Below are 71,746 nucleotides of genomic sequence, written 5' to 3' on the forward strand. Positions count from 1 at the left end.
TTCTTGTGCTCTAGAGCTTACTCTTACGCTATCGAGCTTTCTTTGAGCTCCTCGAAGCTGCGTGAGCTTCTCAAGCTGGATTCTCGTCACTGCTTTGGTGTGAAGCTCTTCTTCATCACTCGATCAACAAGAAAGACAAGCAAGTGTTTCATATTGTCTTTGCTTTCTTGTATCTGTTGTACTCTATCTTGCTTATGCAAGAAACATTGTGTGATGTTTCTCCACCCGGAAGGAGTATATTGTATTAGCTGGTTCTCGGGACTCATCCACCGACGGATTGGTGGACTCGTCCACCTTACGGACACGAGTAGGAGTTCATCTCCGAACCTCGTTACATCGGTTTGTTTTCTTCTCCTTAGTTTCTTCCTTGTATTTCCGCTGCGACTAACCCTAACTGTAGGAAGAACGCGAGAATTTGGGGCGTCTATTCTAACAAGTGGTATCAGAGCGAGGCCGCTCTTCGACGGATCAACACCCGGGGGAGCACGGGCTAGAGATGGATCTCTATGGAGAAGATGTCACTATTCAACCCTTCTACGAGTCTCACGACAACTTCACCTATTGGAAGGTAAGGATGATGTATTTTCTTAGGACTAATATGTTAAATTGGTTTTGTGTACAAGAAGGGTTTTCCCCTCCGATGGATGAGGAAGGAAAACCTATCAAGAAGAAGGAGTGGACGAAAGAGCAAATCCGACAATCCGAAATCAATGACGAGGTAACAAAAATTATTGAATTTGCTTTACCTAATAATGTTTTGTGCAAGATAGATAGGTACAACAACGCCAAGGAATTGTGGAACAATTTGACAAAATTCCATGAAGAGGAGCCTAGTGAGCCAAGTAGCTCACATCATGGAGGAAGCGAATTGGGAGTTGAGGGTTACTCAACATCCAAGGAAGAAGAGGAGGAGAGCTCTTGTTCAAGATCGGAGCAAGAAGAGGCATCTACCTCCGGAAGGGATGAAGAAGAAAGCTCATCTACATCCACAACCCTAGGTTACTCAAACACTGTGATTTCAAGAAAATTACACATAATGTGTTTTGAGTGTAGGAAGTTTGAGCACTACAAGAGTAAGTGTCCAAAGAGGGTTAGAAAGACTCCACCGGCACCAAAGGTCAAGGAAGCCGGAGTCCCGACATGCAAGAGCAAGAAGCACTTCCAATGCAAGCAAAGGGGACACTATAGGAGTCAATGTCCGAGGGGGAGGCAACCTCACAAGGACAAGAGGCCAAACACGTGTAAAGGGGGAGCTAAGGCAAACCCTAAGGTAACATTTAAAGCTCATTCTTGCAATTCTAGTAGGATGCATGCTAGTAGTCTTATTGCCATTGTCAATAATGATAAGCATGTTAACACTAGAAATCGATACATGTGCTTAGGAGCCAAGCATGTTAGCCTAGATAAGAACAATTCTAGAAATGCTAACCCTAGAATTAACTCATCTAAGGCTAAGGAAAATCTAGATAGAAATCCCAAATCATCTAGACACATGCCTAGGAATACCTCAAAGAAAATGATAAATCAAAACTTGAGGTATTAGAGAAAGAAAATCAAGTCTTGAGGTCAAGACTTGACTCTCTAGAAAAGGCTCTTAAGGATTTGACTCTAGGGTCTAGGGGTCAAAAACCCAAGTCCAAGGACAAGAAAGGTTTGTGTCACAAACCTAAGTCCCAATTGGTCAAGCCCACTTATCATAATGTTTCATTCGATTATGGAACAAAACCTAGGGCTAGGAAGACCATTACCAAGGTCACAAGGGGAGTCACCCCTATAGTTGACCTTGATGAGACCCAAATGACCAAGGCTTTAAAGCCTAAGAGGGTCATTAGGAGGGTTGCTAGGGAAGTTATCCCTAGTGAATATTTAGTGAACCCAATGAGCTCTAATAGGTATTGGGTTCCTAGGAGCATCTTCTCTACCCCATAGATGGGTTAGAGAGTGTCAACTCCGATTAGAAGGGTAGTTAACCCAACTTTGAGGAAATTGACACTCAAGGAGCATTTTCAAGGTTTTGAGAACTTTTGAAAATGAAATGGAATTATCATTAACTCCTTTGAAGAGTTAAATGTGCCTAAAAATTGGAAATTTCATTTTTAATCTCAATTGACACAATTTGGGAAAATCTAGAGAACTCTAGAGGAAAAATGAAACATGCCAAGTTTTGAGGATAAATTTGATCTTTAACTGGCATGAATTAATCTAGAGTTCAAGAAGTGTCAAAATTAGGATTTTGGCATTTTGGGGCAATCTAGGATTAAATTTGAAGTTAGCCAAGTGGTTAAGGATACTTAGATAGGTAATCTAGGTATTTTTATTTATGCTAAATCTTGCCATGATTGTTTGCTCTCACATGTCATGACATCATGTTTAGTTTTATTATCATTTGAAATGTCATGATAATGCTTAGGCTAGTTTTTATGTCATGTTTATTTAAGTTTCAAACTTTATGCCATGACATCATGACATTGGCACATGTTTTCATTTATGATACCATTTTATGCCATGTCATCATCTCTTGCATTAATAATCAATTGAATTGATTTAAGGATGAAAAACACATTTTGATATTGAGATCAAATTTGTGTTTAGAAAATGCATGAGACCTTAGTCTAAGATACCTAAACCCATATCTCACATCATAATTGCCATGGATGTGTTTGATACACTTTAGATATGTGTGAGATATTAGGATCATAAATTAGGATCAAGGTGCATAGTTCTTGTACCTAGATGAGCCTAATTCAAGAAATGGGGGATCATAGGGAAAGCTTATGTACAAGTCATGTACATTTAGCCATAAGATTATGGTCCTAAATTAAAAGGTTTAAAATCATTTTGAAATTGATTTGAAAAACCTTGATGAAGCTTTTCTAGTGATAGCACTCATCATTGAACAAAGTGATACAAAGTTTTTGAAACTTTGAGCTATTTCAAAACTTTTCGAACTTTGTATCAAGATTTGAAAATGGAAGTTATTTTCATAGAAAACTATTTTTCCATGATAGTATATGTTATGAGGAATGTATCCTCAAAATTTCACAATTCTTCGAATTTTCTAGGAGTTTCTGAATTTCGGGAAGGAAATTTCAGAAATCTCCTGTCAGAGTCTGGATCGGTCTGGGGATCGATCCAGGGAAGTCCTGATCGGTCTGCGGACCGATCCAGTGAAGCATGGATCGGTCTGCAGACCGATCCAGTAAGATCCAGAGAGCTTGGTGCGATCTGGTGAAAGTCTGATCGGTCTGGTGACCGATCAGTGACGATCCAGTGCGATCAATGAAGCATGGATCGGTCTGGGGACTGATCCAGGGGGTTTTGATCGGTCTTAGGACCGATCAGTGCGTGCCAGTTTCAGATTTTCAGCAGGTGTCTGAAATTTCAGTTTTTGGGAGTTGAGTTTCGGGTTTCTAAAGGTTTGAAACTCTCCAAGACATTGTTGGTGCAATGGTCAAGGGGGAGTTGACCTTTAGGGAGAGTTTTTACCTAATTGTCAAGGGGAGTTGACTCTTAGGGGGAGTTTTTACTCCTTAAGACTTTTGAGGATTAGTGACATAGGATTGTCACTAAGTTGATTGTTGAGTTTAGTATCAAGGGGGAAATTAAGAGTTTCAATGAAAGGTATGGGACTTTCATTAGGAGGAAACTCTTGACCTTGATTCTCTCTTTTTGATGTGTGTCAAAAAGGGGGAGAGTGTTGGAGAATGGGAAAATGTTCTAGATAATGTTCAAGGAAGAACATTGAAGAACATTGGGAAACCTAAGTTAGGTTATCGGATTAACTTAACTTGATTATGGTTTTGTCAAACATCAAAAAGGGGGAGATTGTTGGTGCAACCTTAGGTCAAGGTTGACCTGGTTGACCTGACTCGAGTTGACCTGACTCGAGTTGTATTTTGATGTTTGACTTAGGAAGATTGTTGGTGCAACCTTAGGTCAAAGTTGACCTAGTTGAGTTGTATTTTGATGTTTGACACTCGTGGAAGAGTTGTATTCTTGATATGGGACAAGAATAGATGTTTGGGAGATTATTGGTGCAACCGTAGGTCAAGGTTGACCTGGTTGACCTGATTCGGGAAAAGTCCAAGCAAGGAACTTGGCACGCGAAAAGTCCAAGTATGGAGACTTGGCACTGGAAAAGTCCAAGTACGGAGACTTGGCACGGGGAAAAGTCCAAGCAGGGAGCTTGGCACACGAAAAGTCCAAGTATGGAGACTTGACACTGGAAAAGTCCAAGTACGGATACTTGGCACGGGGAAAAGTCCAAGCAGGGAGCTTGGCACACGAAAAGTCCAAGTATGGAGACTTGGCACTGGAAAAGTCCAAGTACGGAGACTTGGCACGGGGAAAAGTCCAAGCAGTTAGCTTGGCACGCGGAAAGTCCAAGTATGGAGACTTGGCACGGGGAAAGTCCAAACAGGGAGTTTGGCGCGAGGGAAAGTCCTGGTAAGTGAAGCTAGGCAGTTGGAGAAAGTCCTGGTGAGTGAAGCCAGGCAGGGGAAAGACCTAGTGAGTGAAGCTAGGCAGTTTGGAAATCCTGGTGAGTGAAGCCAGGTGAAAATCCTAGTGAGTGAAGCTAGGTGAAAGGGAAAGTCCTGGTGAGTGAAGCCAGGTGAAAATCCTAGTGAGTGAAGCTAGGTGAAAGGGAAAGTCCTGGTGAGTGAAGCCAGGCAGTGGGAAAGTCCTGGTGAGTGAAGCCGGGCAAGGGAAAATCCAGATGGATCAAGGGTGATCGGACATCTGGTGTTGAGAAGGTCAAGTAGGTCAAGGGAGTGACCGGATACTTGACACAAAGAGGAAAGTCCAAGTGGGTCAAAGAGATTGACCGGACACTTGGTAGGGAGTCTTAGCGGGTCAAGGGAGTGACCGGATGCTAAGCATGATGTACCAACAGGTCAAGGTTGATTGGATGTTGGTTTGGGAGACTTGGGACTTGGTTTGGGCAAAAACCAAGCTCTGGATCGATCAGTGATATGCTTGTGTATTTGATCGGTCTAGTGACCGATCGGATAACAAAGGCACGATTACGTGAGCTTACTGATCGGTCCGGGGACCGATCAGCGATATCCTGATCGATCTGCCGACCGATCAGGTAACGATCTTGAGGAGTGCGAGGAACCGCACTCAATAAGTCCTGATCGATCAGGCCATACCCTGATCGGTCAGCAGACCGATCGAGCACGATCGGTAGCTAGCGGAGTTCGGAGAAAGCGCTGATCGGTCGGTGGACCGATAGCACTCTGATCGGTCTATGGACCGATCGGGGAACCGTTGACGCACGCGGCTAGATTCCTCGTGTTTTCTTCACGGTATAAAAGGCGCTACGGGGTTTCGTTCTTTGCTCGCTTCCTTCTTAGAACTTACATTCTTGTGCTCTAGAGCTTACCTTTATCGAGCTTCTTTGAGCTCCTCGCGGTGATTCTTGCGTGAGCTTCTCATTGGATTCTTCCTTTGGTGTGAAGGCTTCATCACTCCGATCAACAAGAAAGACAAGCAAGTGTTTCATATTGTCTTTTGCTTTCTTGTATCTGTTGTACTCCTATCTTGCTTGTGCAAGAAACATTGTGGCGAGGTTTCTCCACCCAGAAGGAGTATATTGTATTAGCCGGTTCTCCGGGGACTCATCCACCGACGGATTGACTGGACTCGTCCACCTTACGGACACGCCGAGGAGTAGGAGTTCATCTCCGAACCTCGTTACATCGGTTTGTTTTTCTTCTCCTTAGTTTCTTCCTTGTATTTCCGCTGCGACTAACCCTAACTGTAGGAAGAACGCGAGAATTTGGGGCGGCTATTCACACCCCCCCCTCTCTAGCCGAGTACGTACGATCCTGGGAGTTTGCGGATGGCTTCACTCAGAAATTGACTGGGGTAAGTTTGGCGAAATCCATTCTTTACTTTTCCTGATTGGCACTAATCTACTTCCTTTGTCTTATAGTTCTGGGTGGAGAGTCTTACCATGTGTCAGAGGCTGGCATTCCTTGAGCATGAGAACTAGCAACTACACACGTCGGGCGGGTAGGCGGACGCATCTCGGGCTCGGGTAGAGAAGCTAACCATTGAGGTGGCCCAGCTGAAAAATCACTTAGACATGAGCTTCGAGTAGCTGCTGGGGTCTCAGCGGGCTCTCACACTAGAGAAGAATAAAAACCATGACCAAGCCCACCAACTCGATCGACTAATCAAGCAAGCTCAACACTTCGAGTCTAAAATCAACTCTGTCAATATCAGGAAACTTTAAGCCATAGAAGACCTAGACCTCAAAAACAAGGAGGCTTGGACCTTGGCAAAGAAACTAGAAGAGGCAGAAGCATTGCTAGCGGCCGAGTAGGTTAGCCGAACGGGAGAGCAAGCGGCTAGTGAGCTCTAGCTCAAGCAGCAAAAACGGCTAATCGACGAGAAAGATGCCGAGCTGGCGGCGCTAAAGGCTAGGCTGGAGGCATCCCAGGCTGAATTGAACAAGTTCAAGGAGGGGAAACCCGAGCAGCTATAATCTTTTAGTGTGAAATACCTTCGCTCGTAAGAATTCAATGACATGTTCACTGATCGGACCCTCCGCCTCTTTGACTATGGAATAGACGGGACCCTTCAACAACTAAAGGATGGTAGCTAACTCTCCCTCAAGCTATCAAGCAAGATTATCAACAGGGAAAGATATCAAAGTCGCTCTCGGACTACGTGTTGGACTACCTCGCGTAGTTTGTTTTAAAAGTTTCTGGTAGTTTCTTGTATCCCCTATAGTCAATTTTGTAAAAAAAAATTCTAAGTGTGAATCCAAACTTGCCCATTTGACACTTTAAAGTTTCCCATTATGGTATCTTGTTGTCCTTTAAATTATCTTTAGCATAGGCAACCTAGCTTTTTATTTTCATTCGTGCACCTTGTAGAATGTAAGGTAAGCTTGCTTCTACTACGGCCGACTGGCCTACGATCTGACACTTAGCATGAGGGCTACACTTACTTATAACACAGCCGAACAATACGTGAGTTTTTGACACTTTAACGCGAGGGCTTCGCTCACTTATAATATGGTCGAAGGGTACGTGAGTCTTTGACACTTTAGCGTGAGGGTTTCGTTCGCTTATAACATGACCGAATGACATGTGAGTCTTTGACACTTTATCGTGAGGGCTATGTTTTCTTATAATATGGTTGAACAACACGTGAGTCTTTGATACTTTAGCGCGAGGACTTCACTCACTTATAATACGACCAAACGACACATGAGTCTTTGACACTTTAGCGTGAAGGATTCGCTCGCTTATAACATGGTCGAACGACACGTGAGTCTTTGACACTTAGCGCGAGGGTTTCACTCACTTATAATATGGCAAACGACATGTGAGTCTTTGACACTTTTAGCGCGAGGGCTTCGCTCACTTATAACACGGTCGAACGACACGTGAATCTTTGACATATAGCGCGAGGGCTTCACTTGATTATAACACGGCCGAACAACACGTGAGTCTTTGACACTTTAGTGTGAGGGCTTCACTCACTTATAACATGGTCAAACAGCATGTGAGTCTTGGACACTTATCACGAGAGCTTCACTTACTTATAATATGGCCGAACGGCACGTGAGTCTTTTATAATTACCCCATGATAGTTTTTATATGATCAACCAAGTCAAGTTAGGTCCTGTTATTATTTTGATGTCTTATGTCTAAGTGTGCAGGAACTTAGGAGCACAAGAAGTCGAACGAAAAATGCAGCTAGCGAGAAGGACAACACAGGAGAGAGTCGACGAGCTCGGTGCAACCGAGGGGCGAGGCGCTGTCGAAGAGTATGCTGGCATACAAGAAGGAGGGTGCAACGCTTCTGAGGGACGAGAAGTCGGAGTGGAAGACTGCTCAAGAAGGTCGAAAAATGGGTTCGTGTGAGCCCTATTCTAGATGGCCAAAATCACCCAAGCGAGCGGATCCAGAGCGGAAGACCCGAACAAAAAGTTAACTTGAAGTTGACTGTGGTCAAGGCGTCCGGACCGGTCTGGTTCAGCCGGGGTGCCTTGCCAAGGTGCCCCTAAGCGAAGGTCGTCCAAGTGCTCGAAACCCTTCCAGGCACCCAGATCGAAAATTTTATTCAGACCTATTCTGTCGTGATCCATTGCGATGTGGATAAACTTTTATCTACACCCAGGCACCCAGATCAGGCCTATAAATGTAGTCTTAATTTATGTAACCAGAAAACACTTGTAACAACTTCCGTGCTTATACTTCTAGTTCTGCTCTACTACTTTATAAGCTACCAACGTTATAACGAGACTACTCCTCTCAAAGGAGATTTGAGTGAACTTCATTTGTCTAGAATTATCAATCCTCTAATTGAAAACCTAGTAAATTCTCTTGCCTCTATCTTTATTTTATTCATTTTTTTCTATTGTTTTACAAGTATTTTGCCTAATTTAGTTTGAAACGTCGAGCAAGGTTTGATTTGTGTTTTTAGGCTATTCACCCCCCTCTAGCCGGCCGCCAGGGGACCAACAATTGGTATCAGAGTGAAGTCGCTTCAGAAGGATTAACCATCGACCGAAGCAAAGAAATCGATGGCCGGAACAAGCCTCATCCCGCCAAAATTTGAGGGAGAATTCGCGCACTGGAAACGCCGAATGAAGGTATTCCTAAAAACTAACTTTGAAATTATTTTAATAATTAAGTATAATTTTGTAGTTCCAAAAAATTAACAAGGCGTAGAGAAAGAAGAATACCTTTGGACGAAAAAGGAGCAAAGTGATTTCGTACCCAACAACAGAGAGGAATATCACCTTTTAAGTGTATTACTACCTCAAGAAGTAAATCACATCAGAAGCTACACATCAGCAAAAGACCTTTGGTAGAAGTTCCTGGAACTCCACGAAGGAACATCCGAAGCGAAACTCACACGACAAGATATTCTTCGGAACAAATTGACGAACATCTATCTAGAAAAGGTAAGAAGGTAGTCGAACTACACGCGAAGATCAAGGAGTTGATCACCGGACTGGTCAACCTCGGCGACATGGTAATCAATCGAGACTCGGTACGCTACGTACTCAATGCTTTTCCCAGGACTCCAGAATGGGTCTCGATAATCGACACCTATTATATCTCGAAGGATTTGGAGGTAAGTACCCTAGAGGAATTCTTTTCAACTATAGAATTACATGAAACCAGATGTGCAAGTACAACAAAAAGAGTCAAGCCAGAATCTGACACTAAAATCCACAAAGAAGAATGAACCCGAATCAGACTCAGATCCAGAAGGAGACCAAGAGGCTTACATGATAAGGAAATTTAGGAAATTTTTTAGATCTAACAAATTTAAAGAAATGCAGAACAAGAAAAATCCAAGAAATAGAAGAAAGGTTCGATGCTACCAGTGTAAAAAAGGACACATAAAGGAGGACTGCTGAAAACTCAAAAAGGAAAAAGATAAGAGGCCCAAGCAAAATAAGCACAAGAATCTCAATGCCACTTGAGACGAAAGCTCATCATCCGAGTCAGAAATAGAAGCATATGCCGGACTAGCACTGATGGCGGGCCACGAATAACAAAGCACCTCAGAAGTCAGCATCGATGAAGGGGGAGCAACTTCAGACGAATACAGCCAAGCAGGGGGAGAATCAAGCTTCAGATCTGACATGGTAAGTGAGGTATGCCTCTTACCTCCTGATCAACTATATTATGGTATTAAATCAATGTCTAAATTTATATGCAAATTGAAAATAAAAAAGGACAAATTGAAAAAAGAAAACTTAGAAATAAAAAGAATCTTGGCAAAATCTTGCTTAATAGAGAATCTTGAAAATTTAAAAATTAAAAATACAAATTTAAAGGATCAAAAATAAAATTTAAAAAATTTTACGTGTTTGAATTTCTTTGCTTCAAATTTTAGGATTTATAAAGGATTAAATTAGTATTATAGATTTCACAAGGGTCAAATAAAAAAAGTAACAATATTGGGTTCAAAAATCATGTTTAGTTTAAATTATACATATTTTTAATTCCAATTTGATTTAATATTTGCCTTTTAATTTCCTAATGTCCTAAAATAAATTCCTTTGTATAATTTCTATTCAAAATTAATTTGTTATTAATTTTTTTAAAAGAGGATTTTATTTCTTATCTGTTGAAAAAATTTTAAAATTGTTTCACCATTGTATTATTTTTTATAAATTTTCTTTCAAATATTATATCTTGCAAATTAAAAATATCTCACAAAGTTCTTTTTACAAAAAAAAATTATGTAAAATTTTATAATATTCTTTATCTAAAAAAAATTTATGAAATTTTTTTACTGTTATTGAATTTTTTTGTGAATTTTCTATTAAAATATTAACTTTTAATATTAAAAATTCTTGAATACTCAATTTTCAAAAAATTAAATTTTTTTTGCAAAAATATTTACTTTATTATATTCTTAGAAAATTTTCAAAATTTTTTTTTAACCTCAAAACTATTTTTTTGTATTTTTAAGAAAAAATTATCTTTTTGTAATAAATAATTATTTACCGTTTAAATTTATTTTATTTTTTTTTTTAAATTTTATCCCGATTTTAGATGTATTTGATTAATCTTTATAAAAATTTTCAAAATTTGTTAACAAGTAAGATAATTTTTAAAATTATTTTTGTTTAAAATTACTTTTTAATCACAAAAGCAGAATTCTGAGTATAAATTTTTCAAAAATTTTCTAAAGCGTAAGTCATTGGTTTTAATTTTCAAGTATAAATTCCTTAGACTTTAATTTCAACTTAATTTAGTAAGAACCTCCTATTTTTAATGTGATCAAAATGGAAGTGTTAGAAGTTAAATTTAAGGAGAGATATATTTTTCTCAAAATATTGCATATTTATTATTTCATTTAATGTAATGTCTTTAATTTAATATGTTGTTTTATCCTAACTTAACTTGGGTTGATCCACATCAAAAAGGAAGAGATTGTAAATATCCCGTGATGATTTTGATGTGATCAACCAAGTCAAGTTAGGTCCTATTGTTATTTTGATGTCTTGTATCTAAGTGTACAAGAACTAACGAGCATAGGAAGTCGAGCGAAAGATATAGCTAGTGAGAAAGACGACACAGGAGAGAGCCGACGGGCTCGGTGCATCCGAGGGATGAGGTGTTGTGGAAGAGTACGCTAATGGACGAGTAGGAGGCGCGTGGCGTTTCCGAGGGATGAGAAGCCAAAGCAGAATACTGCTCGAGAAGATCGAAAAATGGATTCGGGTGAACCCTATTCTAGATGGCCGAAATCACCCAAGCGAGCGGAGCCAAAACGGAAGACCCGGACGTAAAGTCAACTTGAATTTCACTGTGGTTCGGACGCCCGGACCGGTCTGGTTCAGCCAGGGTGCCTAGGGGTGAGCAAAAGTTCGGTTAAACCGAATAAACCGATCAAACCGACCGAATTTAAAAATTCAGTTCGGTTTATTCGAAAATTCGGTTTTTTTCCTCCAAAAAATCGGTTAATTCGGTTCAGGTTCAGTTTTAAATTTTTTTATTCGGTTAAATCAAATAGACCAAATTTTTAAACCAAATCGATTTTTTACACCATAAATTTTAGACCGAACCAAATTTTTATTAAGTCAAACCAAATTTTTAGAAAAAATTGGTTAATTCGATTTGTTCGGTTCGGTTCGGTTTGTTCGATTTTATTGAAAATTCGGTTTGGTTCGGTTCGGTTCGGTTCAGTTTTTATCAAAAATCGGTTCGGTTTGGTTTGTTTGAAAAAAAATCGGTTCGGTTCGATTCAGTTAATTCGGTTCAGTTCGGTTCGATTTTAACCGAATACTCACCCCTAAGGGTGCCTCGCCAAGGCGCCCCTAGGCGAAGGCGGTCTTGGCGCCTGGAACCCTTCCAAGCGCCCGGATCGGAAATTTTATCATTCCGGGTGCCCAGACCGAAAATTTTATCCATACCCATTCCGGCGTGGTCCTTTGCGACATGGATAAACTTTTATCCACACCCAGATGCCCGAAACCCTTCCAGGCGCTCGGATCAGGCCTATAAATGTAGTCCTGATTTTTGTAGTCAAAACAACACTTGTAACAACTTCTGTGCTTACACTTTTAGTTCTGCTCTACTACTTTTATAAGCTACCAAGGTTGTAAAGAGGCTACTCCACCCAAAGAAAATTTGAGTGAACTTCATTTTTCTAGAATTAGTAATCCTCTGATTGCAAACCTAATAAATTCTCTTGCCTCTATCTTTATTTAATTCATTTTTTTCTGTTGTTTTACAAGTATTTTGCCTAATTTAGTTTGAAATGTCGAGGAAGGTTTCATTTGTGTTTTCAGGCTATTCACCTCCCCTCCTCCTCTTTAGTCGGCCGCCAGGGGACCAACATCTTTGACACTTTAGTGCGAGCGCTTCACTCACTTATAACACAGCCGAATGGCACGTGAGTCTTTGACACTTTAGCACGAGGGCTTCACTAGCTTACAACACAGTCGAACGACACGTGAGTCTTTAACACTTAGCACGAGGGTTTCGCTCGCATAAAACACGGCCAAACGACACATGAGTCTTTGACACTTTAACGCGAGTACTTCGCTCACTTATAACACGGCTGAATGACACGTGAGTCTTTGACACTTTAGCGTGAGGGCTTTGCTCACTTATAACATGGCCGAACGGCACATGAGTCTTTGACACTTTAGCACGAAGGTTTCGCTCGCTTATAATACAGCCGAATGGCACATGAGTCTTTAACATTTAATATTTTTTCATTCAAAACTTCTTGCATTCATAGAACAAATATTTTTACAAGTTATATAAATTTAGTCACAAACTTACTACCCGACCCGATAGGGTTGTAGATGGTTCGTACTCCAAGGCCTTTCTAGATCTCTCCCATTTTCATCTTGTAAATAATAAGATCCTAAGTTGAGCTTCTGGATCACTTTATAGGATCCTCCCCATAGGGCCTCCAATTTGCTGACGTCGTCGACCGGCTTGGCTCTTTTCCAGACTAAGTCGTCGACCTGAAATGATCTAGGAATCACTCGTCTATTGTAGTTTTGCTTCATTCTTTGTCAGTACGCCATCAGTCAAATGACTACTTTATCTCTGATTTCGTCTATCAAATCTAACTCCATAAGGCTCCTCTCGGAGTTATCCTCGTCGTAGAGCTGCACCCAATCGGACTCAATTTTGATCTCGATTGGCACCACCACTTCCCCTCCGTATACTAAGTGGAACGGGGTTATGTCAGTGGCTTCTCTGGGTGTGGTGCCACCACTTCCCCTCCGATAGGCTCATAGCATGCTTGACAGTTAGTCCGCCCAACTTCCTCCAACGTGATCGAGCCGAGTCTTGAGTCATCGGAGGATTTCTCTATTTGTGACCTCCGTTTGGCCGTTGCTCTGGCACTACAAAAAAAAAAAATATGATAGACAACACTTTAAAAGGATTGTATATGTGGCTGAAAAAACGTTGTTAAAAATACTGTTGTTAAAAGTCCGCTCAAAGACAATGCTTTAAAATCGTTGTCGTTTGTAGCAAAGACAACATTTTTGCAACGCTTTAAAAGTGTTGTCATTTTTTACAAAGACAACGCTTTAAAAGCGTTGTCGTTTTTTACAAAGACAATGCTTTTGCAACGCTTAAAAATCGTTGTCATTTTTTGCAATGAGAATCTTTTGCAACACATAAAAAGCGTTGTTTTTTCTATTTACAAAATGTTTATCTATTATATTTATATCATAAATTGTTTAATTAAACTCTTATAAATAACACCAATTAAATATCATGAAAGTACAACTGATCAATCTTTTTACTATTGAACCATAAATGTGTCGTACAATTCAAAAAAAAAAAATATGTACACATGATCCACAAACTTTGGATCAATATTAAGTCTATATAAAAGTAAAACCCTACATACTAGACATGCATATTAGTTCTAATATATCTTGTTTCTTGAATTGAATCTTTCTGATAATACTGCATCTTCTCAAAAATATATGAGTACCCTTCCATATGATGCTAGCCATCCTTAGATTGAATCCTTCGGGTAATAATGTCTCCCTGAAAGTGAAAGAGATGATGCTAGCCATCCTTAAATTCTCTAATATGACTTGTATAAGAATGGAAGTACTTGAAATATGGAACATCTTTTAACAGCTAAACATCTTCACTGATCCTCTATGCTATTGTTCTACAATAGATGCTCACTAAAAGTACCTCTTTTTCTTTGAAAGAGAAATTTCTGCAATTGCTTCTGAATTTTCCATCTGTTACGATTTCCACCACCCGATAATACATTCACGATGTAGCAAAAGTTATACAACATTTAGTTGATACGAAAAAATTTAATAGATAAATAGCATGATTAGAAGAGGATAGCTACTTATGGAAGTAGTGATAGCTGGACGTCAACTTCATAAATGGCATAGTAGAATCTGACCGATCTTCAGTAACCAAAGGATACAAGCACAATGGACAGTTTCCTTCAGGATGATTCATGTTAGAAAGAAGATCCACCGCTTCCTAGAAATAAGAAAGCAATCAGCTCAAAAATATATATCTTATAATAGTATAAATATATATTGCATGGAAATATTTGGAATTTAAACTAAAATTTTCTTCATATTAACGTAACTAAAGATAAAACTTTAACAGTTGAAAGTCGAACAAAAGAAATGTGCAAGCACCTTATATAGCTATACCGACTAGTTTCACAATAAGAATCATTTGGTTTACAACCATATGAACTCTGTCTAAATGTTATTTTCTCAAATTCCAACACAATAAATAACACTTCTAGATGCAGTTTTTTGAATGCCCGTATGTGTGATTGCTCTTACTAATTATCATTTGGATGACGGAAAGGAAAACTACATCAACTTGTTTTTTTTAATGATGCTAATTATGCATTTTTAACCTAAGAGCAATACAACATACTAATATCATCTTTTTGAAGAATATTTTAAAAACTATTTTCAAGTCATTTAAAATTTTTGAGTTATCATATTTCAGTAATAAAAAATTTAATGTTACTAATCAAGATATAGAAGTATCAAAAGACAAAAATTGAATTCTCTAGTTGAGACATCTCATAGTTCACATAAAGTAAAGAGAAACTTTGTAAAAATTGTAACATAAATGCTCATAATTTCATGTACCACATTAGTTGATTTTATTCCAAGAATAACTTCCACAAACTGTAGAGTGAAAGTGAGGCATTAGTAATAGTGAATCATAATGTTTACAAGAATTTTTTCTAACAATTTGACAACCAACAGATAAGATAGTGAAAAAAGTTCTGATACTAAAACTCGTGCTGACAGTAACAAGCAAAATTCATGGAATATGTGAATGAACAATTCAATCATAAAAAACAATCTATCATTCAAATAATTAACAAAACACAACTTCTATCTAATATTAATAGAAAATACAGATGTATAAAAGAATTCAGTAAAGCAAAAAGATGCATACATGAAAATGTGAGCAATTAACAACATTCAATAGCTTCACACAAGATATGCTCGATGATGTGAAAGCTTATTATAAGCCTACACATGCAAACCCTTCAGTTTACAATTAAAAGCAATTGAGAAATCAAATAATGATGTTAGGGAATCAAATGATTGAGCTTTTGAGTAATAACTTCATAAACGAGTAACCATTTGTGCATAAATTCAAGAAGCAACTTGCACATAATAAAAAGCAATCTAAGTGGTCCATCAAGTCCTAAATGTTTCATGTTTTTAGGTAACTACAAGCATACACACTTCAAGATCTTCTTATCTTGGGTATGGAGGTTTTTTATAACACAATGTGCCACAAATATTTAGCTTTACAAATAGCTAGAAGATGGAAAATATATGCACCAACTGAGAGAAGGTGAAGCAATGTTTAGATGATTGAATTTGTAGTTGAGAAAAAAGCTCTTTTAAAAGAAAATAAATTGTATGAAACTTGAAGAAAAGCTCCAACAATGGGTATGTTGATGAGTTGAGCCTATTGGCAATGTGAACTGCACGGCTAGTAATAAAAGCATTGTTGTGGTAGCTACAATGTCAAAAACAACACAAAAAAACCATTATCGCAAGGCAAATCCACTGCAAAAGTTGTAAATGAAGAAAGAAAACCGTTTGTCCATATATGAGTTGTTTTGTTTCAACATTTTATTCATTCAAAAGAGCAATCAAATGAATAAACTCCATGTCTATTCAAAAAGAAAAACAAAATGGATGAGAAAAGACGAAAAGGCTCAAGAAGAAGCCATGCGAGCATTTCAAAAGGTAAAATCTATTACTTTGCATAATTTTCCACTAAAAAAATTCAATCAAATTACCAATCAGACTTGAAGAAGCAAAGACGAGGGTTTTAGGATCGAAGATGCTAGAGGATGATCAAGTGAATCATTTATACTCCGGAGTCATTGGAGTAATCCTCTGCTGGAGGCGAAGCTGCTCATAGAACCTTTTAATAAACTGCTCTACCTCCTCGTCTATATGGTTGTTCGCCCCCTCCGCCTCCTTGTCTATATCAGCAGCCTTCAGAACCTCTTCTGTCTTGCCCATTTCTCTGCCCTCGAGTGGTTTGGTCTTTAACAAGTGTTGTCAATGTCTCCTAATTTTTGAAAAAAAAAAAAAATCCCTCCCGATTCCTATGCCCTCATCGTCGTCTAGCACATGGGAAAAGAGTGAACGATGATGGAAAAGAAAACGAGTTAAAGAAAACGGCGAAGAAGAAGAGCAAGGACGGAGTGGAGGAGGAAGCTAGGTCGTTGAGGAGGCTAGGTGCGGGCAATAGGAGGAGGGTTTCGGCGAAGATGGAGTTTGTGTGGAGTTTCGGCAGAGATGGGTTTTTGTGGGAGGCTAGGAAGTTTTTGTGAAAGGAGGCTCTGGCAGAGGAAGTTAGGTGGACCACACTTGTTAAAATGTTGTTGTAGATATTAAAAAATTTCATAGACAACATATTTTGAAAAGCGTTAGCTTTGATCAATAAAAATCAATAGAAATCCTCTAATCCATAAATTATGGATCAAGAGATAATTCATTGTATGAGGATCTTTAATTTGGATAAATCTTACTTTTAAATAGGTGGGATCTATCCAAATCAAGGGTCTAAAAAAATGAATCATCCCTTGGTCAGTAATTTACGGACCAGAGGATCCGTGCGTAATAAAATTACTCTTTAATAAGAAATATAAAACATAGATAATGTTTTTAGTAAAAAGCATTGTTTAAAAAAAAGACAACACTTTTTAATAAAAGTGTTGTCTTTTAAGTATTGTAAAATCTTAATTTTCTTGTACTGTGAAGATAGGTCATTGAAGTAAAGGTCTGCGTGATACCATAGCTAGCGCACCATTCTCTCAGCCTCCATCCTTGAAATTATCTTCCATTGTTGGAGATGAGTTTGTGAGGGATGTCGAACCAGCAAACAATACTCTGTCACAAATACTTGATAATCATTTGTTCGGTTATCTTCACTAGCGGCTCGGCCTCCATCCATTTAGAGAAGTAGTCTATGGCTACTAGAAGGGATTTCCTCTGTCCAGTCACCATTAGGAATGACCCTACGATATTCATGCCCCATTGATCGAACGAGCAAGAGACAATAAACGCCTTCAGTTCTTCCGTAGGTCTATATGGTATATTTTGATACTTTTGACAGGGTAGGCAAGTTGTCATCGTCTGAGCGGCATTAGCTTGCAAGATAGGCTAGAAATAACGCGCCAATAGGATTTTCCTTGCCAACAATCGGCCACCTAGATGATTGTCACAGGAGCCTTGGTGCAATTCTTGCAGAATGTATTGAATGTCTTTTGACCCGATGCACTTCAACAATAGTCTCGAGAAGGTTCTTTTGTATAGGTGGTCTCCAATGAGTGTAAACCGACTAACCCTCTTTTTAATTAACCAAGTCTGCTCCCAGTCGGTCGACATACTGTCTGATCGAAGGAACTCAATCAAAGGTGTTCTCCAATCGCTTGAAGTTCCTCCTTTAGTGGGCCTCTCGATGTGAGCTACCAACATACGATCGACTTATCCAACACTACAGGAGTTAAGGAACTTGCTAATTTTTCCAGCTCATATGCATATTGATTCTCTGCTTCGGGGATTTTTTGGATAATTACTTCTTGAAATCTGGCCTTCAATTTTTCGAATACCTCTCAGTATAGCCTTAGTCTAGCATTGTTTATTTCAAAAGTTCATGATAACTACTGTGTCACCAATTGAGAGTCCAAGTAGATAAGAACTCGAGTGGCTCCCACATGTCTCGCTGCCTGTAATCCGACGATCAATACTAATTCATACTCTGCCTCGTTATTTGTAACTCGGTAGTCCAGCAGAACAGGCAGCTGCACTCTGTCTTTGCGTGGGGATATCAGAAGTATTCCCACTCTGCTGCCCTGTTGGGAGGACGATCCTTCAACGTATATCCTCCAGGTTGCCTCTAGCTCGACATTCTGTACTTCAGTCACAAAGTCGGCTAAAGCTTGCGCTTGATCGCCAATCTGGGCTGGTATTGTATGTCAAACTTATTAGGACCCTTGGTGGCTGACTAGAGAGAGGGTGAATAGTCCCTGCATAAATCAAACAAAAAGAACCTTTCTTGGATTTATAACTTAAAATAACACTTGCATAAATATAGAATGAATAATAAACTAAAAGACAGAGACACAGTAGGTTTACTTGGTTACAACTGGAGAGGTTGTTAATCTAAGGTAGATGAAGTCATACTAATTTCTCTTTCAGGTGGAGAAGCCTCTTTACAGCAATGAAAGCTCAAAATGACAAAGCTAAACATAAAAGAAAGTGTGTACAAGTGTTACTTAGATCTTTCTTGTTGTTATTAACTTCTGGGAGCAGGGCAGCTTATATAGCCCTGCTCGGGGCGCCTGAATTGGGATAATATTTTATCCCCGATGCAACGATACGTGTCACGTCGAATTTGGCTAAGTTTTGGGTTCCGGGTGCCCCGAGCACCAAAAGTCAACATTTTGTTGACTTTTAGTCCCGGTCTCCTGCTCCGGTTCCGCTTGCATCGGTCCGGGTCTTTCGCTCCGGCTCCACTCGCTTGGGTGATTTCGACCATCCGGAATAGGGCTCACTCGAACGCAACTTTCGACCTTCTCCTCGAGCAAGATTCCGCTCCAGCTTCTCGTCCTTCGGAATCGCCGCGTGCTTCCTTCTCGTCCGCCAACGTACTCTTCCACAACTTTTCGTCCCTCAAACAGCTACGTCTTTTGCTCCTTGAGCAATCTTCCACTCTGGGTTCTCGTCCCTCAGAAATACTGCATGCTCCCTTCTCGTCTGTCAGTGTACTCTTCCGCAAGACCTCGTCCCTCAGACTCACCGAGCCCGTCGGCTCTCTCCCATGTCGTCCTTCCCACTAGCTGCGTCTTTTGCTCGACTTCTTGTGCTCCAAAGTTCCTTCACACTTAGACACAGGGTTAAACACAACAGGACCTAACCTAACTTGTTTGATCACATTAAAACTACTTTGGGGTACCAACAATCTCCCCTTTTTTGATGTGAGCAACCCAACTTAAGTTAGGGTAAACCAACATAAAGTAAAAGCAATAAATTTATAATTAAAGTGCAAAAATTTTTAAAAGTTAAATTTTTTTTCACATAAAAGTCTAGGGGGTGCAATTAAAATTACCACCCTCTAAACTTAATCTTCCCTTCTCCCCCTTTGATCATATAAAAAATGGGGTACCTTAAAAATATCTAAGAGTAACTTTTCAAAAATAAGAAAGTTTTTTTTTGTTTTATAAAAAAACTCTGATTTTCCAACAAAAGACTTATCATGTTTTTAAAAATTTGCAGCGTATATAATTTTAGAAACTTTAAGTTTTGTAAATACAATTTCTTAAGTTAAACAAATTTGAAAAAAAAAATATTTGAGTAATTTGTGTAAAGTAAAGCTGATACTTTTAAAAAAAACTTTGATAAACAAATAATTAAAAAAAACTTTATGTTTAAGTTTAAAAAAAAAAAACAAATTAAGTTTAAAACACCGAAAATAAATGTTTGAGTAACTATTTGAAGCATTATTTAATTAAAACTCAATTTATACAAGATTTGGGAAGCCAATATAGGTTCCTTCCAACTGGATTAATTGAAAATCTCTTGGGAATATATTTCTGAGAAAATTTCCTAATTTGTCCCTTGTGCTAATTAAAATACCAATTCAAATTATTATATTTCCTAATATTTTGATTTTTCATATTTAAGCATGCACGATTTTTCAAGTCTTCTGCTTGCATTTTCAATTTATCATTTTTCAATTTTAATTTTTTAAAATCTTTTAATAGACAAGATTTGGCTAGAATTAACTTTAATTTTTTATTTTATTTTTCTAGTTTACAATAGTCTTTAGATAATAATTTAACAAATTTAAATAATTTATCGGGAGGAAGAGATCGTACTTGACTTACTTTGTCGATCTCGTCATCCGTAGCTCCCCCTGAGCTGCTACTTTCTTCCAATGTCGCTCCCTCTTCATCGATGCTCTCAATGCTCATTTCGGACGAGCTTACTTCGTTTTCATCTTCTTGGTGACTCGCCATTAACGCAAGTTCAGAGAAAGCCTCAATCTCTGATTCGGACGATGTTTTATCCCACGTCGCCTTTAGCATCTTGTACTTGTTAGATTGGACAGGCTTCTTGTTCTTTCCTTTGTCCTTGATCTTTAACTTAGGATAGTTGTCTTTAACGTACCCTTCTCTGTTACAGTGGTAGCATCCGATTGTTCTTTTCTTTCTACCCTGCAGATGGTTAGTTTTTCTAGATTTAACTAATTTTTTAAATCACCTTACTATCATTGTCGTTTCTTCGTCGTCGAGAGAGGATTCTGAATCTTGTTCATCCATCCTTGCCTTAAAGGCAATATTGTGCTTCGTCTCCTTCTTCGGATCTGTACATCTCGTTTCATGGACTTCAAATGTTGAAAATAATTCCTCTAAGGTAACAGATTCTAAATCTTTAGATATATAGTAAGCATATACTAATGATGCCCACTCTGTAGTTCTAGGAAATGCATTAAGCATGTACCTTAGTGAATCTCAGTTGCTTATCTTTTCTTCGAGATTCGTGAGTCCGGTGATAAGTTCCTTCATTCTTAAATGAAGATGTGTAACAGTTTCTTCTGCTTCCAATTTGATGTTACTTAACTGGTTCTTTAGCAGATCCCATCTTACAAGCTTGACTTCATACATCCCTTCGTATAGCTCAAGGAACTTCTCCCAAAGCTCCTTTGTTAAGTTGTAGGCGCCGATCCGGTTGACTTCTTGTGGTGGTAGGATGCTCAGCATATGGAACTCAGCTTTGTCGTTTGCCATGAAGTCGGCCTGCTCCTTCTTCGTCTACTAGTATTTTGTCTTACCTTCGGGTGCTATAAAACCAAACTTCATTATTAAAAGCAATTCAAAATTGATTTTAAAGAATACCTCCATTCACTTTTTCCATCTTGCGAAGTACCCCTCGAACTTTGGTGGGTAGATGCTTGGTCTGGCCATCTCATGTGCTTCGTTTGGCGATTAGTCCTCCTGAAGCATCCTTGCTCTGATACCATTTGTTAGAACCCTTAGCGGCCGACTAGAGGGGAGTGAATAGCCCCTGCACAAATCAAGCAAAAAGAACCTTTCTCGGACTTATAACTTAAAAACACTTACATAAATATAGAATGAATAGAAAACTAAGAGACAGAGGCACAACATGTATACTTGGTTACAACCGGGGAGATTGTTAATCTAAGCAGATGAAGTGGCACTAATTTCTCCTTCATGCGGAGAAGCCTCTTTACAGTAATGAAAGCTCAAAATGACAAAGCTAAACAGAAAAGAAAGTGTGTACAAGTGTTGCTTAGATATTTCTTCTTGCTATTAGCTTCTGGGAGCAGGGCTACTTATATAGCCCCTCTCGGGGCACCTGGAAGGGTTCCAGGTGCCTGGAATGGGACAATATTTTATCCCGACACAATGGTACATTCCACATCAAATTTGGCTAAGTTGAAAGTTCAAAATGACAAAGCTAAACGGGAAAGAAAGTGTGTACAAGTGTTGTTTAGATCTTTCTTGTTGTTATTAGCTTCTGGGAGTAGGGATGCTTATATAGCCTTGCTCGGGACGCCTAAAAGGGTTCCAGATGTCTAAAATGGGATAATATTTTATCCCCGATGGAACGATATGTGCCACGTTGAATTTGGCTAAGTTTTGGGTCCTAGGTGCCCCGAGCACCAAAATTCAACATTTTGTTGACTTTTGGTCCCGGTCTCCTGCTCCGGTTTTGCTTGCATCAGTTTTGGTCTTTCGCTCTAGCTCCGCTCACTTGGGTGATTTAGGCCATCTGGAATAGGGCTCACGCAAACCCAACTTCCAGCCTTCTCCTCGAGCAAGCTTCCGCTCCGACTTCTCGTCCCTCGGAATCGCCGGGTGCTTCCTTCTCGTCTGCCAACGTACTCTTCCACAGCTTTTCGTCCCTTAGACAGCTGCATCTTTTTCTCCTTGAGAAATCTTCCGCTCTGGCTTCTTGTCACTCGGAAACATCGCACGCTCCCTTCTCATTTTCTAGTGTACTCTTCCGTAGCACCTTGTCCCTCAGACACACCAAGCCCGTCGGTTCTCTCTCGTGCTGTCCTTCTCACTAGCTGCATCTTTTGCTCGACTTCCTATGCTCCTAAGTTCCTGCACACTTAGACACAGGGTTAAACACAATAGGATCTAACCTAACTTGTTTGATCACATCAAAACTACCTTAGGGTACCAACAAAACTCACTTAGCTCCGTAGTCCACTTGATTAGCCGGCCGAACGCTTCGGGGTTGAGGAGAACTCACCCTAGAGTGCTCTTAGTCAACATAATTATTGGATGTGACAGAAAGTATGAGTGTAACTTTCGAGCAGTGAGGACCAGCCCGTACGCCAGTTTCTCGAGACCAATGTAGCAACATTCAACATCTTTCAATATATGACTCAAAAAGTACACCGGCTATTATTCAACGTCGTTATGTCACACCAACGTTGAGTCGACTGTCCGCTCTGTGGACGACAAGTACATCCAGAGTGGTTCACCAGCGATGGGCTTTGCTAGTACAGGTAAAAATGTTAAATAACTCTTGAGCTCCTCCAGCGCCTTGCCGTACCTAGTGTCCCATTGAAATTTCATAGCTCGACGTAGCACATTGAAGAATAGGTGGCTTTAGTCAGAGGACTTGGAGATGAATCTTAACAAGGTTATAATCTGTACGGTCAACTGCTGAGCCTCCTTCAAGTGGCACGGGGGACGCATGTCTTAGAGCGCATTCACTTTGCTCAGATTTGCTTCGATCCCCAGCTCGGTGACGATGTACCTGAGGAATCACCCAGTCCTTGCTCCAAACAGGCACATGCTGGGATTGAGCTTGATTCCATATTTTCTTAGTGTCCAACAAGTCTCCTCTATATCTACATAAAGATCAACACTTCAGAGGGATTTTATCAAAATATCTTCAACATATATCTCCATGTTTCGACCGATCTTCCTTCAAAACACCTTATTCATTATCCTCTTGTAGGTGACTCTGGCGTTCTTCAATCCGAATGGCATCATATTGTAGCAAAAGGTCCCGTCAGCCGTGTTAAAACTAACCTTCTCTCAATCCTCTCTGGCGAGTGACACCTGGTCGTAGCCTTAATACGCGTTCAGCATGTAGATCAGCTAGCAACCTGCCATAGAGTTTACCATTTTATCAATGCGTGGTTGCGGGTAGTAATCCATCGGGCAGGTCTTGTTCAAGTCTCGGAAGTTGATGCGGACCCACCATTTATTGCCTAACTTAGAGACCAGTACCACATTGACGAGCCAGCTCGGGAACTAAACTTCACAGATGTGCCCAGCATCTAGTAACTTCTCCACTTCCGCTAGGATGATCTAGTTCTGTTCCGAGATGAAATCTCTTTTCTTTTGCTTGACCGGCCTGACGTCTGGTCAGACATGCAATTCATACTGTAGTCGGTGAGACGCCCCAGAGCTCATGAGTCATCCATGCAAACACATCATAATTTTACCTTAGGCAGGCAACCAGCTCCGCCTTCTTCTCTTTATCTAGGTCGGTCGTGAAGAAAGTCGTGGCTTCCGGCCGATTAGGATGCACTTGGACTTCTTCTTTTTCGTCATAGACCAGTGCTGGAGGCTCTTCCAAAATTGCATTTACCTCTAGCCGTTGAGCCTTCCGAGCGACACGCAACTCGGTTTTAACCATTTCAACATAGCATCGTCGAGCTGCCAGCTGGTCGCCTTTAACTTTACTGACCAAGTTATCCACGGGAAACTTATTTTCTGACAGAATGTGAACACAATCGCTCGAAACTCCTTCAGCGCGGCCAACCCAATATGACATTGTAGGCGGACGGGGTGTCCACCACAATGAAGTTCGCTGTCCTTGTCCTTTTGAGTGGCTCCTCCCTGAGGGATATGGTCAGTCTTGCCTAGCCGATTGGTAACACTTTATTGCCAGTGAACCCATACAAGGGCGTAGGTTGTCATGGGTTGCAACTCGCTTCGGTCGATTTGCAATTGATCAAACGTCTTCTTGAATATAATGTTCACCAAGCTACCTGTATCTACAAAAGTTCAGTGAATATTATAGTTAGCAATTACCGCTTGAATGATCAACGCATCATCATGAGAGACCTCCACTCCCTCTAAGTCTTGTGAGCCGAAACTGATCTCCGGCCCTTCGGCTTTCTCATTGCTACACCAGACAACATGTATCTCTAATCGCCATGCATGCGACTTCCATGCCCGATTAGAGTCACCGTCAGTTGGGCCTCCCACAATCATTTCGATGTCGCCCCGTGCGGTATTGCTGCTATTCTCCTCTTCAGGGTTGACGGCTCTGACATCTCGGCAGATGCCCAGGCGGTCCCCTCATAATCTCTTCGTTGAACCGGTTGTTGGTAATGTTCGGTCGCCGACCTTCTCTCTTCGCACCACCCTCCTAATTGGTGGTGTTGCTGTCGATCAGGAGAGGGGTGTTGGACCCCGGTTGGCCGATTAGAGCCGGGGGGGGGGGGGGGGGGGGTTGAATAGCCTTGCACAAATTTAAAAGAAAATGAACCCTTCTTAGATAATTAACTTAAATAACGAACATTTGCAAAAATAATTAAATGAACAGAATAGAAAGAGGCTCCAGAATTTTTACTTAGTTACAACCAGGGAAGTTGTTAATCCAAGGAAATGAATCGCGCTACTTTCTCCTTCAGGTGGAGAAGCCTCTTTACAGTAATTTACGTACAAAAATGAAGAAGCTAAACAAAGTGAAAAGCGTGTACAAGTATTGCTCAATAATTCTTGTTGTTGTTAATCTTCTGGACCAATGCTGTATTTATAGCCTTGGTTAGGGCGCCTGGAAGGGTTCCAGGCGCCTGGAGGGGGATAAAATTTTATACCCTTCGCAATGGATCGTGGTCAAACGCGATCTAGATAGAATCACTTTTCGGGCACCCGGAATGGGTTTGAGCGCCTGAACTGGTCCGGGCCCTCTACTCTAAGGCCCTTCCAGACACCTAGAGGGGGATAAAATTTTATCCCCTTCGTAACGGATTATGGTGAAATGTGATCTAGATAGAATCACGTTTCAGGTGTCGGGAATGGGTCCGAGCGCCCGAACTGGTTCGGGTCCTCTGCTCCGATGCAGCTCACCTCGGTCCAAGTCTTTCGCTCCGGTTCCGTTCGCTTAGGTGATTTCAACCAACCAAAATAAGGCTCACCCGAATCCAATTTCGGCCTTCTCCTCGAGCAGACTTTCGCTCCGGCTTCTCGTCCCGCGAACATCGCATACGTTCTTCTCGTCCATCGGTGTACTCTTCTACAACACCTCGTCCCTTAGACGCACCGAGCCTGTCAGCTCTCTCCCGTGCCGTCCTTCTCGCTAGTCGAGCCTTCCACTCGACTTCCTGTGCTCCTAAATTTCTGCACACTTAGATACAGGGATCAAAAACCAATATGACCTAACTTAACTTGTTTGATCACATCAAAACAACCTTGGGGTTCCAACAATCTCTTTTTTTTTTATGTGAGCAACCCAAGTTAAGATAAGGTAAACAAATAAAGTTAAAGTAAAAATAAATTTTACAATAAAGCACAAAAAATAGAAAATTTAATTTTAAACTACCTCCCCTAGACTTAATCATTTTCTTCTCCCCCTTTGATCACATAAAAAATGGGGTAAAAAAAAATCTAAGGGTAATTTTTATAAACAATTTTGAAATATTGAAAATAATTTTTCAAGTAAATCTGGAAAACAATTTCTAAGTAAAGAAAATTTTCTAAAAAAAAATCTAAGTTAAAATTTTGTGAAACTTATAAAATACATTTTGAAAACAATAACTTAAAAGAAATTTTTAAAAAATGAACAATTTAAAAAAAAATCTAAAAAAATATTTTCTAAGAAGTTAAACAGAAAAAAATAGATTTTTTTTCAAAAAACAATTGAATAACTATTCAAAGCATTATCTAATTTCAATTTTAATGATTTATCAGTTAGTCAATTAAATATTTTATTTCAATATTTGGCTTCCAGACTATGGCGAGGCACTAGGCTTTCTTGGTTATTGGATCATCAACCACTTCTAGACAAAGCCGCATAAAGAAATTAAACGTTTAATTTTCTCGTTGAAAGCTCTAAGTCTAAATAAAGTTCACGTTAGGCAGGACTTGGGAATCCAATATAGGTTCCAGCCAACTGGATTGATAAGGTATTTCTTAGGGACATATTTCTTTAAAATATTTCTAATTTGTCCTTTGTGATATCTAAAATACTAATTGAGTTTATTAAATTTTTCTAAAACTTGTATTATATGAGCATGCATGATTTTTCAAGTTACTTATTTCTTTTTACAAAATATCATTTTCTAATTTTATTTTGTCAAACTCTTCTAATGGGCAAGATTTTTCTAAAATTAATTTTAAAATTTTAATTTCTTTTTCAAGTTTACAACAATCTTTGATTAATACTTTCACAAATTTAAATAACTTGTCTGGTGGGAGAAATCGTACCTGACTTACCTTGTCGACTTCGTTATCCATAGCTCCCCCTGAACTGCTGCTTTCTTCCGATGTAGCTTCTATTGGGACCGATGTGCCCGCTAGAGAGGGGTGAATAGTGTTTCATCGTGCTCGCGTCGGTTTGCTTCGTCTTGTTGTTGTGCAGCGGAATACTCGAAGACAAACGCTCACAATGCTAACACCTAGGATTTACTTGGTATCCACCTCAAGGAGAGGTGACTAATCCAAGGATCCACACACGACACACTCTTCCACTATGAACAACTTCTTCTCGGTCGCAGCCTATAACGACCCGGCCCTTTGGCCTCTTGGGCGGCCCTTGTGGTGGCCCAACTGGCGGCCCTTATGTCGTCGGCCCATTTGACGACCTCTAATGTCGTCGACCGTCGACCCTTGGCCGTGCCGTTACTCACTAGGACTTTCCACCACTGGCAGTAGATTTTTGTCTTCCCCAAGATTCGAACTCTAGACCTCCAGGCAAAGTAGTAGAGTTTATGAATCCTGGTAGCCAAGTGAGTGCCAGGATTCAGGATTCATAAACTCTACTACTTTGCCTGGAGGTCTAGAGTTCGAATCCTGGGAAAGGCAAAAATCCACTGCCAGGGGTGGAAAGTTCTAGTGAGTAACGACACGGTCAAAGGGTCGTCGGTCGACGACATGAGAGGTTGCCAAATGGGCCGACGACATAAGGGCCGCCAATAGGCCACCACAAGGGCCGCCCAAGAGGCCAAAGGGCCGGGTCGTTACGCAGCCAGAGGCGGAGAAGCCTCGTACAAACTCACACACAACAACACTCCTCACACAAGAATAAAATACAAGATATAAATGAAATACACCCTTCTTCTTACTTACTTGTTGTTGCCTCTTGAACCTTGGGAATGCACCCAAGCGTCTTCAAGAACTGGCGGTGAAGATTGGAAGAAGCTCGTATGAAAATCGTTGAAGATCGTAGGAGAAGAACGCAAAGTTCTGGCGAAGAAAATGCTCTGCCCAGGCTATATACAGTGCCTCCAATCGATTGAAATCAACCCCAATCGATTGCCACGTCAGGACCTCTCCATCGCAGTCGTCCATCACCTGCATCCTGCGCAACGATCACTTCCCAATCGATCGACCGATCGATTAGGACTTCCTGAATCGATCGCTCGATCGATTCAGCGCCTTTCTGTGCTCTCGCGTCCGCGTGAGAGCTTCTGCTACCCAATCGATCGATCGATCGATTGGCAGCTCCCAATCGATCGCCCAATCGATTGGGAAAGTCTTTGTGCTCGCGATTTCATATCCCAATCGATCAGCCAATCGATTGGACCTTCCAATAATCGCAGCACAGTCCAAATCGATCGACCGATCAATTTGGACCCTGTTCAATCGATCGCCCGATCGATTGAACACTCTGAACTTGACTCAAACTCAAGTCCAAAGTCCCAAACCCAACTTTCGGTCAACCGTGACCTGTTGGGTCTCCATGCCTAGCATTTGGCCACACTCTATCAGGACTTACCTTGCTAAGACCACATACTTGGACTTACACCCTTTGCCAAGATTACACTTGGACTTTCCAATTGCCTGGCTCCTCACCAGGACTTTCTCCTTTGCCAAGATCACACTTGGACTTCCCAATTGCCTGACTCCTCACCAGAACTTTCTCCTGCCTAGCTCCTCACTAGGACTTCTCGTTGCTTGGCTCCTCACCAGGACTTTCTCCTTTGCCAAGATCACACTTGGACTTTTCAACTGCCTGGCTCCTCACCAGGACTTTCTCCTGCCTAGCTCCTCACTAGGACTTTTCAAATGCCTAACATCTAATTAGGACTTTCTCAATCAAGTCTCCTGTCAACCTTGACCTACTTGACTTGTATTCTCATCAACCTGGTCAACCCTTTGACCATCTCCATAACCGAACGATTGCTCTAGCAATCTCCTTATATTGTCAAATAACTCAGGCTTGACTCAACTCAAGCTTAGTCAAATTGGCAAACTTGACCTAGGGAAATTGCCCCAACAGCTTTCCCTTCATCGATGCTCATTTTGGGCGAGCTTTCTTTGGGTTCATCTTCTTGATGACTTGCCATTAATGCAAGTCCGGAGAAAGCCTCGACTTTTGATTTGGACGACGTATCATCCTGCGTCACCTTTAGAGTCTTGTACTTGTTCATTTGGATAGACTTCTTCCCTTTGTCCTTGTCCTTGTTCCTAAGCTTGGGGCAGTTGTCTTTGATGTGCCCTTTTTCGTTGCAATAGTAGCATCTAATCGTCCTTTTCTTTCTACCCTCCAGATGGTTAGTTTTTCCTGATTTAAATAACTTTTTAAAACGCCTTACCATCGGTACCGTTTCTTCATCCTCGAGAGAAGATTCTAAATCTTGTTCATCCATCCTTGCCTTAAAGGCAATGTTTGTGCGTCGGCTCCTTTTTTGCATCTACACATCTTGACTCATGGATTTCAAAAGTTGAAAACAACTCTTCTAAGGTAATAGTTTCTAGATCCTTAGAGATATAGTAGGCATCTACTAATGATGCTCATTTCGTATTTTTAGGGAAAGCATTAAGTGCGTACCTTAGCGAATCCCGGTTACTTACCTTTTCTCCGAAATTCGAAAGTTCGGTGATGAGCTCTTTTATCCTAAAGTGAAGGTGTGTGATCGTTTCGTCTTCTTTAAATCGCAGGTTGGTGAGCTGGTTACGAAGTAAGTTCTGTCTCGCGAGCTTGGCTTCGGACGTCTCTTCATGTAGCTCAAGGAACTTCTCCCAAAGCTCCTTTGCTGAGTCGTAGGTGCCAATCCGATTGACTTCTTGTGGCGAAAGGACGCTTAGCGGATGAACTCTACCCTGCCGTTTGCCACGTAGTCGGCTTGTTCCTTCTTCGTCCATTGATACTTTTCCTTGCCCTTGGGTGCTTCAAAATCAAATTCCTTTATCACTACAAAAAAATTACAATTTGGGGACGAAAATTTGGGACGAATAATATTCGTTGCAAATTTGCGACTAATTTTGCAACGAAAACCTAATTCATCGCAAATTAGCAACGAAAATAGAAACGAAAGAAATTCGTCGCAAATTTGCAATAAATTTATTTTCGTCGCAAAATTCGTTGCCAGTCAGCGTCGAAAAATAAATTTCGTTGGAAAATTTATAAAATTTGCGACAAAAAAAATTGTTCATCGCAGAAGCGGAGATAAACAGATAAATTTTTGCAACAAATCTTTGGTTTCATCGCAAATTGGCGATGAATATATATTCGTTGCCAATTACGTCGCAAATTAGGGACGAATTCCCGTGTTCGTCGCAAAATTTATATTTATTAAGTGATACTTTAAAATTTTGAAAGATGACCCTAGAGAGCTCGGAATGACACGAAATAAGTTTCTATGGGTTCGTACCATTGTCCTGATATTATTAGTGGGCTCAAACAAAATTTTTAACCAATATACAGATGTTTAAAAAAATTTTATGACGAACGAGTAATAAATATTAAAATCTTGTTCCAAAAATTTATAAACATTGGTGTATTGGTTAAAAATTTTGTTTGAGATGAGTAATAAGATAAGGAGAAATATACAAACCTAAAAAAATTTGTTTCGTGTCATTCCGAGCTCGCTAGGGCCATCTTCCAATTTTTAAAAGTTTAACCTAAAAAACAGATTTTAGGGACGAACTTGGAAATTCGTCCCAAATCAGGGACGAACTTCTGAGTTCGTCCCTGATTTGGGACGAATTTCAAGTTTGTCGCAAAAATTAATTTTTTGTGAAATTAAAATAAATGCATATAAAATACGGAAGATGGACCTAGAAAGCTCGGAATCACATGAAACAAGTTCCTATGGATTCGTATCGATCTCCTGATCATAATGATGGCCTCAAATAATTAATAAAATTTTTTAATCGTAATAATAATTAGATGGACGCTATAAACCTTAAGACTTGGTGAAAAAGAGTTAGAGTTTGAAAATGATTAGGTGGTTTTGATATCCAAAAAATCACTCACCTAAATATATTGTGTGGAAAACAATATTTGAGGCCATCATTGTGATCAGGAGATCGATACGAACCCATAGAAATTTGTTTCATGTGATTCCGAGCTCTCTAGGTCCATCTTCCTATTTTATACGCATTTATTTTGATTTATGAAAAAATTAACTTTTGCGACAAACTTGAAATTCATCCCAAATCAGGGACGAACTCAGAAGTTCGTCCCTAATTTGGGACGAATTTCAAGTTTGTCGCAAAAATCTATTTTTTTAGGTTAAACTTTTAAAAATTAGAAGATGACCCTAGAGAACTCGGAATGACACGAAATAAGTTTCTATGAGTTCGTATCGATCTCGTGATCTTACTAATGAGCCCAAACATAATTTTTAATCAATACACGGATGTTAATAAAATTTTGCAACAAGAATAAAATATTTATAACTTGTTCGGGGTAAAAAATTTATAATCATCAGTATATTTGTTAAAAATTATGTTTGACCCATTTAATGAGATCAGGAGAAAGATATGAACCCAAAGAAATTTATTTCGTGTCATTCCGAGATCGCTAGGGTCATCTTCCAATTTTTAAAAGTTTAACCTAAGAAACAGATTTTAGGGACGAACTTGGAAATTCGTCCCAAATCAGGGACGAACTTGGAAATTCGTCCCAAATCAGGGACGAACTTCTGAGTTCGTCCCTGATTTGGGACGAATTTCAAGTTTGTCGCAAAATTTATTTTTTTCTAAAATCAAAATAAATGCGTATAAAATACAGAAGATGGGTCTAGAGAGCTCAGAATCACATGAAACAAATTCCTATGGGTTCGTATCGATCTCCTGATCACAATGATGGCCTCAAATAACTAATAAAATTTTTTAATCGTAATAATAATTAGATGGACTCTATAAACCTTAAGACTTGGTGAAAAAGAGTTAGAGTTTGAAAATAATTAGGTGATTTTGATATTCATAAATCACTCACCTAAATATATTGTGTGAAAAAAATATTTGAGGTCATCATTGTAATCATGAGTTCGATACGAACCCATAGAAATTTGTTTCATGTGATTCCGAGCTCTCTAGGTCCATCTTCCGTATTTTATACACATTTATTTTGATTTTTGAAAAAATTAACTTTTGCGACAAACTTGAAATTCGTCCCAAATCAGGGACGAACTCAGAAGTTCGTCCCTAATTTGGGACGAATTTCAAGTTTGTCGCAAAAATCTGTTTTTTTAGGTTAAACTTTAAAAAATTGGAAGATGACCTTAGAGAACTCGGAATGACACGAAACAAGTTTTTATGAATTCGTATCGAACTCGTGATCTTTCTAATGTGCCCAAACATAATTTTTAATCAATACACTGATGTTAATAAAATTTTGCAACAAGAATCAAATATTTATTACTTGTTCGGGGTAAAAAATTTATAATCGTTAGTATATTTGTTAAAAATTATGTTTGACCCCATTAATGAGATCAGGAGAAAGATATGAACCCAAAGAAATTTGTTTCGTGTCATTCCGAGATCGCTAGGGCCATCTTCCAATTTTTAAAAGTTTAACCTAAGAAACAGATTTTAGGGACGAACTTGGAAATTCGTCCCAAATTAGGGACGAATTTCTGAGTTCGTCCCTGATTTGGGACGAATTTCAAGCTTGTCGCAAAAATTATTTTTTTCAAAAATCAAAATAAATGCGTATAAAATACGGAAGATGGGCTTAGATAGCTCGGAATCACATGAAACAAGTTTCTATGTGTTCGTATCGATCTTTTGATCACAATGATGGCCTCAAATAACTAATAAAAATTTTTAATCGTAATAATAATTAGATGGACTCTATAAACCTTAAGACTTGGTGAAAAAGAGTTAGAGTTTGAAAATGATTAGGTGGTTTTGATATCCATAAATCACTCACCTAAATATATTGTGTGAAAAAAATATTTGAGGCCATCATTGTAATCAGGAGATCGATACGAACCTATAGAAATTTGTTTTATGTGATTCTGTGCTCTCTAGGTCCATCTTCCATATTTTATACGCATTTATTTTGATTTTTGAAAAAATTAACTTTTGCGACAAACTTGAAATTCGTCCCAAATCAGGGACGAACTCAGAAGTTCGTCCCTGATTTGGGACGAATTTCAAGTTTGTCGCAAAAATATGTTTTTTAGGTTAATCTTTTAAAAATTGGAAGATGACCCTAGAGAACTCGGAATGACACAAAACAAATTTCTATAAGTTCGTATCGATTTCGTAATCTTACTAATGGGCCCAAACATAATTTTTAATCAATACATTGATGTTAATAAATTTTTGCAACAAAAATCAAATATTTATTACTCGTTCGGGGTAAAAAATTTATAATCGTCAGTATATTTGTTTAAAATTATGTTTGACCCCATTAATGAGATCAACAAAAAATATGAACCCAAAGAAATTTGTTTCGTGTCATTCCGAGATCGCTAGGGTCATCTTCCAATTTTTAAAAGTTTAACTTAAGAAATAGATTTTAGGGACGAACTTGGAAATTCGTCCCAAATTAGGGACGAATTTCTGAGTTCGTCCCTGATTTGGGACGAATTTCAAGTTTGTCGCAAAAATTAATTTTTTCAAAAATCAAAATAAATGCGTATAAAATATAAAAAATGGGCCTAGAGAGCTCGGAATCACATGCAACAAGTTCCTATGGGTTCGTATCGATCTCCTGATCACAATGATGGCCTCAAATAACTAATAAAATTTTTTAATCGTAATAATAATTAGATGGACTCTATAAACCTTAAGACTTGGTGAAAAAGAGTTAGAGTTTGAAAATGATTAGGTGGTTTTGATATTCATAAATCACTCACTTAAATATATTGTGTGAAAAAAATATTTAATGTCATCATTGTGATCAGGAGATTGATACGAACAAATAGAAACTTGTTTCATGTGATTCCGAGATCTCTAGGTCCATCTTCCGTATTTTATACACATTTATTTTGATTTTTGAAAAAAAATTAACTTTTGCGACAAACTTGAAATTCGTCCCTAATTTGGGACGAATTTCAAGTTTGTCGCAAAAATTTATTTATTTAAGTTAAACTTTTAGAAATTGGAAGATGACCCTAAAGAACTCGGAATGACACGAAATAAGTTTCTATGAGTTCGTATCGATCTCGTGATCTTATTAATGGAGCCAAATATAAGTTTTAATCAATACACTGATGTTAATAAATTTTTGCAACAAGAATTAAATATTTATTACTCGTTCGGGGTAAAAAATTTATAATCGTCAGTATATTTGTTAAAATTTATGTTTGACTCCATTAATGAGATCAGGAGAAAGATACGAATCTAAAGAAATTCGTTTCGTGTCATTCCGAGATCGCTAGGGCCATCTTCCAATTTTTAAAAGTTTAACCTAAAAAATGGATTTTAGGGAAGAACTTGGAAATTCGTCCCAAATTAGGGACGAATTTTTGAGTTCGTCCCTGATTTGGGACGAATTTCAAGTTTGTCGCAAAAATTAATTTTTTCAAAAATCAAAATAAATGTGTATAAAATACGGAAGATGGGCTTAGAGAGCTCAGAATCACATGAAACAAGTTTCTATGGGTTCGTATCGATCTCCTGATCACAATGATGGACTGAAATAACTAATAAAATTTTTTAATCGTAATAATAATTAGATGGACTCTATAAACTTTAAGACTTGGTGAAAAAGAGTTAGAGTTTGAAAATGATTAGGTGGTTTTGATATCCATAAATCACTCACCTAAATATATTGTGTAAAAAAAATATTTGAGGTCATCATTGTAATCAGGAGATCGATACGAACCCATAAAGACTTGTTTCATGTGATTCCGAGCTCTCTAGGTCCATCTTCCGTATTTTATACGTATTTATTTTGATTTTTGAAAAAATTAACTTTTGCGACAAACTTGAAATTCGTCCCAAATCAGGGACGAACTCAGAAGTTCGTCCCTGATTTGGGACGAATTTCAAGTTTGTCGCAAAAATATGTTTTTTAGGTTAATCTTTTAAAAATTGGAAGATAACTCTAGAGAGCTCGGAATGACACGAAACAAGTTTCTATGGGTTCGTATCATTGTCCTGATATTACTAGTGGACTCAAATAAAATTTTTCACCAATACACATATGTTTATAATTTTTATTCTTTGAACTAGTAATAAATATTAAAATCTTGTTCTAAAAATTTATAACATCGGTGTATTAGTTAAAATTTTTTTTTGAGCCCTCTAGTAATATCAGGACAATGATACGTACCCATAGAAACTTGTTTCGTATCATTCGGAACTCTCTAGGATCATCTTTTAATTTTTTAAAGTATCACATAAAAAAATAAAAAATTAAATTTGGGACAAATTTTAGAATTCATTCCTAATTTGGGACGAACTAGGGAGTTCGTCCCAAATTTGGGACGAATTGTTAAGTTCGTCACAAAATTTAAAATTCTCAAAAATCAAAATAAATGCGTCGCAATATTTCCCGATCGCTACTACTCTGCCCTAATTCTTTTTCTCCTCTTCTCCATCAACTTGTTGGCGGCGGCAGCGCAACCATCTGCATCCTTTTCCGGTCGCGATCTCCAGCAGGTAAAGTGCATTTCTTCCCCTCTCTTTTTTCCCAAGCTTACTAGGGCGTAAGGCGGCGGCCGCTACTGGGTCGCGCCGGCTTTTCTTGCACGGCACGCGTGGGTTGTCGGAGTAATGCCTTGCTGGCCCTCTGCCGACCATTAAAGGCATCTTCTGGCCTCCTATATGCCGCTATCGGGCCTCGATGGCCGCTGGTGGCCTTGGCGACGAAAGAAGAAGGAGGCCTACCAGGAAGTCGTCAAGCAAGAGAATCGAGAGAAAGAAGCAATGAAGCTACTGGAAAAAGAGCAGATGCAGAAGACCGCCATGGAGTTGCTGGAACAATATTTGCAGTTTCAACAGGTGAATAAATTAGTTTAACATAACATTCAGTCTTTTTATCAACCAAACCCATACTGTTCTTATTGTGGTTCGATTATCTAAACAGGAAGTTGAAAAAGAGGGCAAGAAAGTAAGGTAATGTATAGATCAAATTTTGGTTTCCAAACTGATGCAGTATATCTTTGGTTTAGGAAAGAGAAGGATGCTTTGAAGCAAAACATCCGATGTCAGCTTTCTTCTTGTTCTCGAAAGAACGCCGTGAAGCTCTGCTACAAGAGAAGAAAACCATCCTTGAGGTATGAAGTTTAGAAAACCCAATATGTTGCTGGAATTCTTAGGTGGCTTATTGTTAATACTATGGCGCGTGCCTACCTCAGATCTCAAAGATAGCAGGAGAGGAGTGGAAGAACATGGCAGAAGAGCAGAAAGCTCCCTATGAGGAGGAGCAAAATGGAATATTTTCGTGTGCATCTTCAATTTGAATAATTTTTATGTTTCTCTCTGTTCTCAAGCATATGTCAAATTTCTCAGATTGCTAAGATTCTGAAGGAAAATTACAACCAAGAAATTAAACTTTATAAGCAAAAGAAGATTGAGGTATGAAACTGAGATTGAGCTTAAAAGTGAATTGATGTTTAAAAAAAATGCTAATTCAGTGTGTGTGAATCAGGAAGCTACTACTTTAGAGAAGGAAGAGGAGGAGCACATCAAAATCCGGAAGAAAGAAGCCCTTCAGCTGCTTAAGAAGAAGGAGAAAACAGATAACATGATCAAGGTTAGTTGGTTTCTGTCATTTGCATTATTTGCATTTTTTTTTTGTTGTTGTTGAATTTCACAATTCTATTGGGAAGCGATCATATCAATATTTGAAATAGGATGCATGTAAATGTTAAATACAGATATCATTAATACGTTTGATACATCTTTTTAGTTATAAATGTTACTTCTTTTTAGTTATAAATGTTACTTATTGTTTGTTTGTAATTTGACGCAGGAAAAGAAGCACGGAAGGCGATCGAAGCTCCTGAGACGTGACGATATGTATTTTATTTTCCTTTGGATGCCTTGTTACATTTGTTGTTTGGATTATGATAGAACTTTCATGTTTGGATATTATGATTTGTTGAACTTGTTTGGATTTTGGTTATTTGTATATATGAATATGATGTGCTAGTTTTGGGATGATTTGTTTGGATATAAGATATATGGATGTGTTGGATATGATGTGTTTAGTTTTGGGATGATTTTTTTGGATGTTAGATATGGATGTATTGGATATAATTTGTTGAAGATATTGTAAGTGTAATATGTAAACAGGATAACAGAAAAATCAAGAAACATTTTGGATTTTTTTTTTCTTTTAGGACAAATTTTGCGACAAATCAATTTTTGTCGCAAATTTATATTATGAATTCATCCCAAAATTCGTCCCAGATTTGGGACAAAAATTATTTTTTTGTTGCAAATTAAAGAAATAACTTTTGCGATGAATCACGTTCGTTCCAAAATTCGTCGCAGATTTATGACAAAATTTAGCTTTTCATCGTAAATTAGGAACAACTTTTGGGACAAATCTAGATTCGTCGCAAATTTGTAAAGTCATGGTTAAAGGGACATTTTTTTGGGACAAATCTAAATTTGTCGCAAATCTGCGACGAATTCAGATTCGTTGCAAATTTGTGACGAATCCAGATTCGTTGCAAATTTGCAACGAATTCAGATTCGTTGCAAATTTGCAACGAATTCAGATTCGTTGCAGATTTGCAACGAATCCTTGTTTTTGTCGCAAATTTATGCAGAAAATTGGATTTTTTGGCCGGTATTTATTTGTAATTATGTAACGTTTTTTGCCACGAAAAATTTTCGTTGCAAATTTGGGACGAAAATATTTGTTTGTCGCAGATATAAAATTATGAAATTTGCAACGAATTAATGTTCGTTGCAGATTTGCAACGAATTCTGCGACGAAAATTGAAATTTGTCGCAAAAATTTCCAACGAAAATTATGTGTTTGTCGCCAAAATTTCGCAACGCTATTTTTGGGACGAATATAAATTCGTCCCAAAATTCGTCGCAAAATATTTTGCAACGAATTTTTTTAAGAAATTCGTCCCAAAATTTGTCCCTAAAAAGCAATTTTTTTGTAGTGTATTAATGATAAATCGAAATCAGTTTTGAAAAATACCTCCATTCTCTTTTTCCAGCTCGCGAACTCCCCCTCTAATTTTGGTAGGTAGATGCTTGGTTCGGCCATCGTCTTTGCATCGATCGACGGTTAGTCCTCCTGAAACGTCCTGACTCTGATACCACTTGTTGGACCCCTGTTGGCTGGCTAGAAGAGGTGGTTGAATATCCCTGCACAAATTAAAAAGTAAACGAATCCTTCTCGAACAATTTACTTAAATAACGAACACTTGCAAAAATAATTAAATGAATAATAAAGAAAGAGACTCTGGAATTTTTACTTGGTTACAACCGGGGAGGATGTTAATCCAAGGAAATGAATCGTGCTACTTTCTCCTTCAGACAGAGAAGCCTCTTTACAACAATTTACGTACAAAAATGAAAAAGCTAAACAAAGTAGAAAGCGTGTATAAGTGTTGCTCAGTAATTCTTGTTGTTGTTAAGCTTCTAGACCAATTCTGTATTTATAGCCTTGATCGGGCCACCTAGAAGGGTTCCAGGCGTCTGGAGGGGTTCCAGGCGCCTGGAGGGGGATAAAATTTTATCTCCTTCATAACGGATCACGGTCAAACGTGATTTGAATATAATCACGTTCCGAGTGCTCGGAATCGCTCCGGGCTCCCGGGCCCTTAAAGTTAATATGGTTGACTTTTTCGGTCAGGACCCTCTACTCCGATGCTGCTCGCCTCGGTCCGAGTCTTCCGTTTCGGCTCCGCTCGCTTGGGCGATTTTGGCTAACCGAAATAAGGCTCACCCTAACCCAATTTCGGTCTTCTCGTCGAGCAGGCTTCCACTCCGGCTTCTCGTCCCTCGAATGTCGTGTACGTTCTTCTCGTCCATCGATGTACTCTTCCGCGGCACCTCGTCTCTCAGACGCACTGAGCCCATCGGCTCTCTCTTGTGTCATCCTTCTCGCTAGTCGCGTCTTCCGCTCGACTTCATGTGCTCATAAGCTCCTGCATACTTAGACACAGGGATCAAAAATCAACAAGACCTAACTTAACTTGTTTGATCACATCAAAATAACCTTGGGGTTCCAACAAGGGGGACCGGCGGTGAAATCTTGGTGAACCTGGTCGGCGAGGATTCGATTTGAGATGGTGACAATCTTAGGTGTTGTGGGTCGGTGAGCAATGATAACTGCAAAACACCGGGGGCCATGGTCGGGACTCGGTGGGTCTTGCTCGCTCAGCCTTCACATGTTGGACTGCATGGGTTTGGGGCTCTTGTTATTGTTGTCCTATGCCCGCTCAGGGGCCCTTGGTTGGCTAGTGTGTATGGGCCGCTCGATGCTTTGGGACAACAGTTGGCTCGGGAATTGCTTCCTTCTCTTGAGCAGCTTAGGCCTCCTCAATGTTGATGTATTTTGTGGTCTGCTTAAGTAGGTAATCAAAGTCTCTCGTGTTAGCTAGAGCCCTAGAGCCAATCATTTGATGATTGTATATTGGACTTATTGTATCATATTCTTTATATAAATAAAGGAATTTGGTTTTTGGTTATTATACTTACTTGTATTGGTGCCAAATAAACTAAGTATAATAACGTCCTTGAGTAGACGGTTCTCACCTATATCAATCGGTTAGTTGAACCGATAGTGAGATGATATAGGGAACACTACTCTTAATCATTCCTAGTCGAGTATTAACATTCAGGGACAATGTTAATGCAATAAGACTAGCATGTAGGTCAACTTGATGACTTGATCTCACAAGTCATGGATATAGAGATATCAAGTTGACACATGGGTATGCATTGGAGAATGTATACTGAATGACCCGCCATGAGAAAATATCATGGATCGTTATATGAGTGTCATATACTTTCTCATATGGCTATTAGTATGACTACTAGTCCTTAGACCTGAAGTCACCATGGATCCCTACATAAGAAGTTATGTACTTTGGTTTCGTCAAACGTCACCCGTAACTAGGTGGACTATAAAGGCGATTACTGGGTATGTAACAAATTATGCAGAGGGATGTGAGTGATGTAGATGGGATCTATCCCTCCTATATGACTGGAGAGAAATCGATATTCTTGATAGAGTGAGACCACGAAGTGCATGACCATGCCCAAATGAGTCAATATAGGATATTGAGCTCATTTGATTGAGTGAGTCTACTTGGAGTTCAAGATTTAGATTGATTAGAGGATGACACGGTCTATGCCTCACATTGATCAATCTAGATGTCTAGGATAGAAGGACACTTGTCATATATTGTGAGGAGTCACAATTAGTAGTCACAAGGTGATGTTGGATCTCAACATTCTTGTAACTTGAGTAGTAATGATGTGTTGCTAGATATCGCTCATTACTTATGCTCCTAAATGGGTTTAGGGGCATTACCAACGTTACAAGAACCTATAGGGTCACACACTAAGGGCAATTAGATGGAGACTAGGTTCATTTGATGAACCTAAATGATTAGGTTCATTTGATGAACCAAATTGGATTAAGAGTAATCCAAAGTAGGTTAATTGAGTTGGACTCAAGTTGATTCATGTGTTAAGTGAGTCTAATTTGGACTTAGACTCATTTAATTAATTTAATTCAATGAATAGAGATTCATTAAATTAAAATTGGCTTGAACCAATGGTTAGATTAGATCAACCAAGGGATAGAAGTGGTCAAGTTTGACTTGACTTTAGTAGGAAGATGAAGAGTCAAGTTTTTGACTTGACTTTGACTTGACCAATGCCACATCATCAAGGCCTCTTCATTTGGTCAAGTTTGACTTGACCAAATGCCACCTCATGGGAGTTACCAAGAGTTGTGACTCTTGATATTCCATGGGGGTTACAAGGCTTAATGTGGCCGGCCACTTTTAGTGTGGATGAATGTTTTATTTTCATTCAAGGCTAATTGATTTCATCTTCTTCCTCTTGCTCACAATTCTTCTCTCCCTCTCCTCCTTCTTGCCGAGACCTTGCTTGAGTGCTAGCACACTCTAAGGTTTCTTCTCCATCTCTTGCTTGTGTGGATACACATAGAGAAGTGTCTACTTTGACACTTTCGAGATCCGGCGAACCGAGGACAAGCGGGATTGCGAAGGGCTTCGCTACAAAGGTATAAAATGGTTTATCCTTATGTACATCTACTGTAGATCAATGTTTAAACTCGTACTCGTATTTTTCGAATGTTTTTCTTCGCACGAGATCCAGTGGCATGGGTGATTCGGGGTTTCCGCGACGCGAAAAGCGGTTTTCGTGGCCTGAAAAACCCAACATCTCGGGGGCTTGCATATAAGTGAATGAAAGAACTCTCCATCTACGGGTCCTTGGGAAAAAAAACTCACCAAGTTCTCCGGAGTGACTGATGGGACTTCCATGGTCACTTGATTAAATCTCTTGATATAGGCCCACAATGCTTCTTTAGGCTCTTGTTTTACCACAAACAGGTTGACATTCATCTTCTGATAGCGGCGGTTGCTCGTAAAGTGCTAAATGAATGCTGTTCGGAAGACTTTGAAGCTAAATATGAATCCAATTGACAACCGCTTGAACCACCTCTACGCTAATCTGGAGAGAGTGGTGAGGAATACTCGGCATTTGACTCTGTCGGTAAACTGGTGGAGTGTTTCCATGTTGTCGAATTTGATCAGGTGATCATCGGGGTCGGTTGCTCCCATGTATTCCCCGATTGTCAATGGTCTATAATGACGTGGTTGTTGGTCGTTCAAGATCTCCTGGGAGAACTCCCAGTTGATCTGCTCGGGCGAGTTGTCAAGGCGGGATGCCTTTCCTTTCCGTCCATCCCGAACATGCACATCCTCCGAGGAGGAACTTTGTGACTTTTCTGCCCGGCCTTGTTCTTCTGATGGCATACGGAACAATGCAAGGTGGTAAGGGATTGGCACGTTCGGCGCGTCCCGGGACACTTCAGTCAGCCTATTGTTCTACTTTCGGCTGGCCTAGTCTTCCACTCAAGCTCTGGGTTTAGGATGTTAGCCAATCACCGACGTCGTGGGGTCATCCGCCCGGCCGCCAGCTACTATCTGCTATTGCTCCACCATCATCGTAACTCGAGCTTGTATCAACAACTCCAAGTTTTCTTGTGTTAACATTACTGTAGTAAGTCATCCAACGTCCTCCATCATCACGTTTCGGATTCAATTAGATATTCCCACAGACGACGTCAAATATGATCCTGTCCTAAAGCGGAGACTATAGCAAGCTGAGGATGTGGCTTGAAGGTTGACAAAGTGAAGACTTCACACAATCCTGTAATGCAAAGTCATTAGTGTCAGGCCGGGAAGGGGTTCCCAGCGTTGACCCTCCGACGCTCAAATCAGTTTTCCGATGGTGTAGAGAGCAGCAAGAATGCGGTAGATTAAGAATGTGTAGAACAGCAAAGTTACACATATTTCCGTTTATAGATGAGAACCTCCTTTTGTAGCGCCACTGTAGTGTATGTGCATGCATCCCAAGGTGTGGCATGTTTTCTCAAATGTCCTAGGAAAAGACTTAACAAAAAGTATACCTGACACCTTTCCTTAAGCTAGCATGTAAATCTCTAATGTGACAGGCCGGAAGTTTCCAAAGTACGATTTACTTGCGGAACATGTTCTATTGTCAGTAGTGCAAATCTCCAAAAGGATACGAGGAGATACGAGATGAGTCCCACTGCTATCCGATAAGTGTTCGATCGGCCGGGATGCTCCCACTAGGTCGTGCTGCAGGACACGACAGTCTCCCTCTACTCGGCATACTTCTTTACCAGAGGACTGCCTTTACCCGGACGAACATGTCGCCCGCTCGGCGCGGTCAACGGTCGAGAAATGTCTTGCCTGCTCGTCTCTTAGTCTTATGTTATCCACTTGCCTTTGTTTGTCCGTCCAGTCGTGCGGTCCACCCAGCCATACCTGGTCCACTTGACCACTTTGGACATCTTGCTTGACTTTGATTTTCATATCAAATGGTCTTCCTTACTTTGATCGTTACTGAATCAATATTAAAAACTAATTTTAAAGATGTTAAAGAAAAAAATTAGAATTTTATCAAAGATATCCCTATTAGCATTCGATTTGGCCCAAATTCAGATCCATCCCAATCCCATTAATGCTTCAAACATTGTGCTTTTTCATTTTATTATTAGTTCAATATATGAGTTGATGATAGGAAATCCGATGTTCAGTTTAAACGGTAAAATAAAATCAATAAAAAATAAAAAGCGCCCTTCTAATTTTTAAAATTGGTGTCTTTTTTTTAAAAAAATAATTAAAGGGCAGGTTTAATTTATATTTTAATCTTTTTATTTTTGTTTAATAATTTTGAAATTTATAAAAAAATATTTTTATTAATAAGATGGATTGAAAATTAATTTTATAATTTTATAAATTTTTTTTTACTTTTATAATTGTAATTATAAGGATAAAAATATTTTATTAGAAAAATGTTCTGAATCTATTTTTTTAAATATCGTTATAAATTCATTTAATATGAAAATAAATTTGGTAGCTGGTCGGATTCATCAAACAGAATTCCACGCGAATAAAAATTAAACCGCGCCAATATTTTATTTTATTTGATCTTTGAACAAAAATAGCTCAGTTCAATTCTGTTTGATAATTACATTAATAAAAAGTCTAGTGCAATTCATTTTAACACCTTGCGAATGGAATCAATAAAAAAAAATTACTATTTTTTGGATAATTTGCTATTCACAATATCTAAAATTTAAGCACAACACTTAAAATTGATCCACAACAAAAAATAATATATTTTTTTCAAAAATAACATGATACTTGTAGGTGAATTTAATTTATAGAAAATTCTGTATAAATTTTTTTTGAGTTAATATAATTTGCAACGAATAGTCACCCCAGCCATCACATATGATCCTAAACTCGTTCAGTTTTGTCACTCCCATCATTTCATTTTGTAAGATGGGATGAAAATTAAATCCTAACGATTTTATTGTATTTTCTTTTGAACCTAATTTTATAATTATTGTAGGTTAACCAACCATAAAGCTCTAGTTAGTTTTAACCCGCACTAAATCCCCTAAAAGGCTAGAACCATGGCACAGGAGTACTCTAGTTGGTTTTAAATAAGGTTGAGTTGTGATTGGACCCAAAAGGAGTGGACTTAGGCTAAGGCAAACCAACAATTGGATCCATAAAAAAGTGGAATTGGACTAAAAGATGTCTAAAGGACTACCTAGGAAGAAATACACTCCTTTGGGGACACTAATGATATAGTTAAAATGTTGGCAAAAGCTTATAAGCTGAAATCGGTAAATCATAAACTTTCAAATACATTTAGATGTCATATCAATTTTCAAAATCCTTCAAAACCTCTCTCCATGCCTTACACATTGAAGTCGGTAATCCAACCAGAATCACCAAACTCAAGTAGCATTTGTTTAACTTGGAGCCCACAGAATATAGACTAGAAAGTTAAGGAACAAGAGACAAAATATTGGAAATCGCATTATTCCGAAAAGTCTCAGGACGGGCAGCACGGACACACAACAAAAGGACCATCACTTCTCAACCACTCCGATACGAAGCTTGCCCAGATCATTTCTCAACCAATTCAAAATGGGAAATAGCGAAATAAAAAGCTAAAAGGTAAATCAAGCAGGAGAAATTCAGACATCAGTAACATCTCCGGCCACGACTGTCTCATGTCGGTAGGGCATATTAGTACCTGTAGTGAGCAGGTTTGTAAGGGCCTTCAACGGGGATGCTGATGTACGCGGCCTGAGCTGGTGTGAGCTTGGTAAGCTTGGCTCCTAGCTTACCCAGGTGCAGAGCCGCCACCTTCTCATCAAGATGCTTAGGTAGCACGTACACTTTCTTCTCATACTTTCCGCTGCTCCTTTCCTTCCACAACTCAAGCTGCGCAATCACCTGCCACGAGGTTTGTTGAAGGATACAGTTACAATACATAGTCAGAAGCTATAGCATCAAAGTGGATCAACTAGACCAAGTCAGTATCAAATTAAATACCTGATTGGTGAACGAGCAGGACATGACGAAGCTGGGATGGCCAGTGGCACAACCAAGGTTCATAAGACGCCCCTCCGCGAGAACGATGATGCCGGAATTTGTCTCAGGGAACACCCAGCGGTCTGTTTGGGGTTTGATGGTGATGCGCTTGACGCCTGGGTAAGTCTCAAGCCCGTGCATGTCGATCTCATTGTCGAAGTGGCCAATGTTGCATACAATGGCATTGTTCTTCATCTTCTTCATGTGATCCACCATGATGATGTCTTTATTTCCGGTGGTGGTGACGAAGATATCAGCCTCCGAAACAACATCCTCCAAGGTGAGAACAGGGATGCCCTCCATCAGAGCCTGGAGAGCACAGATGGGGTCGATCTCGGTAACGATGACCCGGGCACCTGCCTGCTTCAAAGCAGAGGCGCAACCCTTGCCGACATCTCCGTAGCCACAGACCACAGCAACCTTGCCGGCGATCATAACGTCGGTAGCCCTCATGAGCCCATCAGGGAGAGAATGGCGGCACCCATACAGATTGTCGAACTGTTGTTAAAAAAACGAATGAGATCATGATAAGTGCCAGTTAGAGATCTACATACACGACAAGCGACGAAAGAATATGCCAATAAATAAGAAAGGAAAGATAGATCTCAGTTATGAAACAAGAACTAAAATAAAATGACATTAAAACTAACAGCCAATGCAAAAAAAAATCCAATAATGATTGCATACCAGAACATGAGTTGTTATAGGTCTAAAAACAAACCGAGATCTAAGAAATAAAAAAAGAAGCATACGGTGCGAATTTCCAAAAGTAAAATAAAGAAGAAAAAAACTACTCAGATCTGGAAATGTGGGGCACGAGAATAAGAGAGAACATAAGATAATTAAGCCCAAAAAAGAATAAGAAGTCCTAAATTCTAGATCCAGAGAGAACCTAGCTAACCTTGCTCTTTGTGACAGAGTCATTCACGTTGATCGCAGGGAAGAGCAAGGCGCCGCTGGCCTGCATCTGGTACAGCCGCTTAACACCAGTGGTCGTTTCCTCCGATACACCGACTAGCCGCTCCTTCATCTTGTGATACTTCTTGGGATCGACCTTGAGCCCGTCGCGGATAATACTCAGCACGATCTGGAACTCAGCGTTGTCGGTGGAGGCAGGATCCGGCAACTTGCCGCTCTTCTCGTACTCTTCCTCGGCCTTGACCCCTTCATGGATGAGGAGCGTCGCATCACCGCCATCGTCAACGATGAGATCCGGGCCGCCTCCGGCTCCCCAGTCAAGGGCACGCTCAGTGCACCACCAGTACTCGGCGAGCGTCTCGCCTTTCCAAGCGAAGACAGCCGCGGAATCGCGAGCGATGGCAGCGGCAGCGTGGTCCTGGGTGGAGAAGATGTTACAAGAGCACCAGCGAACCTCGGCGCCAAGGGCGGTGAGGGTCTCGATGAGGACGGCAGTCTGAATGGTCATGTGGAGGGATCCGGAGATGCGAGCGCCGGCGAAGGGCTTGGAGGGGCCGTACTCCGTGCGGCAGGCCATGAGGCCGGGCATCTCGATCTCGGCGAGCTCAATCTCGAGGCGACCGAAGTCGGCCTGAGAGAGGTCCTTGACCTTGTACTCCCTCCCAGTGGAAGTCTTCTCCACGATCAGAGCCATTGCTAGGGCTTCGATGCAGCGAGATCGACAGCGGCAAAGGGCAGTGAGGAGAAGTCGGCGATTGGAGTAGGAGCGGTAGGAGATATATATATAGGAAAATGAGAAAGAAACTGACGGACGAGATAGAACGGGCCAGAATTGGGGGAGACGTCGAACGTCCGATTCGACGCGGTGACTTGTGGGGTTAGGTGGTAAGGCCTGGCTGGAGACGCGTATAGCATTCTCTAACAGGAATTTTTCATTTTGGCTCCCAAAATTTTGTTTCATTTTCATTGTGCACTCGAGTTCGATTATTGTCGAGATTTGACACCGATAATTACGGAGGTTATGACTAATAAATACTGATAATAAATTTGGGGTTTATTCATGCTGAGTGTTAATTTTAATTTATATTTATAATTGCATAAAATGATAAATTAGGAATGGAGCAAATATACATATAATACCAATTAGTTTATTTGAAAGTTGTAAAGCGAACATCTTTGTCACGGTGGTGTCACAGTGACGTACGAATGGAGCAATCAGCAATAGCTGCAAGCCAGATTTTCTACAGGTTGTGATCTTGAGTCAGTGTCAAACATCATCACCGAACATTTCCTAACATCTGAGTAGGTGGAGGCTTAGAGTCGAATGGTCGATTGTCTTCTTCACCAACCATGCAATCGTCCTTTTATTTTATTAATTGATCCTGTCTAAAAATCGAAGAGATAGAAAATTAAAAATATGGTGTTTTCGTTGACTGTCTATAGATTTTGCTCAGACCTATAACACAAACTACGTCAGCGCCGAGCTAAAGAAGAAGTCTCCAGCGTTGACCCTCCGACGCTCAAGTTAATCACCGGCGATAAAATAGAAGGCGGAGCAAAAATAAACAATAGAAAGCACGTTGTCTCGCGTATGACGTACCTCCACCGATACTTGGACCCCCCCTGTTCTGGTGGTAAGGTGGGGCCCGTCGTGATTCGGTGGTAAGGTGGGGCCCGTCCGACAGGAGGTCAAAGTGGTCAACATCCTAGGCATGAGGCTGATCGGGTGAGCTACCTTCCCGGTCGGCATGAAGAATAGTCGATCCGACACTTCGATAGCTCGGTCAGATACCGAGCTTCCGACGCTCATAAAGCTCAAACAGGGAGGGACAAAGGCCGAGCGATCGTCTCGCCGAGCTGAACAGCGGGCGCAGCCTCGCTCGGCAGGGCGAAGTCGGGTAGCAGATCATTAGCCGAGCGGACGCTCGGCCCGACCATTGTATCACTGAGACGACGAATTGGCCGAGCGGCTCTCCCGCTCGACCCAATAACAGACAAAAGCGGTAGTTGGCAATATCTTCCTAGGAACTAGTGTCACCGAGGGGCTGCATAGTTGGCGGCATGGTCGGGCAGAGAATTGTACGGTGGAAACTTTCACTATCACGTCAGGGATATGCTCAGGCTGTTTGGGTATGGCGTCAAGCACTCTTTTTTGACATGTCCTTTCCGGGTATACTTTGAGAAGCGTACATGCCTTGGGAAGCGTGCATGCGCATCCTAGTAGCCCTATATAAGGACCCCCAGGCTTCGACGGAGGTAGGTTCACTACTGTAGCTACAATTACGCTGCTCCTCCTTTCTTCTTCATTCGCTTGCCGCCGATAACTAACTTAAGCGTCAAAGGACCGTTGATAACCATGATTTTACTGCATTATTTTGATTCATATATGCATGGTTTGATGTTGATTTCATAGGTTAAAATCATGGTTACATTACATTTCGTGCATTGTGTGTATTTTTTGACTTAATTACAAATTACTTTATTTTTATATTATTTGATGCTAATATTTGATTCTTATTTTGTATGCATCAAAGGATCTTGGATTTGGATCTATTTGGACCGAAATTGGGCTCGAATCGGAGTTCAAACGAGAAGATCAAGTTTTGAAGCATTATGGGCCGTTTATCAAGAATAGGACAGATCTGGACCATCCGTTGAAGATCCAGAAGTTTTGATGCAGATCTGAGTTCATCCAGCCATTGATCCAGTTTAATTAATCTGGGTCGTTCATTGAAGACTGTGCAGATCCGGGCCATCCAGTGATAATCTGATCGATCCGACCTACAGGAGGGTAGATCCAGACCCTAGATCAACATCAGTACCTTCAGATCGAAATTTGGATGACTTTTCACTGTTGATTTAGCCCGGAATCATCTCAGCCGTCCATTTCAGATCCAGATCTGATTTAAATCTGAGAAGCTACAGTGAGCTTCTTCGTCGATCCTCCACAGCACAGCTTCGTCCCGGCGCGTGTCTTCTTCTGGATTTCGGCCCCTTTCTCTTCTCCAATCAATCTCCCGAGCTTCTATCTTGGTGGTGAGCTTCTCGGCGGCGACATCCCGATCATCTGGAGCCATCGGAGAGTGTTCTCTCCGGTGGAATTTGGCTCGCAGCATCTTCCTTTTCCAGCTCGATTTGGCGGTGGTCCTCCAAATCCAAGCTCCGATTCCCATCAGCAACATTCGGAGGTGGTCTTCCAGTGTTCCTGAGCTTCACTCGACGTTCATCCGCGTTCCACAACCTTCCATCAGATCTAGAGGCAGATTTCCAGATTTTCGGCATTTTCTTGGGTTTAGGGTTGTTTCAGCTCGTCGGGGGTGGTCCGTCGACGTTTTTGAACCTTCCTTGAGCTGATACGCAGCTGAGACGATCTATTGAGGTCCGGAGTTGGGTGGTCACGATTTCGGCCTCTTGTGTGACGGCTTGAGTGTGAAGTTTGGTGAGATTGGTTGCGAGTTGGATTGGTTAGGGTTTAGTTCACTTTTATTATTGTTTTGTAACTTAGAACAGATTACTTTTATGTTTTGTTATATTTTTATGCAAGTAGTTAGCATTTCTTTCCTTGTTGAAGCTTAGTTTAAGTTTTAGTTGATGCTTGGTTACTTGTTTAGTGTTTAAATTCTAAGCTAGGGTTTACATCTTGCTTTAGATCAGATTTAATTGCATCTTGTATTTCATTCCTTAGTTTAAGAGTGTGTAATGGATTTATCACAACGTAGAGTGACAATGCGTAATGATTTGTTCATTGGCACATAGTTAGGTTTCACTCTTGCTTTAGATTAATTTCTTATTCGCTGTGCTTTACTTTTGTTAGATTTAGATTCAAAGTTTAAATCCCCCCAATTCCATTTTTATATCGAAAACCCCAAAAATAGGAATAAAAATACGATCCTAAGATTACATCCTATCGTTTGTTCCTCGAGAGATCGATCCTGAGCTCGTTACTACAACGTTATTGTGAAATTAAGGGGTTCAGTGGAAAATACATTTGTACAATTTTATTAGCGGATGTGACAGATTCGGCTTATCAACCGTCGCCGGGGAACCCCTCCCTGGCTCGGCACTAACGACTTGTGGTTGTAGGCTCAGCTCGTGGAAGGTCTGCGTCGTCTTCGGTCGGCACCTAGTCAACATGAGCATCATCTCCCCAGTGTCCGTCGACTCACTCTCTGACAGGATCAAATTTGACACGGCGACACGAGCATCATTGTTCCGATCGGCGAGAGGACACAAGAAGATCACCGTAGCAACCTCGTCGGAGAAGCGCTAATCCGCCCAGAGCCGCACGCGACCGAAACAGGCCGTCTGCTCAGGAAGAAGAAAATAGAAGTAACACCGCACGGGGCGAAATCAATATAATCGCTGGTGGGCCAACTAGCAGAGACTCCAACCGGGCCCGAAGGTCCTATGCTCGACGGTTGGAGATCCATGCTGTAGGTTGTAGCAGGGAAAAGGCGAGCGGACCAGAGATCAGCTTCGACCTCAGGGATCTTGAAGGAGTTGAAGTGCCTCACGACGACACCCTCATTATCTGAGCGGTAATTGCCAACCATACCATTCACTGTGTATTCGTTGATACTGGCAGCTCGGTCAACATCATCTTCAAAAAAGTGTTCGATCAACTCCAAATCGATCGTGGAGAGCTGCTGCCGAGTGTACGGGTTCACCGACAATGAGGTCCAACCGATCAGCCAAATCAAGTTGGTCATATCACTTGGGGAGGAGCCACTCAGAAGGACGAGGACCACGAACTTCATTGTGGTAAACACCCCCTCCGCCTACAATGTCATCTTGGGCTGCCCGACCCTCAATGAATTCCGAGCGGTCGTCTCGACCTTCTGCCAGAAAATCAAGTTCCCGGTGGAGGATCGGGTCGGAGAAGTAAGAGGAGATCAGTTGGTCGCTCGACGCTGCTACGTTGAAATGGTCAAGACGGAAGCAAAGTCCGCTCAGAAGACGCCCCGGCTGGGGGTAAGTGTCATAACCGAGAAGCCCCATTTAGTTTATAAAGAAAAGGAGGAAGTATAGATACATTCGGGCCGAGCAGAAGCGACGACCTTCATAGCATCTGACGTGGAAGCCGAGCAGAAGGCCAAGCTGATTAGATGCTTTGGGCAGAACCATGATGTCTTTGCATGGTCAACGCATGAGCTGCCCGACATTTCCCCGAGCGTCGCACAGCATGAGCTCCACGTCCGACCGGATGCTCGGTCGGTGAAGCAGAGGAAGAGAGACTTTAGTGCTGAGCAGAATCTGATTATCTGGGCAGAGATTAAGAAGCTACTAGAGGTCAGCCACATACGCGAGGTTCAATTCCCGAGTTGGCTCGCTAATGTGGTGCTGGTCTCCAAGCAAGGCAATAAATGGAGGGTTTGCATCGACTTCCGGGATCTTAACAAGGCGTGCCCAAAGGACTTCTATCCCTTGCCCAGGATAGATCAGATGGTAGACTCCACGACAGGGTGTGAGCTAATATGCATGCTGGACGCATATCAAGGGTATCATCAAGTGTCGCTCGCCCGTGAAGACCAAGAGAAAGTCAGCTTCATCACTGCCGACAGTACGCATTGCTACAACGTAATGTCGTTCGACCTAAAGAATGTAGGAGCCACCTACCAAAGGCTGATGAACAAAGTGTTCCAACGGCAGATCGGCCGCAACATTGAGGTATATGTCGACGAAATACTAATTAAATCCTTCCGAGCCGTCGATCTCTGTGCAGATATCAAGGAGACCTGCCAGACCCTCCGGGCATACATAATCAAGTTAAATCCTCAGAAGTGTTTGTTCGGCTTGAAAAGTGGGTGCTTCCTGGGATATATCGTCACCAAGCGGGGCATTGAAGTAAACCCCAGCAAACTTGAAGGAAGCTCAGCGCCTCACCGACCGAATAACAGCATTATCACGATTCATCTCCAAGTCGTCCGATCAGAGTCTTCCTTTCTTTAAGATTCTGCACCGAGCCACCAAGTTTCAGTGGGACTAGGAGTGTGACCAAGCCTTCGAGGAACTCAAGGCGTATCTGAACTCGCTACCCGTACTACCTAAGCTTACTGTCGGTGAACCACTCTGAATCTATCTGTCTTCGACCGAACACGCTGTCGACTCAGCACTGGTTCGGCTGAACGGTGAAGAACAGTCAGTGTACTTCTTGAGTCATATATTAAAGGATGTTGAATCTCGCTACACCGATCTTGAGAAACTCACATTTGCATTGGTACTCGCCGCTCGAAGGCTCCGTCCTTATTTCCTCGCTCACACTATCATTGTGATGACCAATAGCCCTCTGGGAAGAATCCTGCTTAACCTAGAGGCGTCCGGTTGGTTGATCAAATGGATAATGGAGCTTAGCGAGTTTGATATCCAATATTAACCCTGAACGGCCATCAAGGCGCAGTCCTTGCGGATTTTGTCACGGAGGTACAAAACCTTGAACCTGACTCGATCTAGAAAGTATACGTGGATGGGTTGTCCACCCGGCAGGGCAGTGGGATCGGCATACTGCTTATCTCCCCGTAAGAAGAGCGGGTGCAGTTGTCAGTTCAGCTAGAATACCGGGCAACTAACAACGAAGCTGAGTACGAGGCGCTTATAGCCAGACTACAAGCCGCTCGGCATGTCGGCGCCGGCAAGGTGCTTATCCACTCTGAGTCTCAATTAGTCGCTCAGCAGCTGATTGGAGCATTCAAGATCAGTAACACGCGGCTCAAGTTGTACGCTAAAACCTTCGAAAAGCTGAAGGCAAACTTTCAGGAGGTAATCATCCAGAAGATCCCCCGAGCAGAGAACCAAGCGGCGGACGAGCTGGCCAAATTGGCAAGCTCACTCTCGCCGATCGTCATTACGCAGTCGATTGAGCAAGTATCTTTGGTGGCGCACGTCAATCGGATGGAGGGGCTCACTTTCCCTAGCGATTGGAGAACGGCCATAGCAGAGTTCCTACGATCGGGAGCTACATCGTCCGATCGGGAGGAAGCTCGCTTATTGAGAAGAAGAGTTGGTTGTTTCATCCTAGTCGGGGACCAGCTCTATAAGAAGGCCTTTCCAGGCCTTTGCTTAAATGTATTGGATCGGACGACGCCGACTATATACTGCAAGAAGTGCACCAAGGCTCTTGTGGAGGGCATCCGGGCGGTCGGTCGCTAGCAAGGAAGATTCTGTTGATCGGGTACTTCTAGCTGACTCTGCAGGAGGATGACGCTCGGACAGTAGCTAACTGTCTGTCCTGCCAGAAGTACCACCACCTCTCCCACCAGCCGACCGAAGAGATGAAGGCTTCCGCTGTGTCGTGCCCGTTCGACCAATGGAGCATGGATATTGTGGGACCCTTCCTCATGGCGACCGGGCAGCGAAAGTTTTTGCTCGTCACAGTGGACTACTTCTCCAAGTGGGTTGAAGCCGAACCGCTGGCGAGAATAACTGAGCAGATGGCCCAAAAATTCATCTGGCAGCATATCATCTGTCGGTTCGGCATTCCACGTCGACTAATTTCAGACAATGGTAGACAGTTCGCCGGACGGAAACTCAAAGAGTGGTGAGAGGAGTATGACATCCAGCAGGCCTTCACCTCCGTAACATACCCTCAGAGCAACGGACAGGCTGAAATCGCTAATCGGGAGATCCTGCGGATTTTACAAGTTCGGCTCGACCACATCGGAGGGAGCTGGGTGGACGAGCTCCCCGGCATGTTATGGGCAATCCGCATAACCCCTATGGAAGGCACGGGGTAACCCTGTTCCACCTGGTGTATGGCGGTGAAGCGGTCGTCCTTGTCGAGGTCGGAGTCGAATCCAATCGAAGCACTACGGCGAAGACAACGCCGAGCGGAGGCTTCTAGAGCTGGACTTTGTGGATGAGACGCGCGATAAAGCAATCGTTTGGCTGATGGCTTATAGGCAGAGGATGAGACAGAGCTACAATCGATGAGTGATCCCGAGGTCGTTCCAGGTCGGCGACCTCATGTGGAAGAAGGTGAAGTCGGTCGGTGACGTCACTAAACTAGAAGCTCCGTGGGCCGGACCATTCAAAGTCGTGGAGAAGCTCCGCTCGGGCGCTGATAACCATGATTTTGTTATATTATTTTAATTCATAATGCATGTTTTTATTGGTCTATTCATAGTTTAAATTCACATTTACATTATATTTTATAAATTGCATGTGATCTTGGACCTAATTACAAATTAGCAAATTATTATGGTATTTGATGCTAATATTCGATTATTATTTTGTAGGCATCAAAGGGGTCATGGACCCGATCAGATCAGACCACAATTGAGCTCAAATTTAGGGCTAAACAAAGAGATCAAGCTTGGGAGCGATTTGGATCATCCATTGAAGATCGGAGAGATCTACACCATCCGATGAGAATCTGGCCCATCCGACCTAATGAGGAGCAGATCTCGTCCGTTGATGAAGATCTGAAGCTTTTGATCTAGATCTGAAGACATTACAGCCGTTAGATGAGATCAAATCATTCTGGACCGTTGGATCAAATTTGAAAAGGCTATAAAACATTTGAGAAGCTACAGTGCAGATCGGACTCGGCATTTTCACTATCACTGTTCCTTCTTCTTCTTCTTCTCCGCAACGCCGAGGTTCCCGTTCACCATTCCAGATCAGTGAGCTAGCATTCTTCACCGGCGGCGATCTATGAGCTGACGACGTTCATCGTCCGAGGTCACAGAAGCGGCAGAGGTCGTTCCCCAGTCCGTGAAGTTGAGTTCTATCCCAGTTCGCAATCCAGGCGAGAGGCATTCCCAGATCTATGATCTCCATCAGCATTGGAGCTCGAAGGGCGTTCCCAGAAGCTCCGATCACACTCCCGTTTCTCCATCCCATCAACAACTCCGACATTGATCTGATCAATCAATTGGTGTCCGCAAATTCCAGAACTTAGCGTTGTTTCTTCGTGTGTTGTAAACTCCAGTCGATTGTGAGTTTGAGGGTGTTTCCCAGGGTTGTGAGGAGTCGGCTGAATTAGCTGGTAGTTCGAGATTCAAGCTAATTGCTCGAAGGGCGTTCTCAGAGGCAATTCTGTAGTGACAGCAGGGAGAAGAAGCTTGCGGCAAGGATCTGTGGATAAGGAACGTTTACCTTTCTTGCATTTTATTTTAGAATTCTTATGAATATGCTCAGATCGTATGATCTGATTTCTTTACCTTACAATTGATTGTGGGAATTAATTGAAGAATTGGTTTGAACATTAGAGTTTAATTGTTGAATTTGATTATGAATGTGAGTGGAATGCTATTTTGGTTTTTGCAAGTGTTTGGTGATTGTAATTGTGTTACCGAATTGTGAATGGAGGACTCCAAGTTTAATTGATGCTTATTTGTTGAGAAGGAAATGGATCATGCTTAGAAGAGAAGGAACTTACTTTTATCTTATTCTTTAATCTTTTTGATGTAATAATTCAATTTGAATCAATTCTAGAATTAACTCACATTAACTAGTTATCCTTGGAAAAATACGACTTGGAACTCGTTACTACAATACTTGTCTTAATTTTAATGAGTTTCAATCTTTATTAATTTGGAGTACCACGTGACATGCAAAATGGCCGACAACCAAATTTTGGCGTCGTTGTCGGGGATTGACTAGTAGTGTGTGTGTTTATTTTAGATTGAGCATTGGATGATTTTATTTTGTTAGCATCTTGATTGATATGGTTGTTTATTCTTTTTGTATTTTCATGTGGGCTTGTTCTTGAATTGTTAAGTGCTTCTTAATGTTCATATTTTCATGTGTTTTATGTTTTTGAGTTTTCTAATCTTGATTTTTAGTGTTGTAGTGAAGAACAGGAGATTTCTTTAGCATGGATCCATATTTTTAAAATTTTGGAGGTGGAATGGAGAATCAGTATTTTCAACCTAAGTATCAATTTTACCCAAACATGGATCAACAAAATAGGTATGAGTCATTTTCTAAAGGTTTTAATGCTAATTGAGTGGATAATTCATGTTTCAGGTATGAAAGTGCACAAGGATAATTTATTGAGTCATATCCAGCCTACCCGAATTCATATGGGCTTCAACATCTTTTATGCCACAACCTTATCAACAAAATGACCCTCAGATGGATGAGTCAACATGGAAACTCAGGGAGATTATGCAACAAATAAGTGAGCATCAAGAGTAGCAATTCTCAAGGATACAGAACATACAGTTACAATTGGATCAAATTGCATCATCCATTAGTCAGTTACAAACACAAAACGTCAGTGAGGAGTTGGATTGTGGAGATCTTGTCAGGCCTGACACTGCATCTACTTCTTCACTAGATTCTTTAAGTACTTTTTATTGTTGTGATGATGTAGTTGAACATACTTTTGATTCTACTAATGATGTTTCTCTAGATGTTGAGAATGATGCAGGAATTCATTTTGAAGATGATTTAAGTGTAGGGGATTGCTTACTGGAAGCATTACCTCACGAATCACCAAGAATTGAGGATGTAAGTGTAGGGACTTGTGCTATGGAGCCAAGCACCCAAGAATCACTACATGAAGTTGAACATTCACCAGAACAAGAGCTTGAGTAATTATTTGATGAAAAGGAGGTAACAATCACCACTCCAGGTACCTTTCAACATAACAAGGTGAGAATTTCTTGTGATTTTTCAAAAAATTTCATAGAGGTACCAGTTGTTGATTTTATTATATGTGATTCATTTCTTGATAAATTTTTGACCCACACTAATATTCTCCTATTTTCTTTTCATCCCACATGTGTATGGGAGGTTTTGTCTTTTTATGATGTTGTAGGGGAATACAAGCTCCCGAAGTGGATGCTTGAACTGAACCGCCTCCGTCCTCCAGAAAGAATTTTCAAAGGAAAAAGGATGAATAAAAAGAATTTGAGTGGAACTTTGATTACTCCACTTCCAGGGTGGCTTCTACTTCTTAATCTTCTTCAACCACTGGGAATTAAAGGGGAGTTGGTTCCAATTTCGCTTGCTTTTGCATTTTAATTCATGCTTTGTGTCTAATAAATTCTTTATACGTTCCTTAAGTTTCATACTTTGCATTTGCATTTTCTTTTCATACTTTACATTTAGTTTGGTATACATAGCATGTCTTTTTGAATAAAAGTCTCCATGGAATTTTTCTAGTAATATTTTTAAGATGGTAAAAGTTTCTTTAATTTGATCATCAATTTTAGGTCATGTGACATGATTGGATACTCTACTTACATGATTTTGGTTAAAACGGTAGTGGATCCCAATTTGATCAATTGAGCTTGATTGCATGAAAAATACCTAGTGAGGACCACTTTAAGCCTAAACTCTATTGTTTTCTTTATGTGTGGCATGCACTCATAGCAATTGAAACTCTAGAACTTGTTTTGCTTCTTTTCAAAGCCACAATGGCATATGTGTGCATGGAAATGAAGGATTTTGTCATTCTTTTTCCCTTATAAATTCTAATTTCTTTCCTCACAATTTTCTTTAAACATTCTCATCTAGCATTCTAACTCTTGATCACTTTTGCTTGTCATTCTTTTATTGAGAGTTTTTTTGTGGAATCCTTGATGAGTTAGATTTTACAAGTTGGATAAAGACTTAAGTGTGGGGGTAGATTGGTATTTGAGGATGTTGCTAGGAATTGAATGGTAATATACTATTCAAGAAGGATACCCAATTGGAATTTAAATCTTTAAAAGGAGTCAAAATCTTTAAAAGGAGTCATGAAGCTAATGAAAGGAACTTTGTTCAGAAATAATGGAGTAGATAGAAATTAAGAGGATTACAAGACAATCTGAAAAACTATGATGTTTGAAGCTGTTTTTGGAATTTAATTGTGTGCAAATTTTCTTGAATCGGATTTTTATTGTGAAGTTTAGCTCATGTTTTTAAAGAATTCAAGAAATAAAAGTTTAAATCTAGGTTCTGTTTGCTGGAAATTCAGAGAAGATCAGGAAAGATATAAATATAGAAACAGAACAGAAATTCAAGTTCTTGCTGCATTCTGATGTGTGTGTGCCAATTTAGTATCAAGCTCACACTGCTAGTTCCCTTGTCTTCAGGCTTGTTGTTATTACTTTACTTTTGACTTTTGCATTATTTCCATTGCTTGTGTAAAGCTTGAGGTTGTTCATAAAAAGGAATAGCAGTAACAACAACGATAAACAGATCTGATTTCTGAAAATTGTTGCTGTTGTGACACCAAAACCTAGGAAGAGTTCAAAGATTTGGAATTCAGAGATTCTGAAATTGAGGAGTTCATTGATTTGTACGTCAATCCAAGCCCAAAACCTAAATTGTCTTTGAATTCAGATATTGCTAGGAGATCAAAGAACCAGGATTTGAAATTTGCAGTGCAAGCATGGGGTAGTGTGGGTTGCAAAATTAAGTTGTTGTGTTATATGAAATACATCCAGAGTTAAGAAGGTTATGGAAGTATAGTTGTCATCAATGAGTTATTGTGGAGACAAAGAAGAAATAGGGAGCACAAACAGAAAACAGGAATTGATAGGAATTCAATAAATTCTGTAACTTGGTATCTGAAATGTGTTATTTTCTCAAGTGAAACTCTATTCATTTCAGTAACAAATGGTTTCTCATTTCACTCCATGCCTTTTCAAATTGAATTTTTCAAAAACTAGAAGCATCAAGTATGAAGATCAGAAATCAAGCGCAGTTCCATAATGTATTTCTACAACTCATAGATCAAATCCAGAAATCAGAAACAAAACTGCATTCTGAAACTCTTTGTGAATCTGAAGTTTCTACATTACAAATTGAAATTACTTTAATTTGTAGATTCTGAAACTTAGTCCAAGAAGTTGCTGAGTTAGATTGCTGAATTGATACTAATCTGCAGTTTTGTGGAATCTACAATTGATGTTTCAGTTGTTATAAGTTATGTGTCAAGTTCCTTATGCAACTTCGTGATCAATGAAAAGACTAAGTAAAGCTCATGCTTACTCATTGACAAATGGTTTTTCCAATTGTCCGAGTGTTCTATCATTGCAAACTTGAATCAATCAAAATTCTGTAAATCTGAAAACTACAACTGAATTGAAGTGTTGGAATTGGAATTCAGAAGCTGTAACTGAATATCATTGCAAATCAAGCAAGAAATGGTGATTTCTTTATCTAAATAACTTTTTGAAAGTGTATGGAATTTGATTTGGTACTTCATCAATTTAGAAAGGTATCAGCAGCCACTAAATTTTGCAATTGTCATGAAACTCTGATACAAGAAGCAACTGGAAGATCAAATGTGGAATTCCAAGAGGTCCAAGTGAAGTTGATGATCTTTCATTACCATTTGGTGTTCTAGTCTCTTCAAACCTCCCATGACTTAAAGCATGCAACCTGATGTGAACTCTGAAATTGTCCAGATTCACTTCTGATTTCTTAAAAAATGCTACTGTAATGAGCCTGGATATTGTAGAGGAATGTAGAGAGGAACTCAAATTGAAGTAGTTAGTTCAGAAATGCAGGGAGGAATTTCAGTGAAGTTGAGAACATGGAGTATGGAACAGAAATTGTTTGGTGTATCATGAAGTTTTGAAGCTGAATTCTGAATTAGAACAGTAAAGTTTATTACTGACATTGAAGTATCAACTTAGACTATTTTGTGCCAATTTCTATGGAATTTCTGCACAAAGACAACTCCTCAATCTGAATTTCAAATAAATGTTTCTGAATTGTTTTATTGAAAAGGAGTTCGAGAACTCCAAGGGAGCAACCAAAATTCCAAGATATCAAAATATGGCAAATTGTGAACCAAAAGTTTGCACTAATACACTGGATTTCTAGAATTCTGAAGTGGAACTTATTTAGTGTTGGTTCTTTATGTGGCTGCTGATCAAAAACAACTAGATATATAGCCATAGGCAGTGTTAAATTTTGAACAATCTGCATTGCTGAAAACTGAAGAAGTCACTGCTAGTTTCAGATGTTGTTGTTGTATTTTCAGAATTCGGAATCTAGATTTACCAAAATCTAAAATAAGTGCAGAATTAGAGATGCGGATTTATGAGTGTTGCTGCTAGGCATTAATTCTGTTTGGGTTTTCAACCACACGATGTGAGTGTACTATCCTAGTTAACCAAGGTCTGCCAATTTCTGAAATTATTTTGTTGAGATACATTGTTGTGAGCTATTTTGGAACACAAACAGAAGCAGAATTGATAGGAATTGTATATGTGAATTTTGGGGGTTGTGCCAATATGAATTTTTAATGATTTTGGAGCTGGAATTAGTGATTAACTTAAGTCTCTAGTGTGCCAAGTTGTTGATGTAAGTTGCTGGTAAGTAAAAGTCTTAGTGAAACTTTTAGTTCTCTTAATGTCAAGTGGTATTCCTTCCTTGACAAATTCAGAGACCTGCAGATATGCAACTGAGATGTTTATGTATACTCAGTGAACTTCATTATAGCTTAAGAAAATCATTTCTTGTTACATGCCAAGTTTTTGTTGTACATTTCTGATCCATGGAGTTGAAACTTTGATCTTCTTCAACTCACAATTCTTGACGCTGGAATTTGTAGCGGCAGATTATAGAAATTTGAATTCATTTACATATTACAGCAGTACCTTGCATCTTTGATTGTTTTGTTTGATTCTAAGATTTGTTGCATTGACCAAGACGAACAATGTTTTAAGTGTTGGGGAATGAACTCTTCTTTATAAGTTGATTGAGATTATTTGAGTTTAGTGCAGGAATTGAATTGTTAAAAATAGTGAAAAGGAATTGAAGTGTTAAAAACAGGAAAAAAAAATGGCAAATCAAGAGTGTATCAAGTGTGGAGATAGAGTATCAAGAATTTTGGATTGACATCAAATTCAAGGGGAGGTTAGCTTGGTCTTTTGAATTGATAAAAACAAATGGTATTCATCTCTTTTTACATCAAAAGGGTTAACTCATCAAGTATATTCCTCCAATATTCTTATCTTCTCAATTCTTCATTGAATTCTTTTCTTTTGCTATTTCATTCACTTTCATTGTTATTCTTGATTCCATTTTAATTCTTGTTGATAAATCCTTTTGATTCATGTATGCTATGTCTTATAGTGGCGGAGAATTAGAAAATAAGCAAGCTTATGGTAGTGAAATGTTGTAAGTGACATTGAGTGAGTTCTACTTATATGCAATTTTGAGTGTGAGAGCTAGAATAGGTAAATCCTTTGTGAGATTGCAACTTGCTTAATTTTCCAATTGGATTGAAACTACCATACCTACTGATTATTGTTTAGATTATATTCATGATTGTTGGTGATCTTTAGATGACCTTAGTTAATTACTTCTTACCATCTTCTAGGTATTTCTAGGGAATTTGTGTGGAGATGATTTTTAGTTTTCTTAACTTGAATAGGGCGTCCAAGATTAAGTGTGGGGGATTTGATAACCATGATTTTGCTATATTATTGTAATTCATAATGCATGTTTTTATTGGTCTATTCATAACTTAAATTCACATTTACATTATATTTTACAAATTGCATGTGATCTTGGACCTAATTACAAATTAGCAAACTATTATGGTATTTGATGCTAATATTCGATTATTATTTTGTAGGCATCAAAGGGGTCATGGACCCGATCAAATCAGACCACAATTGGGCTCAAATTTAGGGCTAAACGAAGCGATCAAGCTTAGGAGCGATTTGGATCGTCCATTGAAGATCAGAGAAATCTACACCATCCGTTGAGAATCTGGTCCATCCAACCTAATGAGGAGCAGATCTTGTCCGCTGATGAAGATCCGAAGCTTTTGATCCAGATCTAAAGACATTATAGTTGTTAGATGAGATCAAAATATTCTAGACCGTTGGATCAAATTTGAAAAGGGTATAAAACATTTGAGAAGCTACAGTGCAGATCGGACTCAGCATTTTCACTATCACTGTTCCTTCTTCTTCTTCTTCTCTACGACGCCGAGGTTCCCGTTCACCACTCCAGATCAGTGAGCTAGCATTCTTCACCGGCGGTGATCTATGAGCTGACGGTGTTCATCGTCCGAGGTCACAGAAGCGGCAGAGGTCGTTCCCCAGTCCGCGAAGTTGAGTTCTGTCCTAGTTCGCAATCCAGGCGAGAGGCATTCCCAGATCTGTGATCTCCATCAGCATTGGAGCTCGAAGGGCGTTCCCAGAAGCTCCGATCACACTCCCGTTTCTCCATTCCATCAGCAACTCTGACATTGATCTGATCAATCAATTGGTGTCCGCAAATTCTAGAACTTAGTGTTGTTTCTTCATGTGTTGTAAACTCCAGCCGATTGTGAGTTCGAGGGCATTTCCCAGGGGTGTGAGGAGTCGGCTGGATTAGCTGGTAGTTCGTGATTCAAGCCAATTGCCCGAAGGGCGTTCTCAGAGGCAATTATGTAGTGACAGCAGGGAGAAGAAGCTTGTGGTAAGGATCTGTGGATAAGGAACGTTTACCTTTCTTGCATTTTATTTTGGAATTCTTATGAATATGCTCAGATCGTATGATCTGATTTCTTTACCTTGCAATTTCATCTTTGTTTCAGTTTTGTTGCAACTAGTTTCTGTTTTCTTCCTTGCAATTATGATTTCTTTGGTTCAGCTACTAACTTAGTTTTCTAATCTATTTCCTAATCTGAATTCCTTATTCTAGTTTAAACCAACTAATGTTTAATTACTATCAAGTGTCAGCTAGTGTTTTGTTTTAAATTTTTAGCTACTAACTAGGTTTTCCTTTATTAGTGTTGATTTGATTTTTAATCCTAGTGACTGTGAACTAGTTTAGGTGTTGAATTGATCACGAGATGGTCTTCATTATTTGCCTTTGTATTACTTTGTTGATTGTGGGAATTAATTGAAGAATTGGATTGAGCATTGGAGTTTAATTGTTGAATTTGATTATGAATGTGAGTGGAATTCTATTTTGGTTTTTGCAAGTGTTTGGTGATTGTAATTGTGTTACCGAATTGTGAATGGAGGACTCCGAGTTTAATTGATGCTTATTTGATGAGAAGGGAATGAATCATGCTTAGAAGAGAAGGAACTTACTTTTATCTTATTCTTTAATCTTTTTGATGTAATAATCCAATTTGAATCAATTCTAGAATTAACTCACATTAACTAGTTATCCTTGTAAAAATACGACTTGGGACTCGTTACTACAACACTTGTCTTAATTTTAATGAGTTTCAATCTTTATTAATTTGGAGTGCCACGTGACATGTAAAATGACCGACAACCAGGCGCCTACTACCTAGAGGATGAAGACGGGCGACGACTATAACATCCTTAGAGCGCGAACCATCTCCAGTCGTACCGAGCTGGATGTGCTAATGTAATTGAGGTGTACTTTTCATTTTTCCTATTTCCTTTGAGTGCAGGATTGGAATGAAAAATGAAAGGTTACCAAAATTCTCGTCGAGTGGCGATGTTAAACCCAGGTCTCCACCGACGGTCAAGCGGCGACCTTAAACCCCGGTCTTCACCAAATCGTCGAGCGGCGACGTTAAACCCAGGTCTCCACCGACGGTCGAGCGGCGACCTTAAACCCTGGTCTTCACCAAATCGTCGAGCGGTGACATTAAACCCAGTCTCCAACAACGGTTGAGCGGCGACCTTAAACCCCGATCTTCACCAAACTGTCAAGAGGCGACGTTAAATCCCAGAGTCGAGCGGCGACTATAAACCCTAGGGTCGGGCGGCGACCTTAAACTCCCGCCTTAGAAGACCGTCGAGCGATGACTATAAACCCCCGGGTCGAGCGGCGACCTTAAACCCCGGTCTTCACCAAATCGTCGAGCGGCGACGTCAAACCCAGGTCTCCACCGACGGTCGAGTGGCGACCTTTAACCCCGGTCTTCACCAAACCGTCGAGCGGCGACGCTAAACTCCAGAGTCGAGCGGCGACTATAAACCCTAGGGTTGGGCGGCGACCTTAAACTCCCGCCTTAAAAGACTGTCGAGCGGCGACTATAAACCCCCGGGTCGAGCGGTGACCTTAAACCCAGGAGGTATGATCCTAGCAAATTTATCAGGTACGATCGTAGTAGTCGTTCGGGATTATACAGCCAGATACTAGCAAAAAGAAAGCACATAAAGAAAAATCACAAAAAGACTTCATTGATAATAAGTCAAACAATGCCGAGCGGCAGGAATACATTCAAGGCTTCAAAAAAACAAATACTCTACAGACCCCTCGCTCACTCGATATAGTCAAAGGCTTCGTCGAGAATAGAGTCGAGGAGCTGGACGCGATTAACATTGCTGTCGGACAGGGCTTCAGAGATTTGGTCATTCGCCTTCAGCTGGCTGAGCGTCACGTCGATGGCCAGCTCAAACGATCAGACAATCCGATTGGTCGCCTTTTCAAGTAATTGGTCCGAGCGGAGATATTGTTGCCTTAGGACCGTGAAGCGGCCCAGTTCAGCCTCCTGGTTGACTGTCAGTGCAGCACGAGAGGCCTCCAGATCCTCTTCAAGGCGCTTCACCTGATCCTGAAGCTCAGCCTCCTTAGTCGATCGACTCTCCCTCTTGGCAACCAGGGAGTTATCCGCATTCTTGAGCTTCTCGGCCAACTGACGAGCCTCCTAGTTCTTTAATTCCAGGTTAGCGATGGCCCGCTGTTTCCTTTTGGAAGCCAGCTCGAGCTTCCAGTCATAACTCTTCAGTTGCGCCTCGTTCTGACCCAACTTGCTGGCCTGGTCAGTCGACTTTTGCTGTTCCTCCGTGAGAAGTTGTCAGGCCTTTTCCAAGTCGGCCTGCACCTGAGCGATCGGCGGCCCCTGGGAGGAAGAGGAAGCACCTCTAGAGATCTTGAGACTCTTCAACTCATCCTCCACTTGAGCCAACCGCTGGCACATGGCAATGTTCTCTACCCAAAACTACAAGCAAGCATTAGTGTCAATCGGAGGTAACTAATGAATTGATAGTTGAGAATACTAACCCCGGTGGACATTTTCATATGACTATCGGTGAGCGCGCCAGGGGGTTTCACCGCCGCTCGTGCCCTTGCCTCCTCCCAGATGTGAGCAAGCCGACTGTGAATATAGACCTGATGCTGGGGAGAGTTGGGTTGGTCGCCCGACGCAAGAAGGTTCTCCGCCGGCAGGCGAAGCGTGGCGGTGATGGATCATTGACCGCTCGGCGCCGATTAAGAAGAGGATGTCGGGTCGGAAGCTTGGGTAGGAGGGACTGGAAGAATAGCGGACCGTGTTATCCTCCGCTTAGCTGGAGGCAAGGAAGTGATCGGCTGAATGGCGAGCAGCTCTGGTAGCTCAACCAAAGACGGAGTCCGATCAGAGGAAGTGGCCTCCACTATTTCGGGGGCGGCGGGGGTTGGGGTGCCTCCCCCCGCGGAAGCTTGTACGGCCGAAGTGGCAGAACGAGAGGGCGCGTCCGTTCGTCGTCTCTTTCGAGTCAGTGGTACCTCATCGCCCGAAGACCCCAAGCCCTCAGTATGGACGACGGGTGGCACTTCTCAGACCGGGAGCGGGTTAGCTATCCCTCCTACGCTGGGCGCCCGTTCGGCGGTCCCTTCGCTCATAGTTGGGGTCTCCCCACCTGTACCCTCCTGTGAGTCAACGGGGGTTAAACCGAGTCGTTCCATCTCCTTGGCTGCAGCTGCTTCAATCTCAGCTTGCCTAACCTTCATTATGCCGGCTGCCCGAGCGCGCATCATGATGTTAGCTGCAAAAGAAGAAAAGAATCAGTTAAACTCAAGGGAAGAAGGTTGAGAAATTACATGCCTAGGCTGCTTGGGAGCTTCGTTCGGATCGGACTCAGCCCGAACACGTACATCACATCCTCCGACAACAACTTATGGATGACAAACTTCAAGCCGACCAGCGTGTTAGCAGCATGGAGGTAGTCCGGTCGGGTCTTGTACTTCTTCAAATTGGGTTGAGAAGGAAGCCTGACCTGCCATTTGGTCCGGTAGCTTGGTCGCTCAGGGAGTCTCAAAAAGAAAAAGTACTCCTTCCAGTGTTTGTTGGAAGTGGACATTTTGTCAAAAAAAACCAGACCGATCCGGGATTGAAAAAGGTAAGTGCCCAGCTCAGACTATTTGGGATAATAGAATTAGTGAAAGACCTGAGGGGTCAGTGGAATGTTGTGCACTCGGAACAACACTACCACGCCGCACAGCAGGTAGAAGGAGTTAGGAACAAGCTAGGCGAGCGGTACACGGAAGTAATTGCATACCTCGGTTATAAAAGGGAGGACGGGAAACTGAAGACCGACCACGAACTGGTCTCGGAAGAAACAAACTGTGTCGATCGACGGATTATTGGGTCGATCGGATGGAGAGGCTAGAACTATTTCATGGTCGGAAGGAATGTCAAAGGTGTTTATCAAACTCGCGGCGTCACCCGCGTCGTACCAAGTCTCCATGGTAGCATACCAGAGACCGGGAGCGGGGTCGGACAGCTGAGAAGAGCTCGCCATTGCAGGAAAACGAAAAGGCAGAAGGTTCGATGAGAAAGACGGTCGGAAAACACAGAAGACTAAAAGCTACAAAAGCGGAAAGAACAGGGAAGGATCAAGTAGAAAGGGAGAAGGGAAGCTTACAAGAGGGAGAGGACCACTGCAAGGAACAGTGGATCACCACAACAAGAAGCCGAGGTTCGCCGGAGCAACCAAACACACAATTGCCGAAGCACACAGCAGACGCAAGACGATGGAACAGAAACTGACACCTCAGCTTTATAAAGAATGGCTCGGCCGACCGGAGCTATTCGATTTGGGGCACGGGAGTTTGAGCACACATCTAGCCGCTGAATTCAAACCGCCAAACGTTACATCAGTAGTTGTCACCTCAGACGTGTGGCGACTGCGACAATGACACGTGGCACCCTCCCACAGGGCAACATTTAATGGGCGTGGGCACGTGCTCGACCTTAATGGGGGTGATTTACACGTATCCCTAGGAGATTCGGGTGGCGTCGGCATTGACCGCCCGGCTCGCGCCCCTCCGGGAACAATGAGGAAAAAATATCCAAGTGCGAAGGCTCGAAGCGCCGACCGGCAGAGAAAGATCAGTCCTATACGAGCCGATCGAGATCCAACCAACCCATTGACTGATCAGCCAATCGGTCGCTAGACTACTTGTCCAGTCAGTCGGACTTGCAGCATCCTTTGACTAGACGTGAGAGGAAGGCACGTGATCCGGTGGTAAGGTGGGGCCCGTCATGATCCGGTGGTAAGGTGGGGCCTGTCCGACAGGATGTCAAAGTGATCAGCATCCTAGGCATGAGGCCGATCGGGCGCGCTACCTTCCAAGTCAAGCAGGGAGGGACAAAGGCCGAGCGGTCGTCTCGCCCGGCTGAACAGCAAACGCAGCCACGCTCGGCAGGGCAGAGCCGGGTAGCAGATTATTGGCCGAGCGGACGCTCGGCCCGACCAATGTATCACTCAGACGACGAACTGGTCGAGCGGACCAAAAATATACAAAAGGGGTAGTTGGCAATATCTTCCTAGGGACTAGTGTCACTGAGGGGCTGCATGGTTGGCGGCATGGTCGGGCAGAGAATCGTACAGTGGAAGCTTCCACTGTCATGTCAGGGATATGCTCGGGCTGTTCGGGTATGGTGTTAGGCACGCTTTTCTGACACATCCTTTCCAGGTATGCTTTGAGAAGCGTGCATGTCTTGGGAAGCGTGCATGCACCTCCTAGTAGCCCTATATAAGGACCCCCAGGCTTCGACGGAGGTAGGTTCACTACTGTAGCTACAGTTACGCTACTGCTCCTTTCTTCTTCATTCGCTTGCCGCTGGTAACTAACTTGAGCGTCGAAGGACCATCGCCGGGGAACCCCTCCCTGGCTCAGCACTAATGACTTGTGGTTGCAGGCTCAGCTCATGGAAGGTCCGCGTCATCTTCGGTTGACACCTAATCAACGTGAGCGTCATCTCCCCAACATCCGTCGACTCACTCTTGGACAGGATCACCCCTTTTATATAGAACTTCTATAGCGCGCGTGCACACTCCCCAAGGTGAACACGCTTCCCAAAGTTTTCTCTAAAAAAACTTGTCAGTAAAGTGTCCCTGACACAGTACGCAACATGCCGAGAATATCTCTGAAGTGACAGTGGAAGCTTCTGTCGTATGATCTAGCTTCCATGCCCAGTGTTGGTGGCACCAACTCCCAAAAGGATGTCGATGGATATCAAAGGAAGTGTACTGCTAGGTCGAGCGGGTTGGCCACTCGATCAAAATTTCGCAGCTCTAGTGTCTCGTCTAGTCAGCCAAAACCTCGCTACTCCTGTGCGTGTGTCCGCTCGACCTCAATTCCGCTGTGCTTGTGTCACGTTTGCTCTGCCGAAATTCTGCTTTATCAATGTCGAGTCTTGCTACCTGGTCGAACGGGGTAGCCGCTCAACAGAAGTTGAACTCTATCAATGCTAGCCCTGTTGCCTCGCCGAGCGGGGAAGTCACTCGGTTCGACTTCTGCACATCGTCTCCATTGAGCGTCGGTCGTTTGACTCCTCCCTCGTGTCGAATGTGGGATCGAACCGGGACCATCTCCCTTTGGTCAAGGCATGGTCACCCGATCGATGGAAGATATATGAACGTTGACCACCTTGACTTTGACCTCCACCGTGGCAACTATCTTTCGCGGAGTGGGGCCCCTCCTCATCACCACATCATATGCCTCCCCCTCAAGTCTAGTCGAAGGAAGCTACAAGTCCGACTGACTGGACAATTGTCTGAGCAGTTCTCCACCCGATCGGCCTTCGGCACTACTTTGTTGCTGATCTAGATGCGACCGCTCACTGTCGGTCGGCCTGTTGAAGATTGTCGTTTGGCCGTAGGTATGCTCCTTCAATCTAATCGACATAACGAACATCTATACTTCTGAAATCTTTTCTTGGGTTGTCTTGGGCGAGTGCGATCCTGGCTTACGTCACCCAGATTTTTGGGAAATTGTGCAAATCTCTTCTCATTAAGGCTTAGCACGCCCCCATGCCCTCATTAAATGTCGACCCATGGCGAGGCACCACGTGTTACGCCCACTACCGCCTCACGCCTAATGTGATAGGCGGATATCCGCTGGTGATGTGACGTTTGGCAGTTCAAGTTCAACGGTCAGATCTCAGCCTAGGTTTCTGCGACCTAGATTGGACGACTCCGGTTAGTCGGCCTCTAGGCTTATAAATTCGGGCTTGTTGTCGCCTTTGCGCACTCTCGCTTTCGTGCTCCGGCGACTTCGTCTCTGTTCTTCGGGTGATTTCGTCTCTGTGCTCCGGCGATACTCCTCTTTTCCTGCTCCTCCAGCGACCTTTTTTCCAGTAAACTTCCTTCCAATCGACTTTGTCTACGAGTTTTTTGGCGTTTTTGTGTTCCGGCGATACTCTGCTAGTAATCTTCTCCTTCGCATCTTTTCACTGTGCTTTTTACGATGGCGAGTTCCTCACAGCCTTCCGCCGGCATCCCTAGGCTCTGGTACACCTCTACCGAGTCCCGGTTTGATGCCAACGATGCTGAGAGCTTGACTGCAGCCTATGAATTTCCCCCTGATTATCAAGTCTTTCTTCCCTCTCCTTCTGATCGGTCAAATTCTCCGCCGCTCCGACTGTATTTGTTTCTTTAGGGATCAGTTTACCGTCGGTCTATGGTTCCCCATTCATCCCTTTTTTCCCGTCGTTTGTAAATACTTTCGTATTTCCCTTCACCAATTAGTGTCGAACTCCTTTCGGCTACTGTGCGGGATCGTCGTTCGTTTCCTCCTGCACGACATTCCTCTCACCCCCGAATCTTCCACTATTTTTATTATCCAAAATTGTCCGAGCCGGGGACTTTCCTTTTCCAAGCTCGAGTGGGCTTGGTTTTCTTTGACAAGATGCCGACCTCCAACAAGCATTAAAGGAAATATTTCTTTTTTGTATGCCTTCCCGAGCGGCCAGACTTCTCGACCCACTGACAACTTAAAGTGACAGCCCAACCTCCCTTGAAACAGTACAAGAGTCGATCGGACTATCTCAACGCCGCTTCATGCTGGCCGGTCAGAATTATGATATCCACAAACTGCTGTTAGAGGGTGTCCTCTACATCTTCGGCCTGAGTCTGATCCACACCCGACTTCCTTCTAGCCTAGGTATGCAACTTCTTCAATCCTTCTTTTGATTCTAACTGATTTTTCTTCCTTTTTTGCAGTCGATGTCATGCTACGTGCACGTCTGGCTGGCAAGGTGAAGCTTACGGATGTTGTGATCAATGCAGCTGCTGTGGAAGAATTGGAGAGCCGCGGTCTGCAGTCGGTCGGCTCACAAGATAAGAGCGAAGCGGCTCCTATCTTGGCAAGTGGTGGAGCGACTGGTGGCTCACAACCTACTTCCGAAAGGCTTCCGATCGTTCAACCGAGACACTGATTAGGCACAAGAGGCGTTGAGCGAAGCCTTCATCATGCTCTGCCACTTCGGGGGTGCGGTCTACCGAACGGGTCCAGACGTTGACCCCCGCTCCTGTCCAAGAGTCCGCTGCTCCTGAGTTGTCAGATCGGACTCCCTCCCTGTCTGGTTTGCCACAAGGAACCGTATGCGCGCCGCCAGTGGCATTCATGCCACCAAAATTGAAGGCCAAGAAGTCTCGCATTCGTCCAGCGTCTTCATCCTGGCCGTCTAGGCGAGCAACCTCTGTACAATCAGCCCCGAGTGGCCAACGTCATATTACGACGGTTCTTCACCTACCAACCGAAGAGTGGCGCAAGTCTAGCACCGAATCTCGAGCTCCCGAGCACCAAATAATCATCCAAGAGTCGCTCGCCCAAATATGGGTTGATGTCCGGGCCCGTGCAACGATGATGCCTCCGAGGGCCCTCACGGACAACCACACCCAGATGTCTATTGGGGTAAGTGTTGCACTTTCATAGTTTATTTTCGATCGATGCTTATATTTGCTTTGTTGTTTACAATACTTGGTGGAGAGTCTGGCCATGTGCCAAAGGCTCGTATTTTTGGAGGAGAAAGTCAAGAAGATGAAGTCATCGAGCGTCCAATCCTCCGCCTCTCAAGAGCAGACAGACGTCGAGGTAGCTAAACTGCGGGTCAACCTGGAGAAGAGCACCAAGCTGCTCGAGGCCGAACGGGGAAAGAGTGCAAAACATGTCACTCTACTGGCTCGGCTCAATAAGCAGGCCACCACCTTCGACAACAAGATCAAGTTGACCAATGCAAGGAAGCTTCGGGCCATCGAAGACCTCGAATTGAAAAATAAGAAGGTTCGGACTCTCGCCAAGAAACTAAAGGAAGCTGAGGATTTTCTAGTCTCCGGGCGGAACAGTCAATCGGTCGAAGAAGCTGCTCTTCGCGGTCAACTCTCCGTCAAAGATAATGCACTGGCCACCGCAAAGGAAGAGCTGGAGGCCTCCCAACCGGCTTTGAAGAGATATCAAGATGCCGAGGCTGGCCGGTTTGAGACTATGAAGAAGAATTACATCCGCTCGGATGCTTTCAATGCCAAGGTTGCCGACCGGGCACTTTGCCTGTTCGACCTAGCGATCGACGGGACGATCGACTAGCTCAGAGAGGGAGGCTACCTGTCGGCTGCTCTGACCAATAACATCATAAGTCGGGACAAGCTTACTGCGTCGCTGCCTAACGACGTCTTAGATTACCTTGAGTGAGGTCAAGAGCTCCTGTAAAATTTTTGAAGTTTTAATGAATGTTGGTCCATTCGGAAAAGCTTGATATCCTTGTATTCATTTTTTCAACTCGTCTTTTGAGTATTGCAAGAACTCGTGGCCTCGTGACTCCTCCGATCATCCACGATTAGTCTATCCAGCTGATCGATCCTTTTTGTCTTTAGAGTTCATTATGACTCTGCGAAATTTCGATCGGC

The 71,746-nt window shown here is 41.5% G+C and overlaps 2 protein-coding genes and 1 long non-coding RNA gene across 9 annotated transcripts; 1 reads left to right on the forward strand and 2 right to left on the reverse strand.

Moving 5' to 3' along the window:
* Positions 1-13,772: 13,772 nt before the first annotated feature.
* Positions 13,773-16,852, reverse strand: LOC122053590. The gene is made up of 3 exons (XR_006132259.1): positions 16,288-16,852; positions 14,169-14,474; positions 13,773-14,012 (listed from the first exon to the last, which is right to left on the reverse strand). It is a non-coding gene; the product is annotated as an uncharacterized LOC122053590 (long non-coding RNA).
* Positions 16,853-35,420: 18,568 nt separating this feature from the next.
* On the forward strand, positions 35,421-37,110 carry LOC122053595 (high mobility group B protein 6-like). 7 transcript variants are annotated; one of them, XM_042615635.1, is made up of 7 exons: positions 35,421-35,568; positions 35,715-35,910; positions 35,996-36,019; positions 36,081-36,185; positions 36,267-36,486; positions 36,560-36,664; positions 36,884-37,110. In XM_042615635.1, exons 2-5 carry the CDS (start codon positions 35,734-35,736, stop codon positions 36,369-36,371), a joined length of 411 nt encoding a protein of 136 aa, XP_042471569.1. In that variant the 5' UTR covers positions 35,421-35,568; positions 35,715-35,733; the 3' UTR covers positions 36,372-36,486; positions 36,560-36,664; positions 36,884-37,110. The 7 variants fall into 7 exon arrangements, 6 of the variants coding, with proteins under 6 accessions (XP_042471569.1, XP_042471562.1, XP_042471573.1 ...); XM_042615628.1 differs by having other exon boundaries at positions 35,430-35,568; positions 35,662-35,910; XM_042615639.1 differs by having other exon boundaries at positions 35,448-35,910; positions 36,267-36,352; positions 36,421-36,486.
* Positions 37,111-44,471: 7,361 nt separating this feature from the next.
* LOC122053642 (adenosylhomocysteinase) lies at positions 44,472-46,736 on the reverse strand. Its single transcript, XM_042615651.1, has 3 exons — positions 45,967-46,736; positions 45,027-45,563; positions 44,472-44,927 (listed from the first exon to the last, which is right to left on the reverse strand). Exons 1-3 carry the CDS (start codon positions 46,675-46,677, stop codon positions 44,718-44,720), a joined length of 1,458 nt encoding a protein of 485 aa, XP_042471585.1. The 5' UTR covers positions 46,678-46,736; the 3' UTR covers positions 44,472-44,717.
* Between the last annotated feature and the right edge of the window lie 25,010 nt (positions 46,737-71,746).

Source organism: Zingiber officinale, chromosome 1B (genome assembly GCF_018446385.1).
Source record: "Zingiber officinale cultivar Zhangliang chromosome 1B, Zo_v1.1, whole genome shotgun sequence".
Taxonomy (NCBI): Eukaryota; Viridiplantae; Streptophyta; class Magnoliopsida; order Zingiberales; family Zingiberaceae; genus Zingiber; species Zingiber officinale.

What these genes read in the sequence shown, in the direction of transcription:
- LOC122053642 (XM_042615651.1), bottom strand. Translation starts at nt 46,677, where the DNA reads ATGGCTCTGATCGTGGAGAAGACTTCCACTGGGAGGGAGTACAAGGTC. An exon ending in ACTCTGTCACAAAGAGCAAG is followed by an intron (nt 45,564 to 45,966) that starts GTTAGCTAGGTT and finishes TTTTAACAACAG; the next exon opens with TTCGACAATCTGTATGGGTG. An exon ending in CCTGCTCGTTCACCAATCAG is followed by an intron (nt 44,928 to 45,026) that starts GTATTTAATTTG and finishes ACCTCGTGGCAG; the next exon opens with GTGATTGCGCAGCTTGAGTT.
- LOC122053595 (XM_042615635.1), top strand. Translation starts at nt 35,734, where the DNA reads ATGCCGCTATCGGGCCTCGATGGCCGCTGGTGGCCTTGGCGACGAAAG. An exon ending in TTGAAAAAGAGGGCAAGAAA is followed by an intron (nt 36,020 to 36,080) that starts GTAAGGTAATGT and finishes TCTTTGGTTTAG; the next exon opens with GAAAGAGAAGGATGCTTTGA. An exon ending in AGAAGAAAACCATCCTTGAG is followed by an intron (nt 36,186 to 36,266) that starts GTATGAAGTTTA and finishes TGCCTACCTCAG; the next exon opens with ATCTCAAAGATAGCAGGAGA.